The sequence below is a fragment of the Diceros bicornis genome, chromosome 35, assembly GCF_020826845.1.
Source record: "Diceros bicornis minor isolate mBicDic1 chromosome 35, mDicBic1.mat.cur, whole genome shotgun sequence".
NCBI classification, from domain to species: Eukaryota; Metazoa; Chordata; class Mammalia; order Perissodactyla; family Rhinocerotidae; genus Diceros; species Diceros bicornis.
In genome coordinates this window covers 23,122,292-23,183,239 of record NC_080774.1, presented here as the reverse complement: position 1 = coordinate 23,183,239, position 60,948 = coordinate 23,122,292, and the positions used below count along the sequence as shown (strand labels likewise).

Sequence of the window (60,948 nt, the reverse complement as noted above, 5' to 3'; positions counted from 1 at the left end):
CGTTAATGTTTTCACGTGGCACTGTGTCAAAGTCACATAATTCATGTCTGCATATGATGCATACTGCAGAAAGACTGGGACTTGGCAGTGTGGCTCATGCCCCGGCTGAGACATAAAAGCTTCCTTATCCCTGTTGCTCCTGTTTGGGGTCCCATAGGAGCTGGGGGATGAAATTCTCAGAGAGCACTTGGACCCGTGCACAAAAGCCCATCAATAAGGAGCGGGTGACACAGCCACAGCTGGGTAATTTGTCTCTTTGCTCTTCTGCAGCCCATTTGGTGATGATCTATTTGTCCTAGAGAATAGATGATGGCAGGTTTGTCCATATTTTACGCTTACGAACCTGCCTGATCGTCTCTGCTTGGCTCTGCCCATCTGTCTTTGTCCCTGGTTCCTCTCATTTCATTTCACAGATTGGGCAGCAAGCCTTGGCAACAAGTTATGAAGGTGGATTCTATGAGGGCAGCATTGGGAAAGGAAGGAGGGAGGAGAAGAGATGGGTCAGCTCCCTGCAGAGAGGGGAGAAGTGGACAGGTTCAGGAGAAAGAGATGTCACAGACTCTTGGTGGGTGGGAAGGGACCTCAGAGAGGAAGGGGAGGGAGAGACCCTAGGACAAAAGACAATGATGCTGGGGAGTCCTGCTCATAGAAGATGGCTTGAAGAGCGGAGTCCAATCCCAATAATTAAGTTGGGCCTAGTGCAAAACCTAATTGTGGTTGCCAGCCTCCAAAATGGCCCCCATGACTCTCATGTGTTGGTATTCACATCCTTATAAAGCCCCCTCCTACACTCAGCAGGGCTGACATGTGTAACCAATGGGATATGCAGAAATGACAGAGTGTGACTTCCAAAGCCAGGTCATAAAAGTCCTTGAAGGTTCCACCTTACTCTCTCTTGGATCATTCACCCCGAGGGAAGCCGGCTGCCATGTAGTGCATACACTCAAGCAGCATCTGGAGAAGCCCATGCGGCAAGGAAGCTGAGGTCCCCAGCTAAGAACCAGCACTAACTTGCCAGGCGTGTGAGCAACCCACCTTGGAAGCAGATCCCACAGCCCCAGTCAAGCCTTCAGAAGACCACAGCTCAAGCTGACATCCTGACTGCAACATTGTGGGAGACCCGGAGCCAGAACCAGCCCAGCTAACCACTTACTCCTCAATTCCCGACCCATTTGGAACAGTGTGAGATAATAAGTGTTTATTGTTTCAAGCTGCTAAATTTGGGGGCAATTTATTCCACAGTAATTGGAAATGGTCTAATTCCTTATTTGTGGAATTGTTGTCCAACATCTATCTGGTCTGCTGCCCAGAATGCACGGTCCATGGAGCAGGGACCCATTCATACCAAGCGCTCAGTTAACTGGCGTTGCATATCGCTGAGTGCCACAAAGACAGGCCCCCTGCCCTACTCCTTCAAGCAGGGTAAATGGCGTTAGTTAAACAAGGAAAAGATTCTGGGATGGAGTGGGTATGTATCCTGGGGAGAGAAATAGGGCTACAATTAGGATGACCAAACACCCCAGTTTCCCCAGGACAGAGGGATTTCCTGGGACGGGAGACTTTCAGTACCAAAACTGGGAAAGGCTGGGGTAAAGTGGAATGAGTTGGTCACCCTGGCTGGGTGGGATGGGGGTCTCGAAGCTGCACTTCCAGTGAGCTGCCACACTGCGGCTATGGCATGGGGACGGAGACCCATCTTCCATCTCTCCCAGTCAGCGGTGGGTTCATGCTTCTAGAGCCATCTAGTTTGATCTTCCTGCCCCATTTGACTGGAGGGAGATGGGAAAACGCTCTTGGAAATGCCTAGATCAGTGTGAGGAGGCTACAAGTCAGGCCTCCCTCCTTCTTCCCAGCCGAGGTGGCTACAAACACCTAGAACTTGGTGAGGATTCTCACCCTAGATCAGGAAGTCCAGCCCCTCCCTGTCCAAGAGTCCTGGCTTTCAGTGGCTTCATTGCCAAATACCCTCTACCATATGGCCAATGAGTTTCTATGCAGCCTCTATTGTCATAATTGAGTGACAGGTCACCAAGGCTGCCCACTCCATTGTTAGAAAAGTATTCTTTGTACTGAGTGAGAAGCTGCCTCCACGTAATCTCCACCCTCTGATTATATTCAATTGTGCTGAACAATTCAAACCCATTTCTTCCTGGCAGCCCATTCACATACTGTGCACACATCGCTTCCTCTGCCTAAGGTTCTCCTTGCCCTGCTCCCTTCTAGCAAACTCTCTCTACTTATCCTTTAAAGCTTAGGTCCAAGGTTAGTCCTCCTATGAGGCCCGATGGAGGTGGTCACTTCCACCTCTCCACGCCTGCTACAGTCAATTCCTAAGGGAAGGGCAGCACCGCCACATGACACCAGTGACATCTTATTTGCTGTACTTCCGTCTGCCTATCTGGGCTTTTCCTGAGTGGCTGTCACTGGGAACCCTTTAATCACACTGATTTCCAGAATGAAGGGCTGGCTCCCTTTTGGTCCCTCTGACAACCCCAGGGAGCCGCTGGGCCCAGCTGTGTCTCTAAACCCTCTCTGTGCTCTCCTTTTTTTTTTTTTTTTGTAAGGAAGATTAGCCCTGAGCTAACATCTGTTGCTAATCCTCCTCTTTTTGCTGAGGAAGATTTGCCCTGGGCTAACATCCGTGCCCATCTGCCTCTACTTTATATGGGACACCATCATAGCATGGCTTAGACAGCTGGTGGGTTGGTCCGTGCCTGGGATCCGACCCTGTGAACCCCGGGCCTCCAAAGCAGAGTGCACGAACTTAACTGCTACGCCACAGGGCCAGCCCCTCTGTGCTCTTCTTTGTTAACACAGAGAGCAGGTCTCAGGCTCACAGCCCTCTGCCTGAGCTGCAAGGCAGCAGCCACATTGCTGTTTTCATTGCATTTATTTTGATGGCTCTGCCTGTTTATGACAATCGGTTCAGGTTTTCCATTTATCGTGATGATATACAGTTTCCTTTTTAAATAAATCATACAAATAATACATGTTCATAGCAACTTTAGAAAAAACAAGAAAAAAAATCATAGTTCAAGCCTTACTTCCTCATAGACGTCAGTACTGACCCTCAAAGTCTATACAGGATCTCCTTTTCTCTTCTCCCTCCATTATAAGTCCTCATAGCTCCCCATACTTCTTCATAGCTTCTACTGCAGTTGGCAAAAATATTTTTGTGTCTATTTTTGTAAATAGTAAATATTTAGTAATTCAGTAAATATTTAAAGTGTCAGGCAGGAGAGGTGAGGAGAGAGAGGCCTAAGGCATCTGCCCTGGAGGGGCTCAAAGTCAGTGCAGATTTCATTTTGTCTCCCCTGCCAGGTCTTAAGTCCCAAGAGGGCTGGGGCCTTGTTGTTCTGCCCACTTTTGGTGTTTCAGAGCTTAGCACAGGCTAAGAGTAGCCAGGCTGACTCAATATTTGCTGGAGGAATCTCGAAATTAAAGCCTGCCCTCCACTCCCCCACCCCAAGCGTGCCAGGAGGAAACCACAGGTCAGCGAGTGGACATCCTTTTCGGGGTCGTTCATGTACATTTCCACGTCCTTCTGGAAGCGATTAGGCCCCTGCGCCCCGCTGTGGGGTCTGCAGACTCTCTGCCCCTACTAAGTAGGGTCTCTGACCTAGGAGATTGTGCACTGAGAAGGGATTAGTTTAGAGGGCAGGCGAAAGAGCTGGACAGAGCGGGAGGCGGGGGGCGGCCTGAGAAGGCCCAGGCGGAGATGGAAAGAGAAAAGGACATGACGCGGAGGGAAAGCGTCCCTGCAGCCCGGAGCCTTGTCCACCTGTCTTAAATTGTTAAGGAGTTTGTTCCTTTGATAATGTGATAAACACTGCCTGTGTACCCCTCCTCCCCAGAAAAACGCACGATTTCAGGGGGTTTTCTAACCCTCTGCTGCGCATCCTTGAATGCCCAGTTAAGAAGCCCTGGTGTCATTGTTCAATACTCCCATTTTACCGAAGTGGACACTGACGCCCAGAGTGGGCAAAAGGCTTGCTCAAGGTCACAGAGCAAGTCAGTGCACAGCAGCCAGGGCTCAGAGGACAAGCACCCCAACTTCGCCCAGCATCTGCGGAATTGGGGGACTCACGGCGGCACGCCCACACGACTGCGTGCAGACGGAGGCTGGCAAGCCGGTGGGGGCGGGGCTTACTCCCGCCCCGCCTCCGCCGCCGGGTTCGGGGGCGGGGCTTTCCTCCAACCTGCACGGCTCCAACATGGCTCCGCGGCTGTGCAGCATCTCTGCGGCGGCGCGGCGGCTGCTGGGGGGCCCGGGGCCCGGCGCCGGGAAGGTTGCGGCTGTAGTTGCAGCGCGGTGAGAGTCGGGCCGGGCAGAGGCGGCGCGAGCGGGAGTGCAGGGGCAGGGGCCAGGGTGTGGGCCAGGGGGATGGGCAGAGACTCAGGCTTGGAATCTCTGGGTTACTGGCGGGGGTGAGATCTAGGCCTGGGGAAGAGCTCTGGGCAAAGAATTGAGGAGATGGGAAAGGTATGCGCAGGGTCTTTGCCCTAGTGGGTAGCTGGCTCTGGTCGCAGAATGAAAGATGGGGTGAATGGGAGGGGCAAATCCTGGGCCCTGGAGATTGGGAGCGGGCAGAGGGCAGTAGGAGGGGCCCCTCCCCCAGGCCTTTGCGGTGGTTGTGAGATAGCTAGCACCCACTGGGGGCTTCTAAGAGAGGCAGCTCCTCCCTCGGGAAGTTTTGGGGGAAGAGATACGGGGAGCAGTGAGGGGTCTCCAAGGGCCGTGGCTGCACAGACTCTGTGCCCCCCAACCCTGAACAGTACCAGTGGGACAAAGGATGCCTGAGAAGGGATGGGAGTTGCCCAAGGTCACTCTCCCTGCTGTCGTGTGGCAGCACTAGGTCTGGACCCAGGTCTCCTGACACCCTGTGCTCTTTGCACCGCAACTGGTGGCCTCTTGGGAGAGGGGGCTGGCTGGACCATGAGCTCAGCCTGGGCTTTTGTTTGGGCCCTGCTTTGGGCTGGGGCAGGGCTTAGCCTCCCTGACTGGCCCTGGGAGGCCCCTCCCTCATCCGCCTCCAGAGCCCTGTACTTCATCTCGGCACCTATCACCTTGTACACACTCCCTTGCCTGTCCCCCCACACTAGACCATCATCTCTCTCTTTTTTTTTTTTTGAGGAAGATTGGCCCTGAGCTAACATCTGTTGCCAATCTTCCTCCTTCCCCCCTACCCTCAATGCCCCAGTAGATAGTTGTATGTCATAGTTGTGCATCCTTCTAGTTGGTCTATGTGGGATGCCGCCTCAGCATGGCTTGATGAGCGGTGCGAAGGTCTGCGCCCAGGATGCGAACAGGCGAACCCTGGCCACGGAAGCAGTGTGTGCAAACTTAACCGCTACACCACCTGGCCAACCCTGTCATCTCATTTTTCTGTTTCCCCAGCCCCTGGCACAGGGCTCAGGACAGTGTATGCTCAAGAACATTTGCCAAAGGAGTGAGGACACCTGTCCCCCCCCAACCTGTGGAAAGGCAAGGGGGTCCCGCCTACCCAGCAGACCAGGTGTGAAGCTGCAGAGTTCTGTTAGACCTTGGCGTGAGGTGTTAGAGTGCTGTGCAGTGGGGCTTTTGGGCAGCTGGGAAAGAGGAGCTGGGCATGCGCCCCTTCCCCAGCTGCCCAATACTTCGGGAGAAAGCTGATATCTTGGAAAGAGCCTGGAGTTTGCCTGGCACCAGCAGATCTAACTCAGTCTTTCTTAGTGGGCTGACCTTGGTGAGTCATTTGGCCTCTTGAAGTCTCAGATTCCTCATTTGTAAAGTGGGGGTGATAAAATAGGATGTATCTTATAGGATTGTTAAGGATTAAAGAGGCCATGTGTGTGAGGTGTCTAGCCCGCAGTGAACACAAAACAGATGTTGCCCCTTGCCCAAGCCTACGTCTCCAGCAATTTCTGCATGACTCCCTCAAATATCAGGGCTGAAAAGGCCTTTGGAAGATCATCTTCTACGAGCCCCTTGTTTTCCAGATGAAATCCAGGCTGGGGGTGGGACCTCACTTTCCCAGGGTTACAGAATCAGTGGTAGAACCATTTGTGTGGCACATATCCGGAGGCCACAGAAGGAGCATGGGACTTAGAGAGAGCCTGCTGCTCCTTACTGGCTTTGTAACCTTGGATGAGTCACTGGACTTCTGTGAACCTCAGTTTCCTTCTCTGTAAAATGGGGATGGTGATCCCTGCTGGGGATTTTTGCAGGATTGCTGTGAAGCCATTTGGATTAATACTTATCAAGCCCCTCAAGGACTACTTCACAGTTACTTACGCCCTGGTCCCACCCTGGATACCCAGGAACATCCTCTCCTGCCGACCCTCAGTCTGTTCCACGTCTCTCTGGAGTCACCAGAGGGGCCAGCAGCAGTCCTTCTGGCCTCTGAGGTTTACGGGCTGCTGGATTGGGGAAAGAGCATGGGCTTTGAAATCAGATGAACCTGGATTGGAATCCTCTTGGCTGTTGATTAACCGTCCGTGAATAAGGCATGGAACATCTCTGAGCCTCATTTTTCTCAAAAACATAGTGTGAGGATTAGCTCTTAGCACATAGTAAGTGCTCAATAAACAGCAGTTACTGTTACTGCCGCACCAGTAATCTGGTTGTTCACAGAACTTTAGTTCTTCTACTGGAACTTATGGAACAATAAGCAGAAATGTGGCCCCTTTCTAAAGCCAGCCAACTCAAAACAGGAGAGTGTTTCAGAATGTGCATAGAGCCGAGCTTCCTAGCTTATGAATCTAGAACATTCTGGAGCAGTTTCATGTGGGGAGGCATCAGACTGTTGATCTCTATTGAGAGCACCAATGTGTCATCTACAGAAAAGTTCTCAGCTGGGACAAATATTTATTGAGCAACTCCCATGCCAAAAGTACTAGGTACCCTGGGGGATGGAAAGACATTAGCTAGTGGCTTCCGGTGTGGCTAGGGAGACAAGACATATTCATAGGAAAATGCTGAAAGGGCTGAGGGGAAATATGAGAAGTGTTTTTGTGGAAGGGGCTGAACTGGTCTAGCTGCGGCAGACGCTTCCCACAGATGGCACAAAGCTGTATTGTGTTTTTCTGGGCCTAAGAGGCATATAGTTGAGATACCAGAATCTTTGGCATTTCTGGGATGATTTACTGAGATAACACGGAAAAAAAAAAAAAAAAGGAAATTGGAACTGCTCTAGAGCAGTGATTCTCAAACTTGAGCATGCATCAGAATTCCCTGGTGGGCTTGTTAAAGCCCAGATTGCTAGGCCCACCCCCAGAGTTTCTGTACAGTAGGTCTGGGATGGGGCCTGAGAATTTTTAACAAGTTGTCAGGTGATGCTGATGCTGTAGGTTTGAGAACCACAGGGATAGGGAGTCCTGGCTCTGTGGTCACCAAATTTAAAAGGGAATTGACTCTGGAAAGCTTGGCCAAGTAGATGAGAGCTCGAATTCCCGATGGAGACATCCAGCCTTTGTTTTGTAGGCAGTGGGGAGCCATAGAAGACTTCTGAGCAGAGGAATAGCATCACAAAAATGGCACTTTACAAAGATTGATGGGCAGATTAGGAAAAGTGGGGAAAGAGTAGGATCCAGGAAATCAGTTAGGAAGTAGGAACAGTGATATTAGCTGCACTGCCATGTCAGGCCTTTTCTCTGAAAGGCCCATCCTGTTGCTCCTATTTTACAGATGAAGAAAATGAGGCTCAGAGAGATGAAGATTAGATCTTCTGGCCTGGGATTAGAACCCGGATTTGTCCAGAACCTGTGCTCTTAAGCACTAATTCTGCTGGTGGTGGTGGGGATGGAAAGGGCCTCTGAGCCCCGAGTCCATGCTCTGAGCCAAGGTCCACCCTCTCTGTCCTTTCTTACCTTCTAGCTTTCATCATTTTCATGCAGCTCTGCCTTAGCTCCCCCATCAATCCTTCATTCATTTCCTGAACGCAGACTGAGCATGTGCCATGTGCCCAGCACTGTTCCAGGCACTGGGGATCCAGCAGGGATACAGGGGACAGACAAGATCCCTGTCCTCGTGGGGCTGCTTTTGAGACAATAAATAAGGCACATAATAAGCCAAAAATGATATAGTGTGTTAGAAGGAGCTACCGAAAAAGAGAGAGCAGGGTGGGAGGGGTTGGTGAATTCAAGAGTAGGAGAATGTTGCGATTTCATTGAGAAAGTGAAATTGGAACTCTTGAAAATGTGAGCCTACAGATGCTGGCTTCAAGTTCAGCACCTACCCTGGGATCTTGGACATGTCCTGTCTTGCGTTTTACCCACAGAAAAGTTCTTTAGAGATAGGCTGCTCCACCCTGCTTATTTGACACATGGGGAAACTGAGGCCCACAGGCAGGAGAGATTAGAGAGTGGTGGGGAGAGACTGGAGCCCATCAGAGCTCCTGGACCCCCGTCACTCCCGCCCCCAGGCTGTCTCTCCAAGGCTGGGCGCTTGGCTGTTCATCTTGGTCAGTACTGATGTTAATAAATTACCTGAAGCCCAATTCTAGAGCAAAGGTCTTGGTTGACAAATAGTAGGAACTGCTCTCCTCCCTGCCACCACCCATCCAGGAAAAGCAGCCCTCTGCATTCAAACTGAAGGTCAGGTCCCTCTGCCACTGGCTTTGTTGAAAACACCTGGTTCTTCACAGTATCTGCATGATGCTGCCTAGGTCAGTGCCCGACCCAAGGTGGGAGCTGGCTTTAGAGGAAAGAGCTCTGGGTTGGTTCTTGCCTCAGCTCTGCCCCTGATTTGCCGTACGACCTTGGGCAGGTTCCTTAAACTCGCTGATCTTCGATTTTTTTGTCTAGAAAATGGGGACACTAACAGTATAACACCAACACTATAACATCATTATATAGATTCAGCGGGATCATGCTATGGACAAGTTGATCACAGATTCCTGGCACAGAGGATGTCCTCAGCAAATGGTGTCTATAGCGAGGCTCCCTTACTCTGGTCCAAAAGTTTCACAGACCACACCACCCATATAATGATACTTGTCCTTCTGTTTCTTGTTAATGAAGCACATACATGCACAATGACAGAAAGCTTATAAATTCAGAAACACTTAAAATAATTTTTTTAGCTTTACAAAAAATTATAATGAATCAAGCAAAACTGAACCATCTCCCTCTCCCGGGTAAGCAGTATTAACAGTCTAGGACAGATCCGTACTCATCTTTCTCTGTGCTCATACAAATGTGTCACCACTTGAAGATGCTTTTTTTATTTCATCAGTCCCAGTGGCTGCTCCATGTTTTGGAAAAAAGTAATACTTTGATTTGCAAGACATTTATTGTAGCCACAGAAAAGGCTCAGAAAAGGAGAGGAGCTGCTGACAGGCCCCCCCGGTGCCAGGCTCCCTGGCTAGAAACCATCCAGCGGAAGGCTTGCTTTTCAGGCCTGGCTGCAAGCTGATCCACTGCTGTTGAGCAAGATTTACAGCCTCTGGCAGCCTAAAAATAAGCCCCACCCCTGCTGGGACCTTGTATGGGAAGTGCCGTTGTGGTCTGGCAGGACCTGGTGGCAAGTCCCCCTGCTCTGAACAAGGCACATCATTCATTCATTCTCATAGCACCGTGCACAGGGCAGATATTTGTCAATTAAGTGTGGGCTGGAGGAATGAATGAAACTTGCCTGGCAATGCCTTTTACCCACTCTCTCTGCCTTTATCTGCCAGATCAGCCCTGGAGATTTGGAGACTGGCCAGATCACCTCCTCCTCTGGAGAGCTTGCCCAGACTGCCAGAGGCCGAGTTCAGGCTCCCTCACCTGGGCTCTCCCAGAGACCTCTGGCTGTAATGTGTTCCAGGGCCCATTTCTTCCAGCGGACTGTGACCTCTTTGAGGACGAAGCTTATTTGTCTTTGGCTCTCCATTTGTGGGGGCTGAAAGGGGCAGAGGCCAAGTGTAGTGGGAGCACTGGGGAGGACAGTGAGTACAGCCTTCTTGTCAGAGGGGACAGAAATTGCAAAGAAGGCACAGAGTGAAAGAGCCTGGTGTGTTCAGGGAGGAGCATATCTGGAAGCAGGGTACACAGGTTTGGGGGAACACAGGAGGGGAGGCTGACAGTATAGGTTGAGCTGTCAAGGGCTTTGGACATTCAGCAAGGTGGTTTTGGGCTTGCTTTACCTCTTGGTGAGGGGCTGCAATTGTGTGGCCCAAGTGGAGGACCCTTTGGAAGGGGGTGAAGTGGAGGCAGGGAGGCTGGAGAGAGAGATAGGAGGTGGGGCTGCCTCTCTAGGCCTCCTGAGGCCCTGCAAAGCTTCAAGAAGCAAACTGGACAGCCAGGATCTCTGTAGAAAGGACCAGAGCTGCTCAGCTGGCTCCAATGACGTGTCACGTTCTGGAGCCGCCATAGGATTCCATGGCCCCGTTCCCAGAAATGTGGTTCACCAGCCTAGGGGAGCAGGGCACCTGAGCCCATAGAAGAGCTGGGGCTTCCCCCACCCTGGCATGTCCCCTTGAACTCCTCTGTCCTGCAGCTTCTATTCCAAGGATAATGAAGGCAGCTGGTTCCGCTCCCTCTTTGTGCACAAGGTGGATCCCCGGAAGGATGCTCACTCCACCCTGCTGTCCAAGAAGGAGACCAGCAACCTCTACAAGATTCAGTGTGAGTGGCTGCTGAGCTGGCCAGCCTGCCCGCCCCTGGGGCCTCTGGGGGCCTGTAAAGCTCCAGCTGGGAGATGTCCTGAGAGCGCTGGCCCTATGGGGCTCCCCCAACCCCAGCTCCCTGCAGACACACACACCCTCTGCTTCACCTCCTGCTCTCTGTTCTCTATTGCAGTTCACAATGTGAAGCCTGAGTGTCTGGATGCCTACAACAGCCTGACGTGAGCATCTTCCTTCATCCGCCCATCCCAGCCCCTGCTTGGGTGGGGCACTCTGTTCCAGCCCCCTTCTCCTTGCAGAAATCCAAAGGATGTAGATTTCAGAGCTGGAAGTCCTAAGGATGTCTTGTCCAGCCTCTGCATCTTAAAGATGGGAGACTGAGGGCCTGAGTTGGATCTCTTATCTCAGGGGCCCTGGTGGCTGGTATGAGCCCTCTCCCATCTCTGTGCCTCTCCCACAGAGAGGCTGTGCTGCCCAAGCTGCACCTGGATGAGGACTACCCCTGCTCGCTCGTGGGCAACTGGAACACGTGGTATGGGGAGCAGGATCAGGCAGGTGAGGGCCCCTCCCCCCAGTGCCACTGGCGCCCAGCCCAGGCCTCCGGCACCTCTCACCCCTGGCTGCCCTCCACTCCCTCCCTACAGCAGCACCCAGAGGGGTCTTTCTTTTTTTCCCCAAAGCCCCAGTAGATAGTTGTATGTCATAGTTGCACATCCTTCTAGTTGCTGTATGTGGGACGTGACCTCAGCATGGCCAGACAAGCGGTGCGTCGGTGCACGCCTGGGATCCAAACCTGGGCCACCAGTAGCGGAGTGCGCGCACTTAACCGCTAAGCCACAGGGCTGGCCCCCCAGAGGGGTCTTTCTAAATGCAGTCCTCATCGGCTCACTTCCCTGCTCAAACATCTGTGGTGGCTCCCCTCTGCCCTCAGGGTGGCCCATGAGGCTCTGTGAGTCCTTCCCTGCCCAGCCTCTGGCCTTATCTCACCATATCTTCCTTGCTTACTCTGCTGTCCCATCCAGGACTTTTTTCAGTTCTTTACATCGAGAGTTTCGCCCTCTAGTTCCAGACTATTGTTCATGCTGTTTCCTCTACCTGAAGCATTCTTTCTCCTGTGCCTGCTTTACCTGGCTCACACCTCTACTCATCTTTTATTTTGGCATAGACATCACCTCCTCCTGGAGGCCTCCCCTGATCTCCTCCACCCAAGCTGGGCCGGGTAGCTCCCCCGGCTCCCCAGCTCCCAGGACTTGTCTCTTCACAGCCCTGATCATGCGCCCCTGGAGTGTACTTGTCTGTCTGCCCAAATAGGTGGCGAGTTCTGGGAGGGCAGGGCCCCTGCCTGTCTTTCTTCACCACTGAATCCCCAGTATACAGCACATATTTGTGGAATAAACAGGGGCTCTTGTCTAAGTTGGCTCCTTATAGCTTCCCAGGGGTCCCCACAGCATATCCTATCGCACCCCAACATACCCACTCCCGTTGGCACCAGCTGCTAGGACCCACACATGAATGTGGTTGACCCACAGCGTCTCAGCAACTCCAAGGGGCCTTGACTTTTACACTTGTGCTGTCCAGGAGGGCAGCCACTAACCACATAGAGCTATTTCAATTTAAACTAAGTAAAATTAAATGAAATGAAAAATTCATCTCCTCAGTCACACTAGCCACATTTCAAGTGCCTACTGATAGAAACATATGGCTCCTGGCTACCATCTTGGACAGCACAGCTATAGAACATTTCCATCGTAGTAGAAAGTCCTTTTGGACAGTGCTGTTTAAACTGCACAGCACAAGGAGCTCCTCTGGAGCAGTCCTCATCGAGGGTCCTCGAAGCTTCCCTTGAACACTCCCAGCAATGGGGAGCTCACTCCCTTGTAAGCCAACCTATCTCATCCTTCAGCAGCCCTGATAATTGTATGTGTCTTTAAAAAAAGTCTGTGACCTGCAAATAGGTAGATTCCCTTAATCATTTATTCTGTTTCAGTAACAGACATTGACACATCGACAGGCAGGTAAGAAAAAAGCAAACTGTCCTCAGTTCCAGCCCCTACAGTTTTCCCATTTTAGGCCCAACTTACTCAGTTCCAGCCATACTCCTTGGATTCTCCTAAGTGTTTGCTAGTTGGGAAATGAACTTTGAGGAATGGATCTTAAATTTTTAAAGCATGTCCTACATTTTGTGTATCTTGAGGTGTTGTCCTGCAGGTTGAATCAGGTGGGGAGCAGACCCTCAGAGCCATCCCCTAGGAGTAGGGCTCAGGAATGTACACTTTAATGAATTTAATGAATTTAGGAACTGCTGGTCTGCCTTCTAGAGGGACCACTATCATATCATTGTGAGAAAGTTCTTTCTTCTCGTGAACCTAGGATGCCCTGCCCGTAACTCTTCTCTGTTGGGCCTCCAGTACTGGTTTAATCCCTCTACCTGGCCAGTATTCCTGGTCTTGGTAGACTTCCAACCATATAGTACTTTTTCTGTTTCCCTTGGGAAAGAGGCCTTTGAACCATAGGGTCAGACCATTTTGCAGATGGGAAAATCAAGGCAGAGATGGAGTCAAAAAGCAGGCGAAGGACAGACTGAGGACGGGAAGTAACAGAGTCTGAGCTTCCAAACTGCTGCTCAGCCGACGGCTCTCAGCTCTGGCCTGCCCCATTGAGCCTCTCAGGACCTTTCTCCCCTGGGCCCAGCCATGCTCCCAAGGATGGCAAGACTTTCCTTTTTCTCTTCCATAGTAACTAGACTTCTTTATTATTGGAAGGTGTATTCGTTTCCTAGGGCCACCATAACAAAGTACCACAAACTGGGTGGCTGAAAACAACAGAAACCTATTCTTTCAAGTTCTGGAGCCCAGAGGTCTGAAATCAAAGTGTCACTGGGCCATGTCCTTCCAAAGGCTCCGGGGAGAATCTTTTCTTGCCATTTCCAGCTTCTGGTGGTTGTCAGAAATCCTTGGATTCCTTGGCTTGTAGGTGCGTTGCTCCAATCTCCGCTTCTGCTGTCACACAGCTAGCATTCTCCCTGTGTGTCTCTGTCTTCACATGATGTTCTCCTCTCTCTGTGTCTGTGTCCAAATCTCCCTCTTATAAGGACACTAGTCATTGGATTTAGGACCCAGCCAATATGACCTCATCTTAGCTTGATTACATCTATAAAGACCCTGTCTCCAAATAAGGTCACATTCTGAGGTTCTGGGTAGGCATGAACTTGGAGGCATGGGGGGACACTATTTAACCCAGTACAGAGGTTATGATAAAAAATTCAAACAGTACAAAGAGTTTTCAGTGCAATCCTCAGACCTCAGTTCTCTGCCTGAAGGGCATCTCCTCTCACAATCTTCTGGGTCTCCACCAAGAGATGGTACATAGACCAGCATCTCTGGATATGTCTCTCTGCCCCTAAACACATGTGGTAGCATACCGTACATGCTGTTCTGTTGCTTGGTTTCTTTTTTTAATTGACTGTCTTGGAATATTCCATCTCAGCCCATCAGACCTACACACTCCTTTTGTCCAGCCTGTCCGTCATAGGCCTGGGGTCAGCTTTATGCATGCCACTGCTCCTAGGGTACAAGGACACATCTGATCTTCTTGGTGCTGTTTAAGGAAGTTTGGGTGGGAGCATTATTTCCATTTTCAAGATGAGGACATTGAGGCCTAGAGGGGTCAAAGACCACCTGGCAGAGCTGGAGTGCAAGCCTAGGTCTCCTGGGCTTGTGTCTGGGGTCTTCCCCTGCCCAGTGCTGCTCCCCACCAAGGCAAAGGGAACTCAGAGAGTCCTGGTGCTACAGGGGACCAGGCTGGAGACTGCCCCTGCTTATATACACACTCAAGCAGCCTTGGGGTAAGCAGGGCAGGGTCCCAGCGGCTCCCTGACCTGCACCTTCCACTCCCCCTGCTCCCCAACAGTGCACCTGTGGCGATTCTCAGGCGGCTACCCAGCCCTCATGGACTGCATGAACAAGCTAAAAAACAACAAGGTATGTTGGCATCCACTCGGCACACCTCTCTGGATAATGGTTCCGGCTCAGCCTTGTGCTGGGGGCTGCCTCCACCACCCCATGGGGCACACTGCTGGGGTGGGGGGCGCTTCCTGGCTGCCATGCCCCGACTGTCATACCTGCAGGAGTACCTGGAGTTCCGAAAGGAGCGGAGCCAGATGCTGCTGTCCAGGAGAAACCAGTTGCTCCTTGAGTTCAGCTTCTGGAATGAGCCACAGCCCAGAACAGGCCCCAACATCTATGAGCTGAGGACATACAAGCTCAAGGTGCTGCCCTCCCTCCCTCCAGATCCCTACCTGCCTCCCACCTTCCCTGTTGCAGTGCTGTTTAACAGGTACCTTGAGGTGGGCAGGCCCTGTGCCCTAGCACCTAGACTGGGGCTTCTTGCCCCTCCCTCCCTCTAGGCTCAGAACAGAGGTGTGTACGCACATGTGCACACAAGCGCACCCAGGTGTGAGTCAGGGCCCCTGAATGAGGCCAGGTGGCCCCTGAAGCTGGGGAGGCATGGCAGTTTCCCATCTCTGCCCAGCGTGAGGCTTGAAATCAGAGGTGGGGGCTCATTCCCATCCTCTCCTCTAATTCTCTTTCAGCCAGGAACCATGATCGAGTGGGGGAACAACTGGTGAGTGGCAGTATCGGGGGTTGGGGGGACCCTGCCCACCTGCCCTGCCAAGGCCCCTGGTGGGCCACCTTTCCCAGGGACGTATGGCAAGGAACCCGGCATCCTCTGCCCCTCATGGATGCAGAGAAGAATCCAGCCAGGAGGTGAGGATCTTCTAGAGGATTGTGAGGCCTCCCCTGGTAGAACACCCAGCCAGCAGCTGCACCTCTGTCACCCATCCCCTGATCATCTCTGAGAGCCAGGGGCCATACCTCAGGCTCCTCCCTTGAGGTGTGGCCGAGAAGTCAGCCTGAGGACACCTCAGAGGGCCCTTTGCACCAGGCCTGGCCTCTGCCCCATACTCTTCTGTCATCCCCAGGGCTCGGGCCATCAAGTACCGGCAGGAGAACCAGGAGGCAGTGGGCGGCTTCTTCTCACAGATAGGAGAGCTCTACGTCGTGCACCATCTCTGGGGTAGGCTGGGCACCACCCAGGAGCCCATGCTAGTCCCCTTTCTCCGTTGTCACTCTGCATAGACAATGCAAATACATTAGTGTCCTTGTGGAGTTTACACTCTAGCAGAGGGAGACACCACCTCAGACAAAAACTAACAAAAAGATAATTTCAGATTATTAAAAATAATAAAGATGGAGAAATGATGAAGAAAAACATGGGAACCTGCATTGGCTTGGATAGACAAAGAAGGCCTCTTTGAGGAGGTGAAATGTAAGCTCAGCTAAAGGATGAGAAGGAGCCAGCTGTGAATTGCTAGGGAAGGGTATTCTGAGTAGAGGGAACAACATGTGCAAAGGCCCTGTGGTGGGGAAAGGCCTTTGGCATTTTGAGGTGTGCAAAGGAGGCCGATATGAGTGTGGGGAAGAGTGTGAGGAGACGGGGACAAGCCAGATCAGGCTGGGCCTTGCAGGCAGTGGGGATGAGTTGGGATTTATTCTAAAGGCAATGGGAAGCTGCTGCAGCATTTTAAGCAGCATGCAATGACCTGATTTCTGTTCTAATGTGATTCTTCTGGCTGCCATGTGCTTTGCCGAGAGCGCTTTGTAGAGCGAGAGAGGAAGTGGGGCATCAGGAGATGGTTATACTAGTTCAGGCAGGAGAGGATGGTGGCATGGCCTAAGATGGTGGCAGTGAGGATGGTGAGAAGTCCACTGATTCGTTAGTCTGGAGGTAGAACCAATGGGACTTAGGAGTGAGTTGTCTGTGGGGCGAGGGAGGGAGAAGAAGACTCCAGAACTCCTAGACTCCTGCTTGAGCAGCTATGTGTCACTTACTGAGACCCTACAGGAGTACATTAGAGGGGTCAGGAGTGTAATTTTGGTCCTCGGAAGTGTTACATTTGAGACGCTGACACATCCAAGTGTGGATGTCAGGTGGGCACTGGATATACGAATCTGGAGCCCGAGGGAGAGTTCTGGGCTGGAAATATGAATTTGGGAGTTGTCAACAAATGTACTGATTGGATGAGATTGTCAAAGCAGACAGTGTTTGCTAACAGTCTGAGGCATCAGCGGGGAAGAGACAGCAGGGCAGGGTTTGGGGCAGTGGGAGGAGGGCTCTGTGCTGAGCACAGGATGAAATCCTCTGTGCCCAGGGAATGATCCAGTGCCTTTCTCACAGCCTATAAAGACCTGCAGTCTCGAGAGGAGACTCGAAACGCTGCCTGGAGGAAGAGGGGCTGGGACGAAAATGTCTACTACACAGGTGAGTGCCTCCTTGGGGCGGAGGGGGCGTGGTCAGCCAGGCCCTTGGAGGTCATCTGCTAGGAGCCCTATCTGAGGATGGAATCCCCTCTGCAAGGAGATCTAGCTTCACTTGATTACCTCTAGTGATGGGGAACTCACTTTTAAGACAATTAATTAGTGAGTTTCCATCCTGGTGGCACATTCCACATGAGTCTTATGGCTGAGTGCTCTAGGGGATGATAACATAGCCAGGCAGACCCTGCCTCAGAGAAGTGGAGTAGCTGAGTGCACACTGTAACCTCAGGCATCATTCTTCACCTCACTGAGGCTGTTTCCTCATCAGTGAGATGGCAATGGTGATAGTGCCTCCTTCAGAGGGCTAGAGGGAGGATTCCAGAAGCTAATTTATGAAAAGTGCTTCTCCCAGACTCTGGCACAGAGGAAGCACACAGCAGATTTTTTTGAGCAAGTTTTTTGCTCATAGTGTTTCCCACTTTGCTGGGATCCCTGAGAACCACCTGGAGTCAGTAGGTGTTGATTGAGCCCTCACTGTGTGCCAGGGACTGTGGTGGGCGGTGGCCGGAGCGTGGGCTCAGAGTGAACAGGAACCTGTCCCTGCCCTCGAGGAGCTGACAGTTAAGCTTCCACACTTAGCAGCTGGTGTGGGGGAGAATGCGACTCCTGAAGGAGTTAACCGGAGCCTCGCTCTTCAAAGTGTGGTCCTGAATGACAGTCTCAGCATACCTTGGAAGCTTGTTAGAAATGCCACATCTTAATCCCTTCCCCCCACCTGCTGAATCAGACAGAATCTGCACTTGACCAACAATTGAAAGTAATATGTATGCACGGTCAAGTTTGAACAGCTCTGAGCAGGAGGAGAGAGTCTGACCTCCTGGGTGACCTTGAGCTGACCCCCTCTGGGCGGCAGCCTCCCCATCTGTAAAATGAGGCAGTGTTTTTCAAACCTCAGCTAATTGAGGTCATCACTACTGCTACAATTATTTTCTTGATACTTTTCTTTAAATCCCTGTACTTTATTCTTCACCTAGCCTTGTCCTAAGCAATAACATCTGTGAAATCACTTTTTACTATGCTAGTTGTTTTTTCACATACACAGGAAAATAAATATATAATTCTGAAAATAAAAACAATGTTCATCTCATCACCACCTAAGTCCCCTCTTATCCCACAATTTGGGAAACCTGGCGCACTCCATGGGCCCTTCCAGGAGGGCAGTGGGGCTCTTCCTCTGTCAGCATCCCCGGCATCCTCCCTCTTCAAAGGCCAGTTTTGGGGGTTGGCTCGCCTCAGCCCTCTCCGTGACCTCTGCCTCTCTCTCCGCAGTCCCCCTAGTGCGACACATGGAGTCTCGGATCATGATCCCTTTGAAGATCTCACCTCTCCAGTGATGTTGTGGCTGCCTCCACCTCCTTCCCCTTCTCCCTGAGGGAAGCCATGGACAGAAGAGCTCCCAGTCCTGCTGTCTTGGTTTTCTCTTGGATCTGAGAGGACTTGTGGGGGTAGTGCTCAGCTCATACAAGGGGGAGCTGGATGACAGGGTTCTGAGGACCTGCAGCTCTGCCAAGACCATTGCCACCTTCCCCGCCCCCCCTTCCCCAGTGCTGGAAGCAGTTTTTAATTTCTCTGAATGAAGAACAGCCAACTTTTATGTCTCCTGACATTTCCCCCTAAGATTCCTCAAGGCCACCAGTCCCTAATTATCACCAGGAAGTCCTCATCTTAGCTTTAAGTTGCACAAAAGGTTGTGTGTCCAGTGGTTAGAGGTGGAGTGGGAAGGGAGGAGGTCAGACCAGGCCAAGCATTCAGGAATTCCCTGGTCTCCACTGGGGCACCCACTTTGAGCCAAGTCCTTCCTGATGGGAAAAAGCCTGGAACAGCTTCAAGAAGCAAAGGGGAAAACTCTCAAGTTAGCAAAGTCAGCAGGAGGTCCAATTCCACCCAGAAAGGCTGGGAAAAAGGATGGGAACCAGGAAGGACTTGGGGGCAGGAAACAGAATGGAATGGGAACCCAGAAGGTAGAACTTACAATTCAGAACTTGGGTTTGAACTGCAGAATGTGGAATACAGAGTTGGGAAGATAGAACAGAGGTGACAGAAGACTACTTGGGGAGAGGTTCCCAATACAGGACAGTTGGAGAGAGGCTCGTCTGTTCTCCCTACATAATGAGGTTGAGAACTTGAATGTGTAGTTCTAGCCCTTCAGTGCAGGGAGAGTCTTCTGCCCTCCTGTCTTCCCTCCTGCAGGCAAGGTACAAGCCAGGGCTTGTATTTCCTGCACTCTGCATTCCTTTTTCCCCTCTTCACATTCTCCTCATTCTGCTGGGCCACTGGGTGTGTGGAGTGGGGTCAGTGACTTTGGGGGCCTCCTCAGTGACCCCTACACCTCATGAACCTCTGGGTAGCTTGATTTCTGCCTCCTTGTTGGAAAAACTTGTGTTGGAGTTGCTGATGGAACCAATTAAATATTTACTATAAACCACAGTGTCTTTTCTTCATCTGCAAGGAACTTTGGCAGTTGCCTGGAGCAGAGCTGAGCAGAGGTGGCCAGCTTCCCTGTTCCTGGCTGATCTACCCCCCTGGAGGGTATTGTGTTCCCTGAGCTACTCTTAGGGAGGCTTCAGCCTCCTCCCATGGCAGAGGGAACTGCCCTGTTTAACCACAGATTCAGGACATCAGTGTTTCTCCCTCTAGATAAGTAGGATTTACACCAAAAGTCCTGACACCTGTCTGTACAGTTCATCCCAGGGGTAGAAAACACTTGAGGGTGTCAAATGCTGCATTAGAGTTGTGACTGCCCTTGGCAAATCGGGCCTAAAATAGGGGAAATTATTGATACTTCTGTGGGAAAACCAAGTGTAAGATGGGATTAATGCCCTCCCCAACTTGCTGCCCTCACTAGTGTGGGATGTTAGGGTGAATATGACAGTGGTTAAGAATCCCAGTTGTATGCCAGCCCCGATGGCCTAATGGTTGAAGTTCCATATGTTCCACCTTGGCGGCCAGGGCTGGTTCCTGGGCATGGAACCACACCACTCATCTGTCAGTTGAAAAAAGAGAGGAAGATTGGCAACAGGTGTTAGCTCAGGGCGACTCTTCCTCTGGGGGGAAAAAAATCCATGTTATGGAGGCAAACCCACAGGAGTTCAAATTTCGGCACTACCATGCTCTTGTGTTATTTTGGGCATAACACAAATTCATTCAACAACTACTTGGCAGAGCATCTACTAGTTGCTGGGCATTGCTTTAGGCGCTGGGGAAAGAGTGAATGACGCACATAAGAGTCTTTGACCTCGCAGCCTCAGTTTCCCACCCTGACAACCCACGTGACACCGCCTACCTTGCTCCCACCCCGCCCAGCCGCTGCCTGCACCCAGCAACTGCTGCCGTCTGGGGCCTTCCCGCTTCACTTCCGCCTCCACGCCTCGCTTCCGGCCGGCCGCTCCTTCCTTCCGCTTCTCTATGGTGCGCGGGCTGCAGTCTTCCTCTTCGCCGGAAGTGGCTCGGTTTCCCGGGCGGGTGCGGGGCGCCGGTCGGTGAGGAGGGGACGTGGTTGGCGGGGACGGGCGGCGAGGCCGGGAGGCGGGGCTGGTCGCTTGGGGACTGAGGTGCGGACAGTTCGGAGGGCGTCCCCGGGCTGGAGTTCGGCCCGGGTTCTAAGTTCTCACTCCCGCGGGTCCCCGCCCCCTCGGCGCCGCGCCCTGTCTCCTCTTGTAGAAAATGTCAGCTGCAGCATCGTCAGGCCCCACATTGTAGCCTCGAGATGATGACGGTGGTGGCGGTGGTGGTGATAGCTCACACTTATTGTGCGCTTATATGTGCCAGGCACTCTTTACTGTGTTGTCAGAGTCGGGATTTCCCACACTTAAACGCCTTTCCGGTGCCACCTTTGTGGGTTTTGCAAAATTACCGTGTATGACTGTTTACTAAAGGTTTTTAATCCAGTCACTTTTTAAATTTAAATGTACGTTAAAAAAAATTTTGTCTCTACCATAAATGGAAGACTTCTTGTCATATGCAGAAAATAATGATAAAAATTAATGTATTTAATATGAAAACAGATCTTTGTTAATGATTCTAGCTAGGTTTCATTGTCTAAGGCTCTGAGACGGTCCTTTTGTTAACAAAGGAAGGTTGGAGTTCATAGATGTTAAAGACTAGGAAAATGAAATGTTCTTCTTGAAGCAATCAGAAGTTTCTAACAAGAATTGAAAAGGGATTACCTTTCTCCTTAGGTGTTCAACATTAAGATCACCCATGTGCCATCTGAGGCCAGATCATCTTCATCACCTTCCCCAGTGGAGTGCTGCCTGTGTTTCTGTCCACAACAACCCCTGAGGTAGGGACTGCTGTTCTCATTTGATCTGTGAGGAAACAGACCCAGAGGAAAGTGAAGTGACTTGTCCCAGGACTTGTAGTCACAAAATAGTAGAGTGGAGACTCCAACTCAGGGCTCCTCTGACTCTACTACGGTGAGCTGTTGGCTCTCTCAGGAGGTGTTAGGGGTAAGGGGGATAGTACTGCCCACCAGGGGCTGTGGTGACAACCAGGAGAGGTAGCAGAGGGAGAATGCCTTGTGACCGTAGAGCCCCGTGAAATGTAGGTTTCGTTCTTTTAAAGTTTAGGGTTAACCAGGGAGTTGATGGCATCACCAGATGAGGTGGTGGCAAGACTAGGAGGCACAATAATGTAGCTGTCAAGAGCACTGGTGTGGCATCAGATGGACCCAAGCTTTAGCATATTAATTATGAGACCGTGGGCAATTCATTCACCTTTCTCAGCCTCTGTGTTGTCGTCTGTAAAATGGACTTGCTCTTATCTGAAAGGTTTGTTATAAGGATCAAATGAGAACATACTCATAAAGTGCTTAGATCAAGGTCTAGCACACAGTTATCAATCCGGAGTATTGGGAATGGGCTTATATGCCAGGCTGAGGAGTTTGGCCAGTGGAGTGGGGGTGGTACCTTTAAAGGAGATGGAGGTGAAGAAGATGAATTCGTTTTGGACAGGCCGAGGGATGATTCCCCTTTTTACAGAGGATTAAACTGAGGCTTTGGAGGGTTGAGTGACTTTTCTTGAGTTACCAAGCGTGTAAGTAGCCAGAACTGCTAGTTAAACTTAAGTACTCTGACTCCAGGAAAATCGGTTCCAACTCTGGAAAATCTCAAAAACATTCTTCTCTTAACAGGTCTCTACTGTTTCCTCCTGACCTCATCAAACAACCATGTCTTCAGAATCAAGCAAAAAACGGAAACCCAAAGTGATCCGAAGTGATGGAGCTCCAGCTGAAGGGAAGCGTAATCGTTCTGACACTGAGCAGGTGAGATCAGCCAGGGCCGCCATGCTGCTGAGAAATTGCAGCTCGTGGCTAAACACCTGGCTGTGGGTTTGCAGCACCTGAGGGTCATAGGAACAATCTCCCACATGGCCTCTGCTTGACCAAGTCAAGCCTGGAATTCTCTTGGCTCTGCACAACTTGAGTATCCACATCAGGTTTAGCTTGGGCATCCCAAGAACCAACAAGCCCGTATGATTAGTGCATGAACAGAGAATGCATTTTAGTATGGTGTGTCTCCAGTTTTCCTGATGGTCAGAAGACGGCAGTCCATCTGCTGCATGCTGCTGGAGCTTTGGAGATGTGGCATCCCTGGTCTGCTGCAGAGACACTGTCAGAACCACATGCCTGCAGAACCTCTTTTGTGGCCTGAGAGCTCACGTGGTCAGCAGGTTCTTCTCCTTTTGCTGTTTCTCTGTCCTTGAATCTGTCAAGCTAATTTATGACTTAACTTTTGATTATTTGATTGGTTATATTTTTTGTTTTTTTTGTTTTTTTTGCTGAGGAACATTCACCCTAAGCTAACATCTGTGCCAGTCTTCCTCTATTTTGTATGTGGGTCACCACCACAGCATGGCCACTGATGAGTGGTGTAAGTCCGTGCTGGGGAACCAAACCCAGGCTGCCGAAGTGGAGCGCGCCAAACTTAACCACTAGGCCACAGGGCCAGCCCCTGTTTTTTGTTTTTTAAACTGGAATAGAGAAACATACCATCTTAAATTTAGATAGAAAGTGATGCTTTCGCCAGATTTAGGAAATCAAGATTAATGAAGAACCTTATCCTTTTGGGGCATTGATTCTGACTCTCTTTCTCTTTTTTTTAATTGAGGTATAATTGATGTATAACGTTATATTAGTATCAGGTGTGCAACACAATGATTTGATGTTTGTATATATTGTGAAATGATCACCACAATTACCATCCATCACCATACATAGTTACAAAAAGAATTTTTTTTTCTTGTGATGAAATTTTTTTTTCTCCCCAAATCCCCAGTGCATGGTTGTATATCCTAGTTGTAAGTCCCTCTTGTTCTTCTATGTGAGCCGCTGCCACAGCATGGCAACTGACAGACAGGTGGTGTGGTTCCAAAAGCAGGAAATGAACCTGGGCTGCCAAAGTGGTGAGAGCACTGAACTTGAACCACTAGACCATCAGGGCTGGCTTGTGATGAGAATTTTTAAGATCCACTTTCTTAGTGACTTTCAAGTATGCAATACGGTATCATTAACTATAGCTCACTCTCTCTCAAAGAGATGTGTTCTGTTTACTCCAAAGGCTGGGAGGTCAATTATGATATTTTAGTCTCTGCTAAATCTTGACTTGACCATTTAAACACCCATCAGTATGAATTTGGTTAAATCAGTTCTGGTTCATCTCTGTAGTAGACTGTCATGCAGCCATTTTTTTAAAAAAATTTTATTTATTTGTTTATTTTTGTGAGGAAGATCAGCCCTGAGCTAACATCCGTGCCAATCCTCCTCTCTTTGCTGAGGAAGACTGGCTCGGGGCTAACATCTGTGCCCATCTTCCTCCACTTTATATGGGACGCCGCCACGACATGGCCTGACAAGCAGTGCGTCGGTGCACGCCTGGGATCCGAACCCCGGGCTGCCAGCAGCGGAGCGCGCGCACTTAACCTCTACACCAGGGGACCAGCCCGCATGCAGCCATTTTGATGGAGATCTGTATTTATTGGGATGGGAAATTATACTAAATAGCATGGACAGTATGATCCCATTTTGTTTAAAAATAAAATTTGTATTTATCCATAGTATTAACAATGGCGTTATTTCAAGCTGGGAAGAAGTGAGATTACAGGCAATTTTTCATTTTGTTTTTGATGCTCCTCACTATGTTCCTCTGACACCAAGTATGCATTACTTTATAAACAGAAAGAGGAAAAGACCAATTCTTTCCCATTTTGAAAAGAAGAAAAACATTTGATTTGAGGACCATGATCCTTTAGAGACCTGATCTGAGGCTTCATTGTTACCAATTTCAGCTAGTGTCCCTGGTCTGAACAGGGAGACTTTTACCCCTTACCCAAGGCCTCTATCCTTGCCTCCACAGGAAGGTAAATACTACAGTGAGGAGGCTGAGGTGGACCTGCGGGACCCTGGCAGAGACTACGAGCTGTACAAGTACACCTGCCAGGAGCTGCAGAGGCTTATGGCCGAGATCCAGGACCTGAAGAGCAGGGGAGGCAAGGACGTGGTAAGCAGTGGGGCTGGGCAGACATGAAGCTGGTGGCTCTGCATGGATGGAGCTGTTTTGCACCTACCAGAGCTCTTCCTGATTTTAGTCTCCTGTCTTAGCTGGGATCAGATGGTTGGAGCCTAGGGGCTCCAGAGACCTGCCTATTAATTTATTGGAAGGTCTCACCACCACTCAATCACAAATTATAGTAATGAAAGTACAGGATAATTGGTTTTTCCATAACTGTAATTTGATAATTCATCCACCTGTTACTAAGTGCTAGGCATTTTGCTGGGTATTGAGAAATGATGGTACATGTAAGTTCCTTTGCTGTTAGAAGGATAGATATATCCAAGTAAATCATAGAGACTAGAAATGAAATTATCATTAATATTAAATGAATAAACCAGGCCTTAGGGCAGAGAAACTAAACAGTGTGACTGAAAACTGGATGCATAAGTTCGAAACAAAACAGTCCATATTTTTCCAGGAATCTCACTTATTTGTGCTTAGCCTGGCCAATATTGTTACGATTATTACATCCTATCTATTTTATTATAGCCAAGCTTTACAGCTATAATTCTGTAATTTTCATTTAAATTATTCTGTAATGTTACTTTTATTTTTATTTTTTTTTAATTTTCTTTTTGTGAGGAAGATCAGCCCTGAGCTAACATCCGATGCTAATCCTCCTCTTTTTGTTGAGGAAGATCAGCCCTGGGCTAACATCCATGCCCATCTTCCTCTACTTTACGTGGGACGCCGCCACAGCACGGCTTGACAAGCAGTATGTCGGTGTGCGCCCGGGATCCGAACCTGCGAACCCTCAGGCCGCCGAAGCAGAGCATGAGCACTTAACCGCTAGGACACTGGGCCGGCCCCTATAATGTTATTTTTAGAGGTCAAATTGTGTGGCAAGATGTTGCTATTGGTAGGATCTCGGTGTGCGACATTAAGGGACAGATATTAATTGTGCATTGGCGGTACTTGCTCCATCTTCAATTCCTTTTACTTTGGTCCAAGCAGAAATTGCTTTTTTGCCTAGGAACCTTAAGCACTTTCTTTATTCAGTCTTTCTTCCATTTCCTTCTGACATTTCTTTTTGTTTTTTTTTTGTTTTGTTAGGAAGATCAGCCCTGAGCTAACATCCATGCCAATCCTCCTCTTTTTGCTGAAGGAGACTAGCTCTGAGCTAACATCTGTGCCCGTCTTCCTCCACTTTATGTGGGATGCCGCCACAGCATGGCCTGACAAACGGTGCATGGGTGGGCGCTCAGGATCCGAACCCAGACCACCAGCAGTGGAGTGCGCGCATCTAAGCGCTATGCCACTGGGCCGGCCCTCCCTCTGACGTTTCTTATGGTTCTGAGCTACCCTCCAGTGTCTGTTTCTGGCCCTGGGGAAGGGTAGGTCAGCAGGGGGTGCTGACAGAAACTGAGCCAGCACCTGTCGTCGAGGTCTAAACCAGTTTTCTTTGCTCACAGGCAGTTGAGATTGAAGATCGGAAGATCCAGAGCTGTGTGCATTTCATGACTCTGAAGAAGCTTAACCGATTAGCCCACATCAGGTTGAAGAAAGGGAGAGATCAAACGCACGAGGTGGGAGTTGAGAGGTTTAACCCTTTCTCCTCCCCGTCCCCTTCTCTGAGTTTGCTGCTGCTCTGCCCTGCCCTATCCCACCCTGACTTGCCCTGCTCACCTCTGACCTTGTCTTTTCAGGCCAAGCAGAAAGTAGATGCCTATCACCTGCAGCTCCAAAACCTGTTGTATGAGGTGATGCACCTGCAGAAGGAAATCACCAAATGTCTGGAGTTTAAGTGAGTTTTGGAGGACAGGGCTTTGGCACAGATAGTCTGTTGGTAACTGCTTTTTCCTACATAGCTCAATGTGAGCCAGTCCCTTTAAAAGGAAGTGAGATGAGTTTGGAGACTGCAGGATCTGGGAGAAGGGTGAATAGAGCACTTTGCGTGGGCAAATTGGAAGCAGTAGTTTCAGGCTGCACAAAGAACCTCAGGAGCCTGCCTGGCCCTTTTGAGTTCTGAGCTCTGAACGTGGTGAAAAGCAGTTCTCTCTCCCCAGCAGGAGCCTTTGCATTACCAATTTGATCTCTGGGCACCTTGTGTGGGAGAAACTCACTTCCACGTCACATCCTTTTTAACCTTTTGGCTCATATTTCCTCTCTAAAGTTCTAGCAAATTTTTGCAAATGGATTTTATTCTTTGGAACCTGAACTTCTTGGTGCTTAGCTGCCTTCAGATGAACAAACTATACTGTGAGAGTGTCCTTCTTAAACTGTGATGGCTCTTGGCAAAACCAAGCTGAGAGATAAGGAAGGAGTAGACAGGAAAAGAAGGAACGTGTTTTTTGCTTGATCAGACCTATTTGTGCAAACTGAAAGGAAGCAGGTTTTATTTGTAATAAACTTGGGATGATGGGTCTACGTTAGACATTGGGTCTGGTGTCTTTTTTGTGGGGAAGATCAACTCTGAGCTAACATCCATGCCAATTCTCCTCTTTTTGCTGAGGAAGACTGGCCCTGGGCTAACATCCGTGCCCATCTTCCTCCACTTTATATGGGACACTGCCACAGAATGGCCTGACAAGTGGTGCATCGGTTCGTGCCCGGGATCCGAACCCCGGCCACCAGCAGTGGAGCGTCCGCACTTAACCGCTATGCCATGGGGCTGGCCCCTGGTGTCTTTTTAATAATGATGATGCTGATTTTTGAGAAGCATCTTTATCTGCTCCACAAATTCATCGCATAATAGTACTTAAATACTAATAGAGAGAAAATCCGCATCATCTGAACCTGAGTTAATGGTATTGTACTGTTGACAATTTCCTGGTTTTGACAATGTACTGTGCTTAGATAAGATATTATCATTGGGGAACCCAGGGGAAGGGTACACAGAGAAAATACACTCTCAGTACTATTTTTGAAACTTCTCGTGAGTCTTAAACTATTTACAAATAAAAAAACGTATGAAAACAAAAGAGTGTGATGCCCCACCTGTAACCCGGGCTCAGATGAAAGTAGACAAACCCAGAATACAGCGGAACTCGGGCCTGTGGGGAGGCAGGTGGCCACTTGGAAGGAGCATGGGCCCTGAAATCAGACACACTCGGTTCAAATCCCAGCTCTGCCACTCAGAGGTTTGTGACCTTGGGCAAGCTGCTTACCTTTGGAAGTCTCCATCTTATTTGAAAAATGCAGATAAAAATCCCTATCTTATAGAGTTACTGTGAGAATTAAGTGAGGTGAGGATGGCATACAGTGGGTGCTTAATCCGTGGCAGCTGTTGTTATTTTTTTTAATTGAAGTCACATTGATATATAACGTTTAAATTTCAGATGTACATCATTATATTTCAACTTCTGTATACAGTACATCGTGTTCACCACCAAAAGTTTAGTTTCCCTCCGTCACTGTACAGATGTTCCCTTTGCCCCTTTTGCCCTCCCTTAACCTGTTCCCCTCTGGTAACCACCAGTCTGCTCTCTGTAGCTATGTGTTTGTTTTTTATCTTCCACATATGAGTGAAATCATATGGTATTTGTCTTTTTTTGCTTAGCTAACTTATTTTGCTTAGCATAATACCCTCGAGGTCCATCCACATTGTCACAAATGGCGTGATTTCGTCTTTTTTTACGCCTGAGTAGTATTCCATTGTATGTATATGCCAGATCTTTTTTATCCATTCATCCATTGATGGGCACTTAGGTTGTTTCCATGTTTTGGTTATTGTGAATAATGCAACTGCTGTGATTATTACCATCATCTGTCCACAACCTGAGCACTACTATGTTAATGCAGCAAAGAGTGTTGGATTTGTTTTCTTTTATACATGTGTCGCTATACATGCAGCCATTAAAGCCCCTAGATCTTTTTCACATCTGGTCGTGCCATGCTGGATCTTCCCCATCCTATGCTTATGCAGTTAATGTTTTGAACTTAAGTGCAGACTCTTAAGTTTATTCCTGTTAAACGGCATTTCTTGGCTTCAGCCTGACAATCTAGGCATAAACCATAGTGTTTTTGATTCTTTAAGCTCTCAGCTCTCTTGCTCTTCTTGGAGATGTCTGTAAATTTGATAAGCATCCCCTCCAGGTTTTTAGCTAATTCATGGATTAAAAAGTTGGACAGCGTGGTTAAGGATCTTAGAGTGGCATGTCACCAACTACCTCTCTTCAAACTGAAACATCTACTAATGGGCATTTGCTGAGATGACTGGATTCTAGATTCCTGAGTAGTTGTAGACAGGGCTGAGCGGGCATACAGCAGGGGGACCTGTGGGCCTGCTTCAGCCACAGTTTGGATTCCTGTGAATGGCAGCTTGACATCTAATTTTTGCCTGTAGGTCAAAGCATGAAGAAATTGATCTGGTCAGTTTAGAGGAGTTTTATAAGGAGGCTCCTCCAGAGATCAGCAAGGCTGAAATCACCATGGGAGACCCCCACCAGCAAACCCTTGCACGTCTGGACTGGGAGCTGGAGCAACGGAAACGGTAGCATTTCCTCCTTCCTGACCTTGTTGACCTGTGCAGACATGGACTTTTAACCACGGGGGACAGTGGTATCATGACCCAGGATCAGATAGCAAAGCACTGTGGAACCAGCAGAATAAGATCAAGTCCGCTTTTGTGGTTCATTCACGTTTGATAGTTGAAACTTGGTCAGCCGCCTCATGGGTGGGTCAGAATTGCTTAAGGCTGTTAACAGAATGTTAGAGTAACCTTTCCTTAAAAATTTTATTTATTTTATTTTTTTTGTGAGGAAGATCAGCCCGGAGCTAACATCCATGCCAATCCTCCTCTTTTTGCTGAGGAAGACTGGCTCTGAGCTAACGTCTATTGCCAATCCTCCTCATTTTTTTCTCCCCAAAGCCCCAGTAGATAGTTGTATGTCATAGTTGTACACCTTAAAAATTTTAATGCCTGAGACCTAAATACCTTTTGTACCATAAATGTGGTTTTTTTTTTTTTTTTTACCTTTTCCACCTGCTTATGAGCATATCCTTGTGGTATTATAAAACTTTCAGACATTATTGTAGAAAGTTGTACAGCATTCCAGTGTAGAGACAAATTGTAATTCACGTAGTCGTCCCCCTATTGGATTGGACTTCTAGTTTGTTCCCATTTTTTGCTGTCATAAATAATGCTTCAAGTCACACCTTTATGTATAAAACATTTCTCTACTAATAAAGAGCTTTTATTCGTTAACTGTAAACAGAATGTCTATACTATGTAATTTAATCTAGGTCTTTCTAAGAATATGGTGTATTTTTTTTTCATACTGGACTGTTCATGGTTGTATCCTTTCCATTATGGTGACTTTTTTCCCTTTGATATTTGTATGTGAATTCTAGGGCTTTTGGTTGATACATCTGCTCTGTTTTCCATCAGAGAAGCTGCTGAGTTTAATCCCTTGCCTTTTTCTATTACATTGTATTCTGTGCCTTTGGTCCATGTTAGGAATTTAATAAGCACTGAGTCTGGTTCTTATGGAATTGGTGTCGGTTTTTTAGTAGATGGGGCTGGCCCATCACTCCCCTGTCCAGTACACTGCTTGCCCCAGGCACAGGCTAAGCCATGAGTGTTGCATCCTGTGGCACTGGTCAGGAATCCATCCTTACCCTGCCCCATTCAGGCCAATCTATGGACCTCGTTTGGGTCCTGTAGCTGCTAGGTCCATATATTTCTGAAAGTTCTGGGTCTAGCCTCTGAGGCAAGAAATGGAACAGGAGGTGACCCTGGGACATTCCCTAGTGGTCACAGGCAAAGTCTCTGGAGCCGGACAGGCATGGATTCAGAGCCCTGCTCTGTGCTTGCTCTTAGCTGGATGACCTTGGGCAAGTTATCTACCTCCCTGAGGCTTTGTTTCCTTTGGGGATAAGAAAAGTTCCTATCGTCCAGGGTTTTCATAAGGATTAAATATGATAATATTTGTAAAGAGTTCTCCAGAGTGCCTGGCACATAGTAAGTGCTAGGTAAACATTAGCAGTTAATCGTGACTGCGGTCGTTAGGTAGAGTCTGACAGCGAACAGGCGTGTCAGGGTGTCCCTGGAGAGCATTGAGTGACAGTGCTCTGTCCCCCTACCCCCAACAGGCTGGCAGAGAAGTACCGAGAGTGCCTGTCCAACAAGGAGAAGATCCTCAAGGAGATCGAGGTGAAGAAGGAGTACCTGAGCAGCCTCCAGCCGCGCCTCAACAGCATCATGCAGGTGAGGGTCTTCCCCCACATCCCCTTCCTTCCTCGGCCTTTTGCTTTGCCTTCACCACTCAGTGAGACCTTGCTGACGTGAGGCGCCAGCAGCCACATTACCTTATGGGTTTTGTCAGGTCTCTTACGCTAATCACTGTTAGAGCACAGTGCAAGGATGGTCCTGTCTGCACTCCTGCCCAGCTGGTATGATAAGATTGTGTCCTGGGTGGAAGAACTGCTGGCCGGATGGGTGCAGGAACATATACACACATTTACCTGGGGTGTTTTCTTTTCACCCAGAGCCTCTTCCAGGTAAAACACTTTTGCAAACTCTTAAGTTTAGCTTACCCACTGCATGGTCTTCACCAGCCCCGCAGTCTCCAGGCATCTAAGTCTGCTTCTGTGGATATCTGTTAGATCCCCCTGACTGCTCCTCAGGGGCAGATGTTCAGCAGATCTACTCCCTCTGAAAAGAACTTTACTGGTATTTGAAAACCATTAGATACCTTTGGAGGAAAAGTCTCCACTTTACCTGTAAAATGTAATGTCTTTCTATGTAGGTGACCTGATTTTTGTTTGCTTTGTGAAGCCAGATTTGGTCTAAATCCTTATAGTTTTATGAAGCAGGGTAAATGGTTAATATGGAGAAACTTTGCAAAAGGACCCTAGAGAAATTATAAATTTCCTTTTCTAGGATTTGGCAAGATCTACATTTTCTTCCTTTAATTCGAGGCATATAATTAGAATTGTTAACAGAAATATTCTCAGTAGCACTTCATAATAGGACAAAAAGAAAACAGACACTGAAAGTTTGGGTTATACTTAATTTTTCCTCTTAACTGGAAACTCTAAATGTTTCTAAATAGGGTTCAGGTTAAATAAATTCTTGTATTTACAGCCTTACAGCTATGATAGAAATATGGAACATGATAGCACTGATAGAATAACTGGACAAAGAGAAGATCTATAATATTATTTGTTTATTTATTTTGTGAGGAAGATCAGCCCTGAGCTAACATCCATGCCAATCCTCCTCTTTTTGCTGAGGAAGATTGGCCCTGGGCTAACATCTGTGCCCATCTTCCTCTACTTTATATGGGGCACCGCCACAGCATGGCCTGATAAGTGGTGCATCGGTGCACACCTGGTATCCGAACTCACGCTGCCAGCAGCTGAGCATGTGCACCCAACCGCTATGCCACGGGCCCGTCCCCATCATGTTATTAAACAGAACAATGCAAGTTGTAGAACATAAAGTATGACCTCATTTATATACCTTTGTTTACAAAGTATCTGTATGGATATATACATGTGTAAGTCCAGTGTATGCTTAGAAAAGTCTGTATTCACACTCAACCATAATAGTTACTTTGGGAGATTGGGAACTGGAAGTTTTTGCTTTATAAACTTGAATACAACTTTTTATCTTCCATCCTTTCACTCTGAGCCTGTGCTTGTCTTTAGTGCTAAGATGTGTTTCCTGAAGGCAGCATATTGTTGGGTCTTGCTTTTTAATCCATCCTGCCACTCTGTATCTTTTGATTGGAGAGTTCAATCCATTTACATTTAGGGTAATTATTGAAATATGAGGGTTGAATGTTGCTGTTTTGTCACTTATTTTCTGGTTCTTTTGCATTTCCTTTGTTTCTTGTCCCATTTGTTTTGGACTGCCAATTCAGTTTGGTTGTTCTGTCTTATGATTCTTCTAGTTTTCTCTTTGTTTATCATATGTGGTTTTAATTTGATTATTTGTTTAGTGGTTACCTTGAGGTTTGGGCGAAAAATCTTCTGTATGAGATAGTCCATTATCTGATAGCCTCCTATTTCCTTATACTAAGTCAATTCAGTCACTTTCCTCTTCCCCTTCTAAGTTGCTCTTGTTATACCTTATTCTATCTTGTGTTGTGGCTGTGTGTTTACAGTGATGAGGTTAAATTTATTTTTGGTGAATTTCTTCCTTTGATCTTTGAGTTTAGTATTTAAGTGGTTGCTAACCTATTCCGGTAAAGATCTACTATTTCTCTGATTTTGTCTACCTACTTTTCTCCTTACTCCAAGCTTTGTGTTCCCTTTCTCTTCTTGTTTTCAGGCCTGAGGGCCTTCTTGAGTATTTCTTGTAGTGGCGGTCTCGTGGCCATGAACTCCCTTAGCTTTTGTTTATCTGGGAGAGTTACTATTTCTCCATCATATTTGAAGGATATTTTTGCTGGATAGAGTATTCTTGGCTGAAAGTTTTTGTCTTTTAGTATTTTGAATATATCATTCCAGTCTCTTCTAGCCTGAAAAGTTTCTGTTGAGAAATCCGCTGAGAGCCTGATGGGAGTTCCTTTGTACGTTATTTTTTGTTTTTGTCTAGCTGCCCTTAATATTGTTTCTTTGTCGTTGACCCTGGCTAGCCTTACCACTAGGTGTCGTGGTGAAGGCCTTTGTCTGTTAATATATATAGGAGTCCTGTTGGCTTCGCTTACTGGTATTTCCTGCTCCTTCCCCAGATTTGGGAAATTTTCAGCTATTATTTCCTTAAATAGGCTCTCTGTTCCTCTTTCCCTCTCCTCTCCCTCAGGAATACCTATAATTCTTATGTTACATTTTCTAATAGAGTCCGATATTTCTCGGAGTCTTTCTTCATTTCTTTTTAGTCTTAGTTCTCTCTCTTCTTCCATCTGGAGTATATCTGTATTCCTATCCTCTAAAGTACTAATTCTTTCCTGCATATTGTCAGCTCTGTTCTTTAAAGATTCCAGATTCTCCTTTATCTCCTCCATTGTGTTCTTCATCTCCATCAGCCCTGATAGGTTTTTCTTTATGATTTCAATCTCTTTTGTGAAGAAACTCCTAATCTCATTTAATTGTTTGTCTGTGTTGTCTCGTATTTCATTGAGTGTTTTTATGATAGCTATTTTGAAATCTCTGTCATTTAGTTTATGGATTTCTGTGTCTTCGGGGTTGATTTCTGGGTGCTTGTCATTTTGTTTCTGGTCTGGTGATTTCATATATTTTTGCATTGTGGTTCCTGTGTTGGTTTTGATTTTCCTCATCCTGGAAGTCTCTGGTTGCAATTTCCACCTGCCGCCACTGTGTGGTGGTAAAGGGCTTGTGTAGTCTAAGCCCCCTGCGCTCTGCCCCAGTATTTCTGCTGCGATCCGCAGTTTTGTTTTGTTTTGTTTTGTTTCTTTTCCCCACTGCGATCCACGGGTCCAGTCCAGTTTATTCAGGTCTGCCTCGGACCGCTAGATCTGGTCGAGCTGCAGACTCCGGGTTGTGGGGAGGGGGGAGCTCTCTCTTTTGCCCTCTGGGTCCCTGACGTGGGAGGCTTCTCGTTTGCCCCTCTTTATCTGCTCTCTGGGTTGCTCAGATGTTGATGGTAGCCCTGTGGCTCCTCTGAGCCCTCTGTGCGGGAGTTTCCCACTGGCTGAGAGAGCCCGAAGAGCTACAGTTTCCCGCCGAGGGCCGCCCCTCCCCCCTCTCTGGGAGCCGCGCGGACCGGATCGCTGATCTGATGGGGAGGGAGCGGAGTTCTCCTTACCTCTCCCCACTTCCTCCGGGGGCCCAGCACGTTCCGCTCTCAGATGTGCGGCAGTGTGGATCCCTCCGCTCCAGCTTTTGACTGTCTGGGATTCCGTTGTTGGTCTGTGGCTGTTACTTTTGTTGTATTTTGTGGGGGAAGAATTCACGGGAAAGCTCACTCCGCCATGATGCTGACGTCACTCTCTGAATACAACTTTTTAAATCAATGTACATATATTATTTTTTTAAAAATAATTTTACGTATAGGAAAGCACACAGTTCATAAGTGTACAGCTCAGTGAATATTCACTAAGTGAACACATCTGTGTGACCAGCACCCGAATTGAGAAGAAGCACATTATCAATTTTCCAGAAGCTACTTTATTCCTCCTCTTTGTCACTTTCTCCTCCCACCCTTCAGTAACCAGGTATCTTGACTTTTAACATCATAGGTTAGTTTGTCCTGTTTTTCAACTTATACAAACGGAATCATGTGGTACATATTCTTGTGTCTGGCTTCTTTTGCTCAAGAGTATGTTTGTGAGATTCATCTACACTATTGTGAGTACTGGGAGTTTATTTATTTTCACTGATGTTTAGTATTTGATTGTGGGTGTTTCCAGTTTGGGGCTAATATGAATAATGCTGCTGTGAGCATTGTTATACAAGTCCTTTGGTGCACATGTGTACGTATCTTGTTGAATATATACCCAGGAATGAAATTGCTGGGTCATAGAATATGTTGTGCATATATTTAGCTTTGGTAGACTCCAAAACAGTTTTCTAAAGTGATTGTACTGATTTATGGAAATTCCCCCCAGCACCATATGAAAGTTCTAATTGCTCCACATCCTTGCCAACACTTGATATTGTCAGTCTTCTTTTTTGTTTTTTTTGGTGAGGAAGATCAGCCCTGAGCTAACATCCATGCCAATCCTCCTCTTTTCGCTGAGGAAGACTAGCCCTGGGCTGACATCCGTGCCCATCCTCCTCCACTTTATATGGGACGCCACCACAGCATGGCCTGACAAGTGGTGCCTTGGTGCGCATCCGGGATCCGAACCCGGGCCGCCAGCAGCAGAGTGTGAGCACTTAACCCCTATGCCACAGGGCTGGCCCCTTTTTTTCTTTTTTTTTTTGGGTGAGAAAGATCAGCCCTGAGCTAACATCCAATGCTAATCCTCCTCTTTTTTTTTTTTTTTTTTTTTGCTGAGGAAGATTGGCCCTAAGCTAACATCCGTGCCCATCTTCCTCTACTTTATATGGGATGCTGCCATGCTGCCACAGCATGGTGTGACAAGCGGTGCATCGGTGCGTGCCCGGGATCCGAACCCGTGAACCCCATGGTGCTGAAGTGGTGCGCGTGCACTTAACCGCTTGCACCACTGGGCCAGTCCCCACGTAATGATGTCTTTTAATGAACAGCTATTCTTAATTTGAATGTGATCTAATTATCAGTATTTTCCATTATGGTTAGTGCTTTTGTGTCCTGTTTAAGAAATCTTTCTGGGGCCAGCCTGGTGGCACAAGCAGTTAGGTGCACATGCTCCGCTGCAGCAGCCTGAGGTTCGCTGGTTCGGATCCTGGGCACGCACCGACGCACTGCTTGTTAGGCCATGCTGTGGTGGCGTCCCATATAAAGTAGAGGAAGATGGGCACGGATGTTGGCCCAGGGCCAGTCTCCCTCAGCAAAAAAGGAGGATTGGCTTGGATGTTAGCTCAGGGCTGGTCCTTCTCACAAAAAAAAAAAAATAACAAATCTTTCTATATATACTCAATGGAATACTACTCAGCCATAAGAAACAATGAAATCCAGCCATTTTTGACAACAAGGATGGACCTTGAGGGTATCATGCTAAGCGAAATAAGTCAGAGGGAGAAAGTCAAATACTGTATATCCCACTCGTAAGTAGAGGATAAAAACTATAACAAACAAACACATAGAGACAGAGATTGGATTGGTGGTTACGAAAGGGGAGGAGGGGAGGAAGGAGGGCGAAAGGGATGATTAGGCACGTGTGTGTGGTGATGGATTGTAATTAGTATTTGGGTGGTGAACATGATGTAATCTATGCAGAAATAGAAGTATAATGATGTACACCTGAAATTTATACAATGTTATTAATCAATGTTACAGCAATAAAAAAATTTTTTTTAAATTAATAAAATAAAAAAGCCTTAGAGATGCAAAAAAATGAAATCTTTCTCTGTCCCAGGGTCATGGAGATATTCTCTTGTTTTCCTTTTTTTTTTTTTTTTAATTTTTATTTATTTATTTTCCCCCCAAAGCCCCAGTAGATAGTTGTATGTCATAGCTGCACATCCTTCTAGTTGCTGTATGTGGGACGCGGCCTCAGCATGGCCGGAGAAGCAGTCCGTTGGTGCGCGCCCGGGGTCCAAACCTGGGCCGCCAGTAGAGGAGCACGCGCACTTAACCGCTAAGCCACGGGGCTGGCCCTCTCTTGTTTTCTTATAGAAGCTCTCTTATTTACCTTTCACATTTAGATTGTAGTCTTTCTGGAAGTGAATTTTCTATATGGTGTGAGGTAAGGGTCAGATTCATTTTTTTTCGATGTAGGTATTCAACTGACTCATCTATTGAAAAGACCATTCTTTCTCCATTGTTCTGTGGTGCACTCTTTTTTTTTTTTGGTAAGGAAGATTGGCCCTGAGCTAGCATCTATTGCCAGTCTTCCTCTTTTTGCTTGAGGAAGATTGTCTCTAGCTAACATCTGTGCCAGTCTTCCTCTATTTTGTGTCTGGGATGCTGCCACAGCATAGCTTGATGAGCAGTGTGTAGGTCCATGCCTGGGATCCAAACCCACGAACGCTGGGCCGCTGAAATGGAGTGCACGAACCTAACCACTACGCCACCGGGCTGGCCCCCTGCATTAATCAAATATTAATCAAATATCTGTGTATGCGTAGGTTTGTCTGTGACCTATTTGTCCACGCACCAGTATCACACTCTTATTTAGTGTAGTTTTATCAGAAGCCTTGATGCTCAGTAGTGTAAGTTCTCCAGTTTAATTTTTCAGGATTGTCTTGGTCGTTCTTGGCCCTTTGCATTTACATATAAATTTTAGAATCTACTAGTCTGTTTTCACCTGCTGGGATTTAGACTGGGATTACATTGAATCCGTAGGTCGCTTTGGGAAGAATTGACATCTGGATGGTATTGTGTCTTCCAGGTCGTTGACATGGCATATATCTTCCTTCATTTAGATCTTTCATTTCTCAGGTCTTTGTGTAGACGCTTACACAAAGGCTTCCATTTATTTATTCTTAGATATTTGATGTTCTCTTGATGCTGTTGGAAACAGTATCTTTTTTTAATTTCATTTTCTTACCATTGCTTATATAAAGAAATATAATTGATTTTTTATATTGACCTTTTATCCACCTAGTAGTTCTGTTAGCTTACCACATATCACTTTCATAAATAAAAAACTGTATACAGTAACTGAGCAGCCACATGTTTATATGTGGACTGCCTGGAAAGGGAAAACAAAAATCCTTCTTTTGTTGCGTGCAGGCTTCGCTCCCAGTGCAAGAGTACCTGTTCATGCCGTTCGACCAGGCTCACAAGCAATATGAGACAGCCAGACACCTGCCACCTCCCCTCTATGTCCTGTTTGTCCAGGCCACTGCATATGGGCAGGCCTGTGGTGAGTGCGGGAGCTGGGGGAGGAGGAGGGGCTGTGGGAGCAGCAGCTGTGGCCAATTGAGTCATTTAGAAGCATTGCCTGCTGAGGAAAGCTCCCTGGCCCTGCTCACAAGCCCTCAGGTGACAGACGCTGCCTCCCCTCTGCACCACCCAGCATGGCTGCTCTGACCAGCTGGCCTGAGGCTGGACTAACCTGATGGGCATTTCAGAATGGATGGCTTTGCATCTCTGATGAACCTGGCTGGTTGGCTGTTGGGTACAGTGCCTAGGCAGCCTGTCTGGGCTCCCAGGCACTCACCCCATCAAGGCACGCTTGGCAGGTGGATTGGCGCCTCTTGCTCTGCTTCAGAGAGAGGGCTTGGTGAAGACAGGTCCCGGCCAGCTCTCCCAGGCTTTCACCATGCCCCAAACAGGCTGCATGCCATTTTGGTGAATGACCAAGTGAGAGGATATGTCCTCATTAAACTTAAGGGCAGCCTTTTATTCCACTAGAGCTTTGGGAAGTTTTTGGAGACTCTACCTCTTGCCCTACTGCAGCTTTCACCCAGTGCCTAAACTTCCCCCCCCTTCCCAGCCCACCGCATCAGTCATATCTTGCAGCAGTGCATGCTTCTCCTCCCAGCCATGAGCACCGACACATTACCGTCTCTCTTCTTGTGTCTTCTTGGTCCTTCTGGACCTCTCCCTACCGTTTGTTCTCCTGCCTGTTTCCATCATCAGCTCATATGAAATCCTCCCAGCCCCCTAGACAGGGTGAGTAATTTTCTTTTGTGTTTCCATTCCCATTTTACTGAAGAATTTCAGGATTAAACTACTCAAAAGAACAGTTTGGCATTTGCCAGTCATTGATGGGGGCAACCAGCTTGTTTGGGGTGAGGGGTAACGGTTCATGCAGTGTTGTCAGAGAGAGAGTAGTAGTCAGCCACCTGGGAGTATTGTCTCAGTGGCCTGCCCCTTCAGGGAAGTTTGCCATCCCTCCTTAGTGCAGTTGGGCAAACCGTTTCAGGCTCCTGTGACTGTCTGTAATCTGTATACCCTTTTGAATGGAGCAGGAGGGGTTGTGGCCTGTCTGACCTCCCAGCACTAGACCCGTGGAGTTCCACAAAGGTGGGCCCAGACGTCACTCAGGGAGGTGTCAGGCCTGGTGTCTGGAACAGGATGCTTAACTTCATGCTTGAGATGCTAAGGTCAAGTTGAATAGACCTGGTCTTGAATCCTAGCTTATCTACTTCCTGGCTATTGTATCTAACTTCTCTGAGCCTTAATTTTCTCATCTGTAAATGGCTATAATAGTAGTATTGCTCCTTTAGGGTTGTTGTCAAGATTAAAAATTAATTTTTTAAAAATAACTTTACAATTAAAGTTAGAAGCATCAGCTCATTCAGTCCTCACCACCCGACTGGGCAGCTGCTATTTGTCAAGTCCTGAGTTCATAGATGTGGAAACTGGGGCTCAGAGCAGTAATGTAACTTTCCAGGCCACGTGTTTGGGAATTGGTGGGGCAGGCACTCGGGCCTAGGACTGGACTGCAGGGTCCAAATTCCTACCTGCTGTCCTCCTACCTCCCAGTTAAATGTAATGGTGCCAGCCAGGTGCTTGGTGTGGTGCAGAATAGAGAATAATAAGCACTTAGTCAGGTGAGAGCCATTGTTTCTGGGATGTGGACAGTTATGGGCTTCTGGATGAGAACCTTTAAGACAATTGGCAGAAGGGTACCATGTGGCTTTAGGCCCTAGATTGAGATTTCTGTGCCTTGGTGTAAGCCTGAAAAGAGAGGCGTTCACCATGGTCTCAGATGATGCTTGTCTAAGAATCTGCATTTTGGGTTCTTTGTTCTCAGTAAATGATGGGAAAAAAACTTAAGTTTCCTACCTTGTTCCTCTGCATCTGGAGAAAGGGCTTTTGCCCTCCCACCTCTAGTCAGTAAGGAGCTGTGACAAAAGCAGAAGAAACGCAGTCCCAGAGCTGGCCAGATTGTGTACCTTAGCTCCTTCCCTCAGCAGCTGTCATACGAAGCTTTTTCTTTCTCCCAGATAAGACGTTGTCCGTGGCGATCGAAGGCAGTGTGGATGAAGCCAAGGCTCTGTTTAAGCCTCCCGAGGACTCCCAAGGTAATGCGGTTGGGATCCTCCCCACGACTCCCATAGCTGGTTCCAGGGCCACCGTGTTACCACCCAAGGGCCGTGCTGGTCCTTTGGAAATGAGCAGTGCTAGTTCTGTGTAGCAGGGAGCTTGACTTGAATGTCTTAATGCTCAGGAGTAGGCAGGGAAAAGCACTGCCTTTGCATTTCAGCCCTGCTGCTCACCAGCTCACTGATCCTGGGGAAGCTCTGTAACATTTCTGAGCCTCAGTTTACTCAGCTGTCAAAACAGGACAGTAATAGCTCATGTAGAATTATTATGTAGATTAAATGTGGTCATGCATGCAAAGCCCTTAAGCATCATCCTCAGCACATAGCAACCCCTCAAATTACATGAGTGCTATTATATTTGTTGTTATTTATATTACTGTTATTGCTACCACCACCACTACCAGTGAAGGGGCTTGTGGTCCATAGTATGACATTAAAAAGTACTTTAAAAAACAGGGGTGGTGGGATTATAGGTCATTCCTCTTTTCTTTTTTCCTTGGATCACCATGTTTTCTATACTGAATAAGAAGCAGTAAATCATTTATTCTAAAGAAACCCATTTGCAAACGACACAGAGTCTGGGCCCCTTTATGCCCCATGAGGTGCTTTACGGAGCTTTGGGAGCCCCCTCACCTCTAGCTGCCTTCTCTCTGTGGCTGCAGATGACGAGAGCGACTCAGATGCTGAGGAGGAGCAGACCACGGTGAGAGCCATTTCCTCTCTTGGGCGTGCCAAGCAGCTTCGCTGGGGCCTGCTACTTGGCAGGTGCTGTCTTCCCTAGAAGCTGAAGAAAGAGGTTTGAAAGAAGGGCTACTGGGAGCCAGGCAGCCTGCTAGCTGAAGCAGCAGGTCCCAGGCAGCAGTGCTGAGGCCCTGGCCGGTAGGGAGAGAGCAAGAGGAGATTCATACAACACGTACACATCCTCTCTGTTCTTTCCTTTGTCCAGAAACGCCGGCGACCCACACTGGGAGTTCAGTTGGATGACAAGCGCAAGGAGATGCTGAAGAGGCACCCACTGTCCGTCATGCTGGACCTGAAGTGCAAAGGTCTGGCTCCTGTGGTTCTGGGGGATCCCATAGTACCTAAGATTCGGTCACCTGCAGGTGCACAGGGCCCAGCACGCCAGAGGCCTGTTTGCCCAAGAAAAGATTCTGGTTTCATATTTCTGTTTTTCCTCATTGCTTTATATGGAGTTTATTTGATTTTTCTTTTTCCTAAGTCATAACTATGACCCTAGCAACGAAACTAGACACATAAGGGATGCTTGATAAAACTACACTGATTCGTGAATTTGACAGGTCAGATACACAGAACAAGTTGCAAGCCTGTGCAGATTTTGAGTAATATGACCAACGTGCTTAATTTAATAAATATAAGTAGAACTTTGTATTCTGCGGAGAGTGTATGTTTTGAAACTGGTTTTGTGTGGATAAAGGAGCGCATTAAAGCATTCCAGCAGTATAAGAGTTAATAGTCAAATGTAAGTTTCCCTCCCACCTGGACTCCCAGACTCTGGTCCTGGGTCTTACCTCCAAGGACAACTATTGTGACAGGTTTCTTACATATTTTCTAGAAGTATTCTGTGCATTTAGAAGCTTTTATGCAAGTGTATATCCCCTTCCCCTTTTATTTTTTACATAAATGGAAACATCCTCTACACACTGGTCCTCTCTTTGCCTTTCTTTAAAAAGATTTTATTTTGAGATAATTTTAGACTCAGAAAAGTTGCAGTGATAATATAGAGAGTTCTCATGTGCTCTTCACCCAGCTTCCCCTAATGTCAACATCTTACTTAACCACAGTACAATTATCAAAACCTATGTTAATTTTATTGGTACAGTACTATTAACTAAACTACAGAATTTATTCAGATTTCCCTGGTTTTTCCACTAATGTCCTTTTTCGGTTCCGGGATCTCATGGTGCCTTTAGTCATCATGTCCCTTACTCTCCTCTAGGCAGTGACAGTTCCTGAGTCTTTGCTTGTCTTTCATGATCTTGACGCCTTTGAAGACAAGTTAAAAGACTCTCAATTTGGGTTTGTCTGGTATTTTATCGTGATTACACTAAGGTTATGTATTTTGGGGAGGAATACCATAGACGTGGTGTTCATCGTCACAACATATCAGGAGTTTGTGGTATCACTGTGTGTTATTACTGGTGCTATTAACCTGGATCCACTTGGTGATCACTTGGTTGCTCCCTTTCCATATTGGATTTGTTAGAAGAAGTGTCTCAAAGTCCAGCCTGTACTAAAGGGGAGGGAAATGAAGCTCCACCTCTTGGAGGAAGGCGTAGCAAAGAATTCACAGACACTCTGCTTTTTTTATTATATCAACATTAAATTGCCAATGAGTTTTTTTTTGTGTGAGGAATCTGTTGCCGATTGTCCTCCTTTTTTGCTTGAGGAAGGTTAGCCCTGAGCTGCATCTGTGCCAGCCTTCCTCTATCTTGTACGTGGATTGCCGCCACAGCATGGCTTGACAAGTGATGTAAGTCTGCGCCCAGGATCCGAACCCACGAACTGGGGCACTGAAGCAGAGCATGCTGGACTTAACCACTATGCCAATGGGGCCAGCCCTGAGTTTTTATTTTTATAGTAAAAGATCTTAAAAGCCTCATTGACTTTCCTTTTTATAACATGATTGACTCTGCTCTCATGTTTAACTCATAAATAATCTGTTCTTTTCCTCCAGATGACAGTGTGCTTCACCTGACTTTCTACTACCTCATGAACCTCAACATCATGACGGTCAAAGCCAAAGTGACAACCGCCACGGAGCTGATCACCCCCATCAGTGCAGGGTATTGGGCAGGAGCGGCGGAGAGTGGGGCGTGGGAGGGGTGTGATGAAAGCCTCGGTGCTGGGCTGCTCTCGGTGCCTCCCTTGTCTCTGAGGCTCTGAGGAGGTTCACGGCTGCATTGACTTATGTTGTCCTGTCCACATGGCCTAGAGGTCCTGGCACATCACTGGTATTCAAAAAGCACTCACTGGCTTTAATTGGTGAAGTCTTCTTACTATATAGCAGGTGATAAAAGTGACTATAAGTATATAGCAAATTGAGTAGGCAGAGCAGAGCCCCAGCTTTTTACAAGTGGAAAGAGTGTGCATGTGAAAATGAGATTTGGCAGACATTATCAGGTTGACAAGTTTAGACCGTGCTCTTCTCTGTCTATCTCAAGGTGCTGGGATTTTCGTTTCACAGCTCAGCTCAATCCCAGGTTGTCCTTGGCTGGGCAGTGGGAGCAGAACTAGGCTGGGTCCCTGTGGGAGTTTTGAAGAGGGCAAGCTGAGGCACAATGATGATCACACAAGTCAAGCACCCCCAGGAAGTGCCCAACCATGGCAGTCTTGTTCCACAGCCAGGAGTGGGAAGATGGGAAGAGGACTAAGAGGGCCTAGGGTGAAATAGCTTCCCTTACAACAGCACTGCCCTGGCCTGGCACTCTTGCTACTGCCCCTACCTGGTCCCACTGAGTCTTCATGTCGGCTCTAGAAAGACCACTGAAGGAGGCACAGTTCTGGTGCCGGCTGAGTGGGACTCTTCCCATGGCTGTCTGATGGTGAGGTATCCCAGGATTTTCTACCCTGCACTTACAGTCCATGCCCCATTCAGGCTGCAGCCTTCGTCTCTGTGCTTGAGAGGGTTGTTTGACCACCTAAGAGTACTCTGGATGAAATTGACTCTGTTCCCACCTGACCCCAGCAGAGGGAGCCCAGGGCTTGCTTCTTTAGAGCGTCCAGTTACATTGCTCAGCCAGAGCTCTCGGTCCAGTGAGCAGCTCCAGGGCCCCATGAGAGCCCTGGCCATTGTGGAATGCCTTGTCACGAGTGTTCTGCTTGCTCACCTCTCAGATGCCCTGCCTGATAATAACAGGGCTGCAGGCTGGCTTCAGTGCACGCTTAACTCCAGCTCCTCATTAAGCTCTGCACATGCAATGATGGGGGCAGTACTGCAGGCTGGTTATAGTCACAGTCAGAGCTCCAGTGAGTCCCAGATCTGCCACTCACAGTTGTGTGTGCATCTTTAGCCAAACTTGCTGGCCTCCGAGTCTGTTTCCTCACTCTGTGGTTGTTAATTTTAACGTCCCCTTCCAGGGTGCTTGTGAAGAGTCAGGTCAAGTGCTTAGCATAGGTGAAGCACTGGTAAATGACAGCTGTGTTTATCATCATCAACTGGTTTAACTCTCACAGGCGATCTACAAAGTGGGGCAACTGAGGCCTGTGTACCACTATACTGTACTACTGTCACTGCCGGGTGGGCCCTGACCCCCAAAGAGGGAGGAGGCACTAAAGGAAACACTACCCTGAAAGCGAGATTAGATCTTTATGGGCCTTCGGATGTTGTCTAGCTCATCCTCCAATATTACAGATGGAGAAACTGAGGTCCAGGGGGCATGTGACCAGTTATGGAAGCCCTGGGCCTAGAGCTCCAGGCTCCCAGCCCAGAGGCCTTTGTTCAGGTACAGGCTGCTTTGGCCGCTGGAGTTACCAGCCTGTTGTATGGTTTTATTTATTTATCTACTGAAACATAGGGATAGTGTTTTGTTTTTCTTTTCTCAGTATAGTCACAGTATCACATGAATTCCTTAATATCATCCAATATCCAGTCGGAGTTCAAATTTCCCTGATTTTCTCGTAAGTGTTTTTTATTGGTTGTTTTGTTTTTACAGTTTGAGTTTTGAATCTGGTCTGTGAGGTCCGTATGTTGTTGCAGTTGGGTGAAGCTTCTCTCAAGCATCTTTTTTTTTTTTTCTGGTGAGGAAGACTAGCCCTGAGCTAACATCTGTTACCACTCCTCCTCTTTTTGCTGAGGAAGATTGGCCCTGGGCTAACATCTGTGCCCATCTTCCTCTACTTTATATGTGGAACGCCTGCCACAGCATGGCTTGATTAACGGTGCGTAGGTCCGTGCCTGAGATCCGAACCTGCAAACCCTGGGCCGCCGAAGCAGAGTGTGCAAACTTAATCACTATGCCACCGCGCTGGCCCCTCAAGCATCTTTTCATCTGAATGTTCCTGCCATCTTTTTATTTGTTGAGGAAAGGGGATTGTTTGCTCTGTAGGTTTCCCCTTGTCTGGATTTTGATGATTGCATCCCTGTAGTACAATTTAATGGGTTACTCCCTCCCCCTATATTTCAGGTAAATTGTAGTTAGATTTAGAGGCTTGATCAGATTCCATTTTTATTTTCTTAGAGGGGATGAGGGGGCAGGACTGCGTCATAGATGTTGAGTGCTTCCATCAGGAGGCACAGGCTGTCTCTCTTTTTGTGATGTTAGTGTTGACTGTTGTCAGGATCTGTTAATTCATGAGGGAATTCATGTTTTTAATATAAACATTTTAATCAGAATTATACCAGCCTTGCTGAGTTTTCCTTAAGGAATTATTTTCCAGAATGATCTCCATTAGGGCATTTTAATTCATTAATCAGTTTTTCATTAAGCCGTTAAATTATTTTTAATCATTTTCCATTTTTATTTTACCAAGGTCTTTTTAATCCCTTCTTTTCCGTTAAAATTTGATAACAAAGATTTGACCAATTGAATAGTTTTTTCTTTTGGTGTTATATTTTTCTGACCATATATAGCCTCCCCATTTATGTCTACTGTTTCTACCAAATTTAGTTGTCCTGAGCCACATATTACAGATGGAATTTTTGTCAAGATTTGATTCTTCCATCAAATTTTGTCAATTAGAAACCCTTACTTATCGTGTACAGTTTTAGCTGTTCTGTTTTATTTTGGTTGATTGATTCAATTAGTAACAGTCACTAAATATTGGCCAAAATACTGACAATTCTTATTTATTTTCTAGCCAGTTTTCCATGTGAGGCAGTGAAAGGGAACACTGAGGGGCAGAGAGGCTCTGGGAGAGAGAGAGAGAGAACACAGAAGAGCCAGAAGCTGCTACTGTCCCAGTGTTAAGTTCCTGCAGGTGTTCCGGGGTCCAGGCCCCAGGATCAGCCCATTCTGCCTGAGTTGCTCCTGCTGCTATCCCTGGAAAGATGAAGGAGAAGCCCCTGCTGGTTGAGGGAAAGAATGGGCCTCGACCTTTGTGATCAGATTGCTCCGTTATCCTCCTCCCTGCCCCCCAGCTCTTCTCTGCTTGTCGCGTTTAATTACAGGCTGTGCCCTGACCATTCCAGATGGATAGCAGTGGCGTCACTGTCTCCCTCTGCTTACAGCCCTGGGTCACCTTGTCTCCAGTGCATGTGATAATGTCTTTTTCTGGGACTATAAAGGGGACCTTTTTCTGTGAGTAGCATGAGATTTGGTTAAAGCGAGTTAGACACAGCACCAAAGCTGCACACTTGTTCTTTCTGGGCTAGAAAGGAATCTGTTATGCTCCTATGAAAATTATGATTATTTCTATTTCCAGTATCACATGGCTTTGCTCCCCTGAGGTAAGCCCTTGGTCACCAAATAACTCTTGAAGAGATAGGTTTTTGTTTTTTTTTTTTTTAATTCGGTGGTGAAGAGTACTAGTCTTTGGGCCAGCCCCGTGGCGCAGCGGTGAAGTTCGGTGTGCTGCGCTTCGGCGGGCCAGGGTTCATGGGTTCAGATCCGGGGCTCAGACCTACACCACTCATCAGCCATGCTGAGGCGGTGACCTGCATACAAAATAGAGGATGACTGGCATAGATGTTAGCTCAGGGCTAATCTTCCTCAAGCTAAAAAAAGAGAGAGATTGGCACAGATGTTAGCTCAGGGCAAATCTTCCTCACCAAAAAAAAAAAAAAAAAAAAAAATAGTACTAGTCTTTGATCAGACAGTGCAAATCATGGCTCCAGCACTTGCACTGTGATCTTGGACAAGCCATATCTTTCAAAGCCATGAGTTTCTTCTCTGTAAAGTGGAAATGATAATACTCCCTACCTCATAGAGTTGTGAGAATCTGATGACCTCAAGCGTATAAAGATTCTGGCCCACAGGAAGCATTCAGTAAATGGTGGCATTGATCATCAGTGAGAGGTGGCGTTACCGTCCCCAAATGCCCAGGTTTGCCTCAAGGTAAGGTGTTGGCCGGCATTCTCACTGCAGTCTTCTCCCTTTTTCAGTGACTTGCTGTCTCCTGACTCAATCCTGAGCTGTTTGTATCCTGGGGATCACGGAAAGAAAACTCCAAATCCAGCCAATCAGTATCAGTTTGACAAAGTTGGGTGAGTCAGCTTGTTTCCTCCGCTCCCAGCATGTCTGCTTCTAGTTTCTGGTGGCTCAGGCCCAACGCTGGAGACATGTTAGGGCCAGAGGCCTGTCAGAGGCCAGGGTTGGGGGCACCACGGGGCAGGAGGGAATGCTGTGTCAAGAGAAGGGAACATGCACCCTTTCCTGCTTAGGAGGCAAATGGAGGTCATGGAAGGGTGGGACAGGATGGAAGGATCAAAACTTGGGGAACGTAATAAGAACTCATGATGCAATGAAAATGTTTAATATTTTAATTCTTTGAGGATTAAAAACTTTTTTAATATTTTATAAATTGGTAGACCCGTGAAGAGATCAAGTGCACTGCCTTTTTGTTGAGATTAGCTTATGAGCTGAAGGCTGTCAGGGGAAAAAGAGAAAAGTGAACATGGGAGAGATGAAGTTCACGGTAGGGAACTGATAAAGTTAAGAGGCTCTGCTGGCAGCCTGGCTGTGAGCATGGCTGAACCTGCAGGATCTGCCTCTTTGCGGGGGGGTTGAGGGGAGGACTGTATCCTGGGACCACCACAGAAAGGACTTATAAAATCATTTTATTCTGTGTTCTTTTTTACAGCATCTTGACTTTGAGAGATTATGTACTTGACCTAGGTCACCCCTATTTGTGGGTACAGAAGCTGGGTGGCCTCCACTTCCCCAAAGAGCAGCCCCAGGTGTGTACACTGATCCAGTCTCCTTGGCTGAGGAGCTCTCCTTCCTCTCCTTCCATACAGACTCCAGAAAGGCTTCTAATGGCTTTTGAGGGCTTTAAACCAGCAGAATGCTTTCCCTCAAGGCTATGATCTGTCCTCTCTCCACTCAGGACACTAAAATGTCCAAGGCCTATAAGTGTTTAGGTACCTTTTGCCTTCTCCCTGAGCCTGGTAGCCCTCTAGGTCAGAGTAACTTGAGTCCTTGTTCTGGGTGCAGTACGGGTGCAGGCTCTGCTACCCCTCGGTCTTGTGTACGAAGAGGCCAAAAACGAGGTGAAAGCAGAACCCCAGGGGATTTGGCACCTTAGCAGAAGCCTTCCTTTGTCTCAGGAGCTGGCCACAGCCTCTTGAGAACCCAGCAGCTTGTATTGTTCCTGCTGGGACTCAGCATCTGGCCTGGCACATTAGGTAAACCCTGCCATTCGCGTAAGGTGCCCACCTCCAGATGTGGGTGATCCTGGCTGCCCTAGGCAGGCAGGTCCGAGGAGAGAGGCGGTGCCTGGAGGAAGGGACGGGGAACACTCAGTTGTGCCGCTTGCTGTCATCCACAGCACACGGTGATTGCTGACCACTCGCTGAGTGCCAGCCACATGGAGACCACCATGAAACTGCTGAAGACCAGGGTGCAGTCTCGCCTGGCCCTCCACAAACAGTTTGCATCCCTGGGTAAGCTGGTGTTAGGATTGTGGCTTAAGAGCCACTCCAACTTCACAGGGACAAAAATGATGTAGCCCGTCACTCAGATTTCTTGAATCCTGATGACAAATCAAAGAAGGCTGGATTCCTGGCTCTTGTTGAGCAGAGATGTTGGCAGGGCCACTGGAGAGAGCTGCAGGCCCATCCAAGCAGACATCTGAGCTCCTCTCAGTCCATCAGGGCCGTGCCAGCTCAGAGGAGGCCCACAGCCTTCTGGGTGTCATAGTTAGTGGATTAGCAGGAGCAGCTCAACCTAGGTTAGTGCATGTCAGACTTTTGTGTACATTCTGCAGATATTTAAATAGAAGCCCAATCCATGCTTTCTGGAGCTTACATTCAGCTTATTTGAATACAGCTGTCTGGGAATCCACCTTCTCATCCCTCCCCTGAAACATACTGAGCTGACATCCTCCAGGGGGAGGCTGAGCCGCTGTGTTTTTCTCAAGTTCCCAGGTGATTCTGATGAGCCGTTGACCAAGGTGGTGGCCTTATGGGGACTTCTTTTTGTTTATTATTCGGTAAATGCTTGTCAGGGGCTTACCACGAAGAGGCATTTGCAGGGTAGTGAGGGTTAAGATCTTTCTGATCTAAAAGATTCACTGTCAGGAAAGGTATCAGGTTTCCAGGACCCATCTGGAGACCCCACCCCTCTGGGCCAGTTCTTGTGCTCCACGTGGACCCTGATCTCTCCAGGCAGCATTGCTTGTCCGTTGGGCTTGCTCCCCGTCAGCATTGCTGAATTTGTTTTGTCACAAGGTTGGATGATTGTCACCCTGGACAGCATTTCCTGGGTTGGCATATTTGCTTTGAAATGCCAGTGGGAATTTACCCTGGAGCAGTTCTCTAGTTCCACTCCCTTAGAGGAATTGACACAGAGAACACTTCAGTACTTTCATCCATCAAGGTCAGCTATGAAAACACAGCCCTTTCGGCTATTTGATCTAATTAACAGTCACTGCTGCAGAGACACTGTCACTGCCGGGGGGTTTTGTTTTGCTGGCCATCATTTGTGTTAAGGATAAAGCACCGTGAATGCTGGTGCTGCGTCTGGCCGCAAGCACATAGCGCTGGGTGAAGGTCAGGTTGGTGTGCCTGCATTCCTGGCACATGTTGACCTGGGCACCTACTGAGTGCCAGGTGTACCTGGACAGCTGGCAGGGCCACCTGAGCCCTCCAGAGGACGCTAGTTACCCAGCTGTGGCACCTGATTTCTACCTGTGATACCACCTGTGTTGCTCTCTTTTAGAACATGGCATTGTGCCAGTTACCAGCGATTGTCAGTACCTTTTCCCTGCAAAGGTTGTCTCTCGCCTGGTGAAGTGGGTGACGATTCCCCATGAGGATTACATGGTAGGTGGAGGAGTGACAGGTCACCCTCACTGTCCTGGGGACCACAGGCCCACGTCACCTTTCAGCTCCTGCCCCTCCACCAGAAGGGCAAGGGATTTGACTAGAGGAGCCAGCAATTCACTCCTTGTCTATGATGACTTCTAGGAGCTGCATTTCACCAAAGACATTGTGGAGGCAGGACTGGCTGGGGACACCAACCTCTACTACATGGCTCTCGTGGAAAGGGGCACAGGTAATTGCTCTGCTGATCACAGTGGTTCTAGGCAAGGGGAGGCACTAAGAATAAAACATTCCTGGGAGTTGCCCAAAGGAAGTGAAAGATCCTGGAATCTGCCGATGATTGTGAGAGCCACTGTCCAGCGAGGACTTGTTCTGCAATACGGTCACACATGTGCTTTATCCCATTTAATCCTCATGACAGTCCTGAGGGTGGTAATATTCCCATTTCATAGGTGAGGAAATTAAGGCTTATTTATTTATTTATGTTGTGAGGAAGATCAGCCCTGAGCTAACATCCATGCTAGTCCTCCTCTTTTTGCTGAGGAAGACCGGCTCTGAGCTAACTGTCTATTGCGAATCCTTCTCCTTTTTCTTTTTCCCCCCAAAGACCCAGGAGATAGTTGTATGTCATAGTTGCACATCCTTCTAGTTGCTGTATATGGGACGCGGCCTTAGCATGGCTGGAGAAGCGGTGCGTCGATGTGCGCACGGGATCCGAACCCGGGCCACCAGTAGCGGAGCACGCGCACTTAACCACTGAGCCGTGGGGCCTGCCCAAGGCTTAGTTATAAATGCAGTCTGACCTCTGGGCCTGAGCTCTTAGCCTTCTTGCTTTACTGCTTTCTGGAATCAGACACCTGTTCTACCCCCTCTTCACAGAAGGGCTGACGTGTCACTCTCAGCTTGTAAAGTGCAGGGTTACAGGACCTTCCTCCCTCTCTGCAGTTCCTGCACTCACTTTGGAGGCATGAAAAGCTGTGATTCCTCACAGCTCTCCCAGCATCTGACTCGCTAGGGCTTCCTGCTGGAGCCTCCCAGGTGCTGTTGTCTGGCCTCAACCTCGGCAGGCCTGGCACTACCCGCAGGATCTGACCCTGGGGGCTTGGTGCCAAGGGAGTTGCTGTAGTTCTAAGACTCTGAGAAATGTAAGGAAAGGTTCCACTCTTTGATGTTAGAGTTTCTGTACCTCGATTTTTTCCCTTCTCTCTTCATTTGTGTCTTTTTAAAAATATTCTGAAGAAATTAAATATTTCGGGTACAGTTGAGCCCCCTGATCCCACTTTATTCTCTCCCTCATGATTGGTGACTACTATTTGGAATTTACGCATTTGCTTCCCATCCTCTTCCTTTACATTTTTTTCCTCCCCAAGGCCCCAGTACATGGTTATATAGTCTAGTTGTAAGTCCTTCTAGTTCTTCTGTGTGAGCCACTGCCACAGCATGGCTACTGACAGACGGGTGGTATGGTTCCACTACTGGGAAGCGAACCCGGGCTGCCGAAGTGGTGAGAGCGCCGAACTTTAACCACTAGGCCATCAGGGCTCCCTCTCCCGTTTTTAAAAATACTTTTACCTCATCCATAAACAACATAGAGTACTATTCTGAAAGGGCACAAAATATGCAGTCCAGGAAATTTATAAAGCCCCAAAGGTGGGAAGACACCACTTCTGCTTCCTGATTGAGGAGATAAAAGCTTGGAAAGATAAGTATTCTAGCTTCATATGCAGGATGAATGTGATAATTAAAATTTCCATTGGATGCATTATAGAATTTGAAAAACTGAGTGATATTTGGTGAATAAGTGAGCAACAATTCCAAATATATATAATCATTAAATCATTTTATAACAGATCAGTTTGAAAACTTTAAGTTTTCAGTCAGTTTGGAAACATAGTATGGATTAAAAACAGAAAATTGGGGGGCTGGCCCTGTGCTGTAGTGGTTAGGTCCAGTTTGCTCCGCTTTGGCACCCCAGGTTCGTGGGTGCGGATCCCAGGCGTGGACCTACACCACTCATCAAGCCATGCTGTGGCAGTGACTCACATACAAAATAGAGGAAGATGGGCACAGATGTTAGCTTAGGGCTAATCTTCCTCAAACAAAAAAAAACAAAGAGGAAGATTGGCAACAGATGTTAGCTCAGGGTGAATCTTCCTCACTGAAACAAAACAAAACAGAAAATTGGTGAACAGAGATAAATCCAGAATTTCATGCAGACTGTTATGACAGAAACAACACAACAGTGGAAAAAGGAATCACTTTTTTTTTTTTTTTGTGAGGAAGATCAGCCCTGAGCTAACATCCATGCTAATCCTCCTCTTTTTGCTGAGGAAGGCTGGCTCTGAGCTAACATCTATTGCCAATCCTCCTCCTTTTTTTTTCCCCAAAGCCCCAGTAGATAGTTGTATGTCATAGCTGCACATCCTTCTAGTTGCTGTTTGTGGGACACGGCCTCCGCATGGCCAGATAAGTGGTGCGTTGGTGCGCGCCCGGGATCCGAACCTGGGCCGCCAGTAGCGGAGTGCGCGCAATTAACCACTAAGCCACCAGGCCGGCCCAGGAATCACTTTTTAATAAATGTTGTTGTGACTGTCAGGGAAGAATTGTCGTGGGGCCAGCCCGGTGACGTAGCAGTTAAGTTCACGCGCTCTTACTTCAGTGGCCCCCAGGGTTCGCAGGTTCGGATCCCAGGCACCCACCAACGTACCGCTTGTCAAGCCATGCTGTGGCGGCGTCCCATATAAAGTAGAGGAAGATGGGCACAGATGTTAGCCCAGGGCCAGTCTTCCTCAGCAGAAAGAGGAGGACTGGCATTGGGTGTTAGCTCAGGGCTGATTTTCCTCACCAAAAAAAAAAAAAAAAAAAAAAGAATTGTCGTAACCTGCAGTCTCTTGTCCTCTGTTACTTGAATTACTGGAGGAATCAGAGTTTCTCCCCCTCCATGAATAATGGAAAAGGAATGGCATACTTAGTCCATTGGCGGAGAGGATAAATGTCATCCTGTTGAAAAAGGCAAAGGCTATCACCGGAGAAAAAATGAATATGTTCAAAAATACAGATATTGCATTTAATGAGTATGAACACAGCTTTGACATCAGGCAGTTCTGGTTAAATTCGACTCTCCTGCTTTGCAACTGTTTGATCTTAGGGAAGTTTCTATCAGTTTCTTTATATGTAAAATGAAAGTGATAATCATGGTACCCATCTCACAGAATCATTGCTAGGATGAAATAAAATGTGCACAAAGGGCTTAGCACAGTATTTGGAATACAGTAAGTACTCAATAAATGTTGGCTATTAAAAAGTGTCACATAGCAAAATATATAACAATAAAAGGAACAGGATAGAGAAAATATATTTGGTTGATTTAACGGCTTATACACAGTATTGTTGAAAAGAAAAAACAGATAGTAAGACTTCACATGGAAAATCCTTAACTCACTGGCAAATAAATGCCATTTAAAACAAACTTCCATCAAAGGAGCAAATAGAACTCTTGGGCAAACCTAATGTGGACCAGACGCTGGGGGTGTACGTACCTGTGTCCTCGGAGGGACCAGAGTCACAGGACCTCAGATTCTGCAACTGGCAATTCTACTTCAGAGGTTCTAGAACAAAAGTAAAAGTCAGTCAGTATCAGAATGTGCTCTGCAGGCCTTGGGTTATTATAAGACACCTGAGCTAGCCTCAGGGGTCCAGTGGGGAGGGTGCCAGGGCTGGCAAGCCAGGTCTCAGAACTGAATTTTCCTCCTCTCCCCTCCGTTCCCAGCCAAACTCCAGGCTGCTGTGGTGCTGAATCCTGGCTACTCCTCCATCCCGCCCATTTTCCAGCTCTGTCTCAACTGGAAAGGGGAGAAAACCAACAGCAATGATGACAATATTCGGGTAAGGCCCTGCTGGGGTGACGAGAGGAGCAGGGAGAGCCTCCTTGGGGAGGTGGGTGGTGGTGGAACCTGAGGGCTTGGGCACTGGCATAGTTCCTGTGACATAGGGGCCTGCCAGGATTTATAGAATTTCCTGGAGGCTGGATGGTATAGTAGAGGAAAGAGCCTGGACCCATCTCAACCACTTACCTAGTGTGGGGTCCACAGGTTTTACCCCATGTATAAAACACATAATATAAATACCTGCCTTGAAAGGTTGTTATCTTGGGCTTCTGTGGAAATGGGAATAAACTCAGAACACAGGATTGCTGGAGGGAGATGATGTGTGAGATCGTTGCAGCTGTTAATGATTGTTATGCTTGTTGATTCGATTTCGATTTCGTAGCAGCCTTATGGCTGTGGAGCATGTTTTTAACCCTAATACCTTCTGACTTGGATCTTATCTTGAGATTCCTTCTCTACACACCTCAGTCTTCTTGGCTGTGGGCATGAGGCAGGGAAAGTTATGGATCAGAGTCAGGAAGACCCTATTGTCTTGAGGAGAGGGAGCCTCAGGACAGGCCAGTCGAGCTTAATCTGGTGTGGCCCAGCTCCTGCAGAGGCACCAGCCACACTTCTTGTGGAGCCCTCAGGCCTGGCTGGTCTGAAGGTAGTGCTGAGTTTCTGGCTTTCCCACCCCATAGGCCATGGAGAGCGAGGTCAACGTGTGCTACAAGGAGCTGTGTGGCCCCCAGCCCAGCCATCAGCTCTTGACCAACCAGCTGCAGCGCCTGTGCGTGCTGCTGGACGTCTACCTGGAGACCGAGAGCCACGATGACAGCGTGGAGGGGCCCAAGGAGTTTCCCCAGGAGAAGATGTGCCTGCGGCTTTTCAGGTGAGGGGAGGGGCAGGAGCACCGGGGGTCTGGGGACCTCCAGCCCTACCTCTCACAGGGACTTAGGGCAGAGATCAGAGCCTGGCATAGAGGGCACGTGCATTCCCAGGTACACTGGCCTGTTCACAATGGAAATTAAAATCCTGCGGCCGTATTTCCTGGAGAGAGCTTGCTTCCTCCTTTCTGAAACTTTCTTGGCAGCCTGCTTCCTACCAGCCTGGTCCGGTTGTTCTTCACGAACACCCCCTGAAGATGGGCCACCCGCTGAGTGAGTGACACTGGACCGTGAGCTAAGAGGGTTTGGCTGAGCTTTACTTTCTGTACTTGCTGTGGAAAACAATAGAGTTTGCTTCTTCCTGTCCAAATAAGCTTTTTAAACTCTTTGTATCCCCACCAGTCTCCAGAGTTTGCTCTCCTCTTCCTAGGGAACTCACACATCTGTGAGAATTGCAGCTGAACCAGCTCTGAAGTAAAACACAAACTACAGGTCTCTACTTTGCTGTTACCTGCCATGTGAGCTTGGAAGAGGCACTTCAGCTCGGCTGAGCCTGTTTTCTAAAGGCTGAAGTGGTAGTATTACCTTCTAGCTCATGATGAATTAGAGATAATCTATGTAAAGCTTCCAGAATGTTTCCTGGCACAGACAGGGCCTCAGGAAATGCCAGAAGTCCTGATGGCTTGGTATTTAGCGTGTCTGCGCTCACGGCACTTCTAGCTACTTTTACTTTCACTTCGGTGTTGGGTCCTTTCTTTCCCTTTCATCCCTTAACTCATGTTCTTGCTTAAAGAATCAGTTTCAAAACTCCCGAGTCCACTCTGCTCAGGTATCCCTTTCCCTTTTGGGCAAGGGGTTGGGGAGGCATGGTGTCTAGGAAAGGAGAAGGGCTATAATCTGTTTCTAATCAGGATATCCCCCTGTTCTCTATCAGTCTAAAAGATGCCTTACCTGCCCCTCACCCTCTTCTCAGACAGCCAGTCCAGGTCCTGGAAGCTGTCCCAGCATCTTCCCACCTCCTTCTGGCACCTCCACCTGGCCTGGTTCATCGTGCTGTCTGATAATAACCAGCTCCAGACCCTGAGCGGCTGCTGGGAGGCAGAGCTGGCAGCTAGATGTTGGTGCCTTGTAGGACTTGCCCTCCCTAGTGGGTCTGTGTGAGACCTCAGCTCTTCCCTCCCTCCCAGCCTGCTGTAGCACATTTCAAGGGTGGGAGCTCTCACACAGCCAGTGTTTATTTTCTGCTATCTAATGGTTCCCGAAGGACCCATTTCCTGAAGTGCTTTGTATGTCACCCAAGCTGAGCTCCTCCGTCAGGGCATTCTGTGAAGGTGCTCCGTTGGCTACTCAGATCCGATTAACTCCATGACTGTGAGATGTGAGATATGAAGTTCTTGGCCTGGAGTCCAGCTAACCACTGGGATCAGGCCAGGGGGCTGGGCTTCAAAGTGCTGGCCTGGGCAGCGAGAGAACCAAGGTCTGGCTCTGCCAGTGGCTGAGTGTCTTCAGGCTGTGAGTTCTCCATCAGCTGTATGACTTGCCCGGATGACTCTGCACCCTTCTAGTGTTGGGAGGTTTATGACATTACAGTTACCAGCAAAGGCTTTGGGGCCAGAAAGACCTATGTTCAAATTGTAGCTCCTACCTGTGTAATAAGGGTCTATACTTAGTCCCTCTGAGCTTCAGATTCCTCATCCGTAAAAGAGCATCCACCTCAGGTGGTGTTGGGAGGATGAAATTAAACCAGATGGAGCAGGTAAAGGGTCAGGTACAGTGCAGGCAGAGTAAGTCCTCACTTAAGTAAGTAGTTGCAGTGGTGTTGGAATAAAAACCTTTCTCTCCTCATCTCTGCAGTCCCTGACACACACACACTCCCTCTCACCTTTCCTTCCTCAGACCAAGATGCACATGTCACCTGGTTACCATTGAATGTCATTCATAGGCAGATGAATGAAAGAGGCCCTTTAGCTGGACGTCATTCTCTATGGAGTTGTGTGGGAGAGGACCCTGTGTGAAGTTTTACCCGGGGGCCCAGGATTACAGCTGAAGCACCTAAGCTTCATGGGGTCAAGGCTTTGGCCATGATTGTCAGCCTGCCTGTGGCCAACAGGCTTTGGCGTCAGACCTGGTTTTGAATTTGGGCTCTGCCACTTGCTGACCGTATAATGTTGGGCAGACGGTTTACCTCCCTGAGCCTGTTTCTTCGTCTGTAAACTCTCTAAAGTGATAGAAATAGCATCTAAGAGGTAGAAGTATAAAGCACACTGCTTTTGGCAGGCACTTAGTGCAGATTCTTTTTACTCCCAGACTCCTACCTGCATGGGAGTCTCCCTACCAAAGAAGATTTAAAATTTTTTTCTTTATTTTTTTTAATGGAAATAAAACATGTTTGTTGTTAAACATATAAGCAACACACAGTTGTATAAAAATGAGGGTGCCCAAGTCCCGTCTCCAGAAGTGCCCATTGTCAGTGAGGGCCCTTCCAGATTTGTGTTCATGCATTTGCAAGCAATAAATTTTTTACAAATATCGCACCTTACATATTGTTCTGCAGTCTGCTTTTCTCACAGATTCCTTTTTTTTTTCCCTTAACAGCCACATAGTATTCCCTTGTGTGGATGAATTGTAATTTATTTATCAGCCCAAAGGGCGTGGTATTAACTGATCTCCCTTCTCCTGTCTCTCTAGGGGTCCCAGCAGGATGAAGCCGTTTAAATATAATCATCCTCAAGGATTCTTCAGCCATCGCTGACCTCCCGCGCAGCCTGTTGTTTCCCCCAGGCCCCAAGTGCTGCGTCTCTGCTGTCTGCTCTGGCCCACTTGTGGCTCGTGATATTCTCCAAAGACAGGTGTTTTATTTCTGGCCTATTAAAGTGCCACCTGACCAAGTGTCCTTTGTCTTGTGGCTCCTTGGGGAGGAGGGGGTGGCTTTGCAGTCTGGAAGGGCAGGTGGCAGTCATGGTACAGTGTGAAACAGCATTTGTGGGTGGGCTTTCTCTAGGTGGCTGAGAAAAGCAGAGTGCAAAAGACCTGATTCTGCAGAGAGATGCTGCCCTCTTGTCCCACTCACCTGACTTGTTTCTGCTTTGGGAAGTCCTCCTTATCTTGGTATTGATTATCCTAAGTTCCTGCTGTTAGGAGGTGGCAGAGGAAGCCAAAGTCAGCATAGCACAAAAAGCAAAAGTCCTTCCTTCCCCTCCCCTCACTCTTCACTAGTCCTTGGCATCAGTGTCTCTGATGGCCAAATTCTCTCTGATCATTGGATGTTATAAATGTCTGACAGTGCAACACAAATAGAAGACAAATACATCACAAAGCATAGTTATACATCTTGCAGGATTTCATAAAGTCGATGAGAGTAATGGAGAATCATATGCAGAGCTACCGTCCAGTGAGGCTCTGGCCATGAGACCAGGTAGAGGAGAATCTTCATAGTGATGACATGATAGGTGCCTCAAAAGATAGTGGTTTGACTCTCAAAGAATTAAGAGAAGTCCTGGGGAAATAGGTAGTACCTTCTAAAAGTGTTTTGCAAAATGTTTGCAAAATTACCTCCTTTCTGCAAAAATCAAATGAAGTGGAGGATGGCATAAAGTGTTCTTGGACAGTTTTGTCAGAAAAATTATACCCCATCCCCCCCAAAAAAACAGTACTCAATTCATTATTCATTTTAAGAAATAAGATATAAAGATGTAAAAATAGGTGAGAATTATTACATAGTTGCAAGGATAATCTAGCTTGCTAACTACCAGATGAAATCAATTTTATTTTTCCAGCTTTATTGAGTATAATTGACATATAACATTGTGTAAGTTTAAGGCGTACAGCACGATGATTTGATATGCTATATATTGCGAAATGGTTACTGCAATAAGGTTAGTCAACACATCCATCACCTCACATAGATACTTTTTTGGGACGAGGAGGTAAGAACTTTTAAGCTCTACTCTCTAGCAACTTTCAATATACATAAATTTTACTTTTCATGATAGTCCCAATCAAACAGGTATTTTCTGCCACAACATACTTTGAAGTTTGGTCCCCAGTGTATGTGTTTTCACTCTAAGTGGGCTTTTCCTGATTATCGTTGGATAACATGGACCTCTGGTATAAAACCTGTTTGCTGCTGTCCTCAGCTGATCACTGAGCAGGCCAGTAACCAGGGTTTTTAGAGGAAGAACTAGGAGACTCCTGGCCCTGCCAGGGCCCTTCATTTTACAGATGGAAGCCTGAGCCCAGGAAGGAAAGGAGAATGGCACCTCCGGTGGCTGTTAAATAACCACTATGTCTGCCTCTCCTTCCCCTCAGCCTACTTCATTCCTTTGAATTCCAGAGGTAGATACTCTCCAGGCCAGCAGTCCTCAAACTTCACCGTATGTGAGGGTCACCCATCCTGGGAGCAGATTAGAAACGCGGGTTTCTACACCCCACCCTAATTTTCGGACTCAGTTGAACTAAGATGGGCCAAGGAAGTGTATTTTTAGCAAGCTCCCCAGGTGCACCTTGCCATAGTCTTGTTTTGGAAGTGGCTGTACTTGCTTCCCATCATTTTTCTTGGTGACTCCTCAAATAATGCAGGAGAGCCCGCTTGTCGGTGAGCAGCTCCCACTCTTCTGCCTTCTGCACCTTGGGCAGCAGCGAGAGCCTCTGAGCGCTGCATTCTCTCCACGTAGTGAGATCTTGTCTTTTCCCTGACCTACTTGCCTAGGACTCTTTTCCAGCCGGCATCCCCTTTGTCTGGCCACCTTCAGGCCTTGCATCTCACCGCCTGTGCTGAATAAGATTGAAATGGGGCCTAAAAATAGTTCCTTTAATGGCCCCTGCATTGCAGCCTCCACTCTGTTCTTGGCTGGAAGGCAGCCAAACTGACTCAGCACAAAAGCTTGTCTCCGATAGCTGGGACAAGGTTGCAAAGACAGCTTGTGAGGGCTGGGAGGAGGCCCTGCTTCCTAGGCCCGGAATGTCAGAGCCTGTCACCTGCCAGAAGAGATTTTCCCTCTTCACGGGAGCAGGTTGAAAAAAAAAATCCTTTGGCCTTAAGGAGAAGGTTTTTAAAACTTGTGAGAAGCCCAGGACAATCCAGCCACTTTGAGCCACTTAACTGTGCAGATGAGGAGGAAGGGGCCTGGCTTGGGAGGAGCTTGAGGCTTCTTCCTCAGCTGAAATGGGCCTTGGCCTTCCCTGGGGCACATCCAGACTGCAGCCCCTTTCTATCATCCTCCCACACCTGGGACTCAGCCCAGGTTCCTTGCCTTTTTAAAGCTACCATCCATATTCTTGATTTCTGTGTTCCTTCTGGTCTCTCCTTTATTTTCTTCCCAGCTTGTCCTCTCCTGTTTTCTCTACAAATAAATCCAAAAGACCCTTTTTATTTTAAGAGTGTTCCTGCTGATCACTCTGGGGAAACAAAGCTAAAAGCCCTATCCATGGAAAGGGGCAGAGCTGCCAGACTTCCAAGGGAACTTTCTCCCTGTTTGTGTAGCCCCAACTCTGTCCTTTCCCTGGTGTTCAGCATCCTCTCTGTTGAGAACAGCTGTTAAGCATCTGTCTTGGGTCAGGCCCTGTGCTAATCATAATTTTACAATCACTGACCAATTTAACTATGACAGGTGCCAAGGGTACACAGTCCCTCCATTTTTACAGATGAGGAAACAGGCTCAGAGGGTTAAATGACTTGTCCGTGCTCGTGGGGTTCTTGAGCTGCCCACCCAGAGTGCAAGCCCAGCCAGGTCTGTCTGCCCCCAAGACTTTACTTTTCACAAGAGTGGCTTCAGGCTCAATGTAGCTCAGGCTGGCACTCTTACTGGGCCATTTCTTCCTTTCAGCAACACAAGTACACCAAGAGCACTCTAGTGGTCAAGAGTTACAGCTTAGTGTCAGCCTGACCCATCTGGGTCCTTGTTCCACCCCTGAGCAGCTATGTGACCCTGGGCAGGTTGCTTGACTCACTCTAAGCCTTGGAGGTCCTCATCTGCCACTAAGGGTAACAATCACACCTTCCTCACAGGGTGGTTGTGGGATTATCAGCTCTCAGCACTGTGCCCAACACCTAGCACTGCTCAGCAAAGGGGAGAGATTCTTGTCCCTGCCGTCCAGGTTTCAGCCTGCAGAAGGGACCTCTTGAATAAGGAGGGCCTTACCTGCGTGATGCCCATTCCTCTGCTGGAGGGCTCCCAGGCTCCGGACGCCCAGCTCTCTCTGGCCCCATCCCTCCTTGCCAGCAGCACATCCACCGGTCAGTGGCTAAGCTGGGCTCTGCTCTTGGCTGAAGCGAGGCTCTCATTACCCATCACTCACACTAGGCCAA

The 60,948-nt window shown here is 47.9% G+C and overlaps 2 protein-coding genes across 4 annotated transcripts; both read left to right on the top strand.

The window, feature by feature from the left end:
* Nucleotides 1-4,198: 4,198 nt before the first annotated feature.
* On the top strand, nucleotides 4,199-18,752 carry NIPSNAP1 (nipsnap homolog 1). The gene is made up of 10 exons (XM_058531748.1): nucleotides 4,199-4,312; nucleotides 10,460-10,587; nucleotides 10,762-10,807; nucleotides 11,047-11,141; nucleotides 14,496-14,566; nucleotides 14,713-14,853; nucleotides 15,178-15,209; nucleotides 15,568-15,662; nucleotides 16,824-16,907; nucleotides 18,233-18,752. The coding sequence occupies exons 1-10, from the start codon at nucleotides 4,215-4,217 to the stop codon at nucleotides 18,295-18,297; spliced, it is 855 nt and encodes a 284-aa protein (XP_058387731.1). The 5' UTR covers nucleotides 4,199-4,214; the 3' UTR covers nucleotides 18,298-18,752.
* A 1,617-nt stretch (nucleotides 18,753-20,369) lies between these two features.
* On the top strand, nucleotides 20,370-57,530 carry THOC5 (THO complex subunit 5). Of its 3 annotated transcripts, none has more exons than XM_058531736.1 (22): nucleotides 20,370-20,442; nucleotides 21,142-21,245; nucleotides 22,095-22,226; nucleotides 24,316-24,459; nucleotides 25,926-26,039; nucleotides 26,160-26,257; nucleotides 28,799-28,945; nucleotides 30,547-30,661; nucleotides 37,685-37,817; nucleotides 38,537-38,569; nucleotides 39,850-39,927; nucleotides 40,611-40,651; nucleotides 40,895-40,994; nucleotides 42,644-42,752; nucleotides 47,009-47,110; nucleotides 47,707-47,803; nucleotides 48,394-48,508; nucleotides 49,785-49,888; nucleotides 50,033-50,120; nucleotides 53,658-53,773; nucleotides 54,456-54,646; nucleotides 57,330-57,530. In XM_058531736.1, the coding sequence occupies exons 3-22, from the start codon at nucleotides 22,131-22,133 to the stop codon at nucleotides 57,391-57,393; spliced, it is 2,085 nt and encodes a 694-aa protein (XP_058387719.1). In that variant the 5' UTR covers nucleotides 20,370-20,442; nucleotides 21,142-21,245; nucleotides 22,095-22,130; the 3' UTR covers nucleotides 57,394-57,530. The 3 variants fall into 3 exon arrangements, with proteins under 3 accessions (XP_058387719.1, XP_058387721.1, XP_058387720.1); XM_058531737.1 differs by having other exon boundaries at nucleotides 20,419-20,438; XM_058531738.1 differs by lacking the exon at nucleotides 38,537-38,569 and having other exon boundaries at nucleotides 20,371-20,442.
* The last annotated feature ends 3,418 nt before the right edge of the window (nucleotides 57,531-60,948 follow it).

Bases quoted from the DNA above. Each gene is read 5' to 3' on its own strand.
- THOC5 (XM_058531736.1), top strand. From the start codon at position 22,131: ATGTCTTCAGAATCAAGCAAAAAACGGAAACCCAAAGTGATCCGAAGT. The intron at 30,662-37,684 runs GTGAGGGTCTTC...TGTTGCGTGCAG, and splicing joins GCCTCAACAGCATCATGCAG to GCTTCGCTCCCAGTGCAAGA. The intron at 39,928-40,610 runs GTAATGCGGTTG...CTGTGGCTGCAG, and splicing joins GCCTCCCGAGGACTCCCAAG to ATGACGAGAGCGACTCAGAT.
- NIPSNAP1 (XM_058531748.1), top strand. From the start codon at position 4,215: ATGGCTCCGCGGCTGTGCAGCATCTCTGCGGCGGCGCGGCGGCTGCTG. The intron at 10,588-10,761 runs GTGAGTGGCTGC...TCTCTATTGCAG, and splicing joins CAACCTCTACAAGATTCAGT to TTCACAATGTGAAGCCTGAG. The intron at 15,663-16,823 runs GTAGGCTGGGCA...CCTTTCTCACAG, and splicing joins CGTCGTGCACCATCTCTGGG to CCTATAAAGACCTGCAGTCT.